The 71,925-nt window shown below is 44.9% G+C and overlaps 1 protein-coding gene and 1 long non-coding RNA gene across 4 annotated transcripts; one reads left to right on the forward strand and one right to left on the reverse strand.

Moving 5' to 3' along the window:
• Positions 1–7,088: 7,088 nt before the first annotated feature.
• On the forward strand, positions 7,089–42,548 carry LOC138850393 (uncharacterized). Its single transcript, XR_011390108.1, has 3 exons — positions 7,089–7,335; positions 40,629–40,897; positions 41,419–42,548. It is a non-coding gene; the product is annotated as an uncharacterized LOC138850393 (long non-coding RNA).
• On the reverse strand, positions 16,568–21,845 carry CD1D (CD1d molecule). 3 transcript variants are annotated; one of them, XM_051856053.3, is made up of 7 exons: positions 21,348–21,845; positions 20,370–20,817; positions 19,420–19,686; positions 18,852–19,130; positions 17,728–18,006; positions 16,860–16,956; positions 16,568–16,758 (listed from the first exon to the last, which is right to left on the reverse strand). In XM_051856053.3, exons 2-7 carry the CDS (start codon positions 20,428–20,430, stop codon positions 16,737–16,739), a joined length of 1,005 nt encoding a protein of 334 aa, XP_051712013.1. In that variant the 5' UTR covers positions 20,431–20,817; positions 21,348–21,845; the 3' UTR covers positions 16,568–16,736.
• Positions 42,549–71,925: the final 29,377 nt, after the last annotated feature.

Genomic DNA, 71,925 nt, shown 5'->3' on the forward strand with positions numbered 1-71,925 from the left:
CCTACTTTGGGTTTGGTTTGCTGTTGTTTTTCTTGGTCCATGAGATGGATTTTAGAGATATTTATTTGGCTGGTGCTGTGGCTCAATAGGCTAAACATCCGCCTGCAGCACCGGCACATCGGGTTCTAGTCCCAGTTGGGGCGCCAGATTCTGTCCCGGTTGCCCCTCTTCCAGGCCAGCTCTCTGCTGTGGCCTGGGAGTGCAGTGGAGGATGGCCCAAGTGCTTGGGCCCTGCACCTGCATGGGAGACCAGGAGAAGCACCCAGCTCCTAGCTTCGGATCAGCGCGGTGCGCTGGCTGCAGCGCACCAGCCACAGCAGCCATTGAGGGGTGAACCAATGGCAAAGGAAAACCTTTCTCTCTCTCTTTCTCTCTCTCACTGTACACTCTGCCTGTCAAAAAAAAAGATATTTATTTATTTATTTGACAGGTAGAGTTACAGACAGTGAGAGAGACAGGCAGAGAGAAAGGTCTTCCTTCCATTGGTTCACTCCCCAAATGGCTGCCACAGCTGGCACTGCACTGATCCAAAGCCAGAAGCCAGGCACTTCCTCCTGGTCTCCCATGCAGGTGCAGGGGCCCAAGCACTTGGGCCATCTTCCACTGCTATCCCAGGCCACAGCAGAGAGCTGGACTGGAAGAGGAGAAACTGGGACTAGAACCAGCACACATATGGGATGCTGGCGCCGCAGGCAGAGGATTAACCCAGTGAGCCATGGTGCTGGCCCCGAGGTGCATTTTAAGTCATTTATTTGGTGCCTTTCCAATTTTTTGATATAGGCACTAACTGCTATAAACTTCTCTCTTAACACTGCTTTGACTGAATCTCATAAGATTTGATATTTTGTGTCATCATCTTCTTTCATGTCTAAGAATTTTTTTTGCTTCTCTTTTGTTTTCTTCTATTACCCACTGTTCATTCAGCCAAATGTTTTTCAGTTTCCATGTATTTGCGTATTTTCTAGAATTTCTTAATTTGTTAATTTCCAGCTTCATTACATTGTGGTCAGAAAAAATACATAGTATGATTTTGATTTTTTTTTAATTTACTGAGACTTGCATTATAGTCTAGCATTTGGTCTATCCTAGAGGAAGTTCTATGCACTGATGAAAACAATGTGCATTCTGCAGCTGTGGGAAAAAATGTTCTGTAGAGATCAGTTTGGTCCATTTGGTCCATAGTGTAGATTAGCTCTGTTGTTTCTTTGTTGATTTTTTTTTTGTCTAATTAATCTCTTCATTGATGAAAGTGGGCGTCCAAGTCCCCCATTATTATCGTATTGGAGTGTATGTCTCAAGATGATGTAGATAAGGAGGTAATAATTTTTTACTCCAGGTTCTTGTCATGCACAAAGAAAAATATTCCAAGGGCTGACACAAATAAGGTGCACAAAGTGATCAAACTTATTTAAAAGGTGAGAAAATGAACACATACATATATACATGACCATGGGTTGTACCACACAGAGAACTACCCGTGAGTGGGCAGCAGGCCAGAAGATTTGCCAAAAAGGAGAAAGGTGGAGGAGAAGAGAGAGAACATCTAGCACCTCTCCAGCCATGGTCTTTCACAGAAGAGAGCAAGAGAGAGAATGCTGGCCTCCTTTACAAGGTCCTAGCAGTGCCTCTCCAGGCTTCTGGCAACCTGGAACTTATATGGCACCTCCACAAAGTTTCACAGGGATCCCAATTTTCAAATTTTCATGGTGTTCCTCCTTAGGTCCTGGATGAAGCAGATGCATCTCAGGAAAGGAGGCATTTTAATTGACAAGTAGAAGGATAGAATTACATGAGGGCATGTGACTTCCAGCTCAGCAATCATAAACTAACTTTGCCTATTTATTTCATCAAAGGTAGACAAGCGTACTGATGCAAGCATACTGATTATGTAGTTCTCACTATTCAGGTTCCTTGACTCATGTGCACACAGATTGAGAAACACAAAGGAAGGGTAAACAGAGGAAGACAAAGTTTACTGAAATAAGCTGAGGGAAAGCTTCCAGGAAATCAGCCAGGAGGGGCTTCTTAAGCAGATAAAATCCTTTGAAAGGAAGTGAGCTGGAGGTTTTATACTCTTGGCAAAGTACGTACCATGCCCTTTAAGAAAAGTTACCCAGGGTTCATATCCCATATTTTTGTTGGTTTTATCATCCTGCTGTCTTGCCTTCTTATCTCCCATTTCTTCCATTTGCTCTGTCTCCATGCTCAGGTGTTCTTATCTATGGTGTCCTAATTTATGATCCAGGGCCAGTTTCCCTCTATCTTGTTATTTACGGGTCTGGGTTTTCATACTTTATCATGTTACTTTTCAATTCTTTTGCTTTGTCTTTAAAAGACCTGTGTCTCTAGACATAAGCATTTTTGTCCCTGGCTAGTTATCCCCACCTCAAAATTAAAATTAACCATTCCCTGTTTCTATCAATACTAAGAATAAAACAAGTCTCAATGATTTCAAAAGAATAAGATCAGTTTTCTGACCATAAGGGAAATAAATTCAAAATCAATAACAAGGGGTAGGTATTGTGGTATGGCATAGTATGTTAAGTCGCTGCCACCTATGTGGCAGACCAGATGGAGTTTCTGGCTCCTGGCTTCTACCTGGTCCAGTCCTGGCTGTTGTAGGCTAAACTAGTGCATGAGTAAACTATACATGTATTACCGGAGAAATTTCAGGGTTCTTGTCTTCATGCAAGAAAGAATTCAGGCGTGAGACAGAGAGTAGTGGGAGGTAAAATAGCAAGGTTTATTAGGGAAGGGACATCGGTAAGGATGGATGGGGAGAGACTGGGGGGGGGGTGGAGGTTACATGGTTGAGTGGAGAGATTACACCTGGGCAGACCAGGCGGGCAGCTCAGCAGAGAGGCAGAGGGCTGAGTGCTCAGTCCGGTTGAGGCCCAACCAGGGGTTTTTAAGGAGATGGGTCTTTGTCTTCACACATCTCCTCCTGAAACAAAGGATTTTATGGCTGTAAATACTAAGAAGCTCCTATCTGAGTTTTTTCTTGAAGGTATCAGACAGGAGGAAGCCTAGCTGGTGCCATCCTGGGTTCAGAGGAAGGGTGAGCAGGACCCCCTAGAGAATGGGGATCCAGAGCAGGGTGTTTGAAATGCAGATACTGGGCTGCATCTGGGAGACTGTGGAAGATTTGTCAGGCAGAAGGGGCAGAGATCTCCACCTGGCAGGTTATCAGGTAGAAGGGGGCAGGGCAGGTTGCGAACACTGGGCTGCCCCTGCAGCATTATCAGGATAACTTTGAGATATAGATGCATATGCTGGACGTAGTCCGGAGGCCTTTGTCACACACACACATAAGCTCATACCTAACTTCCTGCCTAACATTCCCCCCTCAAGAGGTATACCCAAAATTCTTCTTTGGGATTATGGATGGAGTTCCATTTTCTGTAACTTCTTTGAAGTTGGCAAGTGGGCGTCGAGGGGGATTTGGGTATTTCCTCTTGCTATCTGTCTTATGGTGTGTGACAATGGCCTTGGAAAGACTGTGCTGCTCAGTCCAGAGGGCTGCCCAGGTCATCCAGTGGAATGGGCTGGAAGCCTTGTCTGACGACCATTTGGAGTTCGACAGCTTTTAGTGTGTTAGAGACAAAACGAACAAGGGCATTAAAAACACACGGTCCAAAGAGAAGCAGCAAGATTACAGAAGTTATTGGGCCAAGGAGAGGAAATAGCCAAGATTTCCATGACCAGATGTTAGGCCAGAAATCCCAGCCCTGCTTGGCCTGTTCCTGGAGGTGCTTGGCTTTGTCCAGGAAAGTACGAATTTGGGTTTGTACCTGTCCATTCTGATTGACCCAGAGACAACATTCTTCCTGGAACATGGCACAGATACCTCTCGGAGCAGCAGTTAGCATGTCCAATATTTTTTCTTTCATAACCTTTTGTGACTTCCACACACCCTCTTCAACTTACTTGAAACATTCCATCATTTCCATTCCAGTCTAGAGTAAACTAGCCATCAGGATTCTTACAAACCATGTCCTTTCCTTATTAGAAAAACTCTTTCCTTCTAACCTTCATTACAAAGAACATTCTTTCCTTCTAAACCTTTCTTACGAAGCACACATTTCTATACTTGTGATGTTTTCCATAGAACCTGGTTGGCTCTTTCTATCTTACCGGAAGACTGAGGTCTCCATGCAGAGTGAAGGTGCCTTACAAATCCCTTGTGTGATCTAGAGCTCTGGTTAAGGCAATCAGTATGCTAACTGAGCAAAAGTTCCTGGGGGCAGAGCACACTTCAATAACATGCCATGCCGGAACTGTTGCATACCCTGAGAAGCAGGTCCCGTCTACAAAGCTGCTTCATCTGCGTTAGTCAGGGGGCTGTCTTTGAGGTCCCTCTGCTGGCATAGATCAAGTCTATAGTTTCAGTACAGGAGTGGAGGGGACCACTTTCCCCTGGAACTGGCATTAAAGTAGCCAGGTTTAGAGTAGAGCAATGTGTTATTTTTACCTGAGGGGTTTTCTAGAAGGAGAACCTGAAACATTAGTATCCTACTATCTGTGAGCCAGTGAGAACCCTTTTGCTCTAATAGAGAATTTATTTGATGTGAGGTATAAAGGGTGATATTTTGCCCCACTGTAATTTTAGATACCTCCTCTGTCAGCAAGGCAGCTGCTGCTATCATCCTTAGGCAGTGAGGCCATCCTTGTGCAACCATGTCTAAGGTTTTAGAAAACTAGCCCACAGGTTACTTAACAGGTCCCAGATCCTGAGTTGACACTCCCAAGGTGACTCCTTGCCTCCCAGTGAAGTACAGCTGGGAGGGTCTCCCTGGGTTTGGCAGTCCTAGCACAGGGGCTTTAGTCATAGCATCCTTTAGCTGAGCAAAGGCTGTGGTTTGCTCGTTCCCCCAAAGGAGGGGGCTCTGCTTTGGCTGCCTGTCGAGAGCCTGGTTTAGGAACTGTGCTGTTTCCTGTATCTAGGAACCTGATAGAGAAAACTGGGACTGCCTGAAGTTTGCAGAAGTAGGAATTTGCCGAATGGCCCATATCCTCTCTGGGGCAGGTTTTCTCTCCCCAGGGGTGAGGATAAGGGTTAAATAATTAACACTCTAATGGACTAGTAATACTCTGTTTTCCTCTGGATACCTAGTAGCTAGTTTTGCTAGGAAGTTAAGCCAATGTACAAGACTAGAGTCTCAGGCTGGGAAAATAGACAGACTAACAAATTATTTACATTTAACCATCTACATTATGGACTATTGTGCACCCCCCTCAAGAGATAGGCCCTTTAAGTCCTCAGTGAGGACCTGTCCAAATAGGTACAGGACTATCTGAGCTAGCTGTTATTGAAAGCCCTGTTTTTAGGAACTGGCAGGGAGGGCTTTCTAAGCTTAATGCTATTGGATAAACTTTTAAGGCCTGGCTGGGTATTTGAGGCCCAGACCTATCCATGGGGTGCTGTAAGAGAATTGCAAGAGATGCAAATCTCCTTTAAGGGAGGCACCCTGTTGACTTGCATTACATGGCTGGACTAGGAGGAGAGCTGAACAGGAGGCTGATAGAAATAGGCAACTTGCATTTCACTGACCCTAGGCCATCCCCTCAATAACTGTGGCTGGAGCTGGAAGCTGGGCAGAGCCAAAGGCTTTTTAGTTAGGGGCCACAGGGTCTGTGGTTCGAACCAGGAGTCCTTCAACACCCAGGGAAGTTCCGTGTCCAGTGGCCGTGCTCTTGGCAGAGCTGACGGGAGGCATTTGCTGTCCTGACAGCTGCTTGCCCAGTGCCCTGGCTCCTTATATCAGCAACAGGTGCCGTTTGGGGTACATTGGCCTTGCTGGGTCTCCTTGACGGCAGATCACCGTGTAAATAAAGCAGCCATTGATTGACCTGCTGCCTATCCTCTGCTGCTTGCTTGCTCCTTGTTCTCCTGGTCTCTAATAAAGTAGACCAAGAAGGCAGCCTCTATGATGTCAGTCAAGGGGGTGCTCAACCCATCACTGATTTTTGGAGATCTTTTTAATATCAGGGTAAGCTAGAAAAACTATGGTCATGGACAAATTCTGACACTTAGTATTTTCCTGCGAGTTAAGACCGTGCCCATACAGAGAACTATGACCTTTTAGGTAAGATCAACTGTGGTGACCTGCTTGCATACTTTGAGGTCATCAGTACAACTTCCTATCTATCCCTCAATTTTGTTTATTTATTTATTTGAGAGGCAAAGAGACAAGCACAGAGCAAGCTCCCAAATTCCTGCAAGAGTCAGGCTGGGCAGAGTCAGAGCCATGCAGATCTCCAACATGGGCACCAAGAACCCTATCCCTGGAGCCAGCATCGTTGCTTCCTGCATTAGCAGGAACTGGAGTCAGGAGGTGGAGCTGGAAAATGAACCCAGGTGCTCTGATGTGACACAGGTGTTTTCATTACTCAGTTAATCAGCTGCTCCCAGTGCATACTATAAAACAATTTATGAGTCAAAAAGCTTCATATGCATTCCAACTTATAAATTGCACTCCTAGATGTTTACTTAATATAAATAAAAAAAGACTTTTGTAAATGATTTTAGCAGCCTTGTTCCTGACAACTTAAGAGCACACACACCAAATTTCATGAATAGGTTAATTGATAAACTGCAGTATGTCCGTATGAGCACATGTTACACAAAATGAAAAGGAATGAACTACTGATAGATGCAAAATGGTAAGTACCAAAAACACTGAGCATTTTCTTGTATATAAGTTATAACTCAATTAAGTTTATTTTATTCAAAAAAATTGTTGAGCAACATTGATAAGATTTTGTAAAGGGGTACTCAAGAACTGAAAAAAAAAAAGCACAATTCTATTTAGATGAAATTCTTAACTTGCTGAAACAGAAAGAGAAAATAGATCGGTGGTTGCCAAAGGCAGTGTTGAGAACGTTGCTTAACTGCTATGAGGAACAGTTATTAATTCGGTTTACCTTGGGTATTGGAAAGGCAAACACTGGAACAGTCTTCCAGAGAGAAAGGTTATTGCAAGATGGACAAGTAAGGATCCAGGAGCAATGCTGAAATCTGACTCTCCAAACAGCTGTGCAAGAGATATTTATTACTAAGGGAGTGAAGGGCAGGGATTAGGTATGGGAGTTGATTGGTCAGCTAAAGAAAGGGAGTTCTTGAGCTCCCTGTACAGGCACAAGTCAGCTATGTGACTTTCCATACATGAAAGGTTCAAAAAATGGTGGTCTTGGTATGGTCAGTGGGTAGGAATTTTGACTCAAAATATCATAAATTCACCTACCAAGCAAGTACATGTGCCATTGGCCATCTGGTGGCCCTGACAGATTTCAGCCAGCTTAAAGAATTTCAACAGTTTCTTGCTATTCTGCAAGGTAAGCTCAAAAAATTTCCATTAATTCCTCATTTCTTATTCTTGTAGGGTACTATTTCAGAATTTAAGGGAATTGAACAGTTTATATGTCTTTTGGGAAAATGAGAAGATAGATAAATGGGTGTATATATATATATTATATGTATACATATATATTAGTTAATAGTCACTGAACTATATACTTAAACTAGGAACTTGTTCTCATATGTAACTTATTCCTCAGTTAAAATTTTTTTTAAAAAATTACTGACTAACACTGGTAAGACTTTATGATTGGGTCCTCAAGAAAGACATACATTAGTTATTTTTTTAAAAGGTTTATTTATTTATTTGAAAGTCAGAGTTACACAGAGAGAGGAGAGATAGAAAAAGAGAGGTCTTTCATCTAATGATTCACCCCCCTATTGGCCACAATGGCTGGAGCTGCGCTGATCTGAAGCCAGGAGCCAGGAGTTTCTTCTAGGTCTCCCACACAGGCGCAAGGTGCACAAGGACTTGGGCCATCTACTACTGCTTTCCAAGGCCATATCAGAGAGCTGGATGGGAAGTGGAGCAGCCAGGACTAGAACCGGCGCTCATATGGGATGCCAGCACTTCAGGCTAGGGCGTTAACCTGCTGTGCCACAGCACCAGCCCCCATACGTTAGTTCTTAATGGGTCACAGTTTTCATGGTAGGAGGGGCAATGAAACAATGTTTTAAAAGGATAAGATGTTGGTTTCTCTCTGTCTCTCTCTCTCTCTCACTGCCCACTCTGCCTGTAAAAATAAATAAATAAATAAATAAAAAATAAATAAATAAATAAAAAGGATAAAATGTTGGCATTCAAGGAGGTATAGGGGCAACAGGGAGTCCTCTATTTAAGCTCTCAATGTTTGATATTTAAATGTATGAAGCAAACTGAATAACAGGAAAAAAATGCACATCTTTGCATGCATATTTATGTATAGGAATCTCACAAAATAAAAGAATCAAAGGGTCAGACCAGCTGCAGAAGGAAATAGGGGCTTGGTGCATTCACATGGAAATGGCCACAAGGCTGTGGGACAGTGTGGGAAGGAAATGCATGGTAAAAAACACAGCTGTCTTATTATGCAGGTAACATCTCTCAGACAGCAGCCCTCAGACAAACAGGTCATAGACTGTGCCAGTCTCTCTGGGCTGAAGTGTGGACCTTTGGTTTCTTTTCTGTGATACAGGTCCATCTCCTCCAGCTGACGAGAAGTCTGGAGAAGCAATTCATGACAACTGAATTTGTTCTGGAGGAGCTAGTCTTTCAGAAGATAAGGGAACTCTCAAATCCCTTTAATTTAAAGTAATCAGCCTACCAATGTGCCATATTTTGGGGTATCATTATCTGAGCCCCAAACAGCAGTAAACAGGAAAAAGTAGAACATCACTGAAAAAGGAAATACATACAGGTTGTCACTGAAGCAAGGGGATTGCAAATGCCCACCAAAGGATTCTGGGCTTTAAAAGGTGGCAGTGGGGAACTCAGGAAGATTTGTACAAGAAGATGTCAAATATATTTAGGCAGATTAGTCCAGCAATGCTGTGTAGAGTGGAGTGGAGAAGGAAAAGGCTCCTGCGGAGTCTAAGGGAGAGGTAGAACACAGTAAGAACAGTTAGTTTCAGGGAACAGTTAGTTCAGGTGCAGAAACAAAGTGACAGGAGAGGGTGTGGGAGAGGTTTTCCAATGAAGCAAAAAGCAAAATTGTATCTTAAGAAGGAAGCAGCCCCCAGCAAAAGTTTTTGTTTTCCTTAAACTTCATGGACTCCCTGTGAACCACAGAAGTCAGAAGGTTAAGGACACTATGGATGGTAAAGCAAAGGGCCTGGGTCTGAGACTATGTCAGGAAGGCACAGATGGGAGGCCCAAGCCTAACAGAGTTAGACGCCTCTCCTGAAGGTGCAGGGCAGTGGAAAATCACCCTCTGAATCAGGAAGAAGCAAAGGTGCAGGAGCTTTTATTAGATAATCCTGATTTTCCCCAGACAGGGTTTTCTGCAGGGTGAGAAGCAGGAGGACACAAACATATAAGAAGTCGCCCAGGATCAGTAACAGCAGTAAAATCAGTAACAGAAGAATTAGGCCAGCTTTCCCAAACATGGCGGAATAGCAACAGGGCTGTCTGCTCCAGGCTAGGCAAAATTAGTAGGAAAAAAGTGGGGGAAAATACACTGTCAAGCAAAGGTTTCTGGGAAAACCACAGTGGGAGGTCTGGCGAAAGCAGTAGAATCAGCCTGGACCTGTGTGAAAGGCGCAGTCACACAGCAATGAGAGCGGACACAACAAAGGACCCAGCAGCCTGGATTCAGAGAAAGCCCCTACTCTGGCGAGCAAGGTGAGGTCAGACTGCACGGGCCCATGCCACTGTGGATACATCTGGAAGGAGAGCCTAGGGGACTGCGCTGCCTTTGAATCAGCCGAGAACCTTCAAGGAAGCGGGGGGGAAAAGTGGCACATATCTCTCTCCACATCTCCCCCCTCCACATCAGTGCCCTGAGGCCAGCTGCGGGAAGGCTGGTGCCATTTTGGACAAAAGCAGGTAGCAGCTGCTCCAGCTCTTGTGTGGGAACCCTGCAACTAGCAGGGAGAGTCTCCATCCTATCAACAGGTGCAACCATAGCAGCTCAGGTGCAATTGGCCGGGACTGTCTCCACCTTGTCACCAGGGCAACAACAGCGACTCCACTGCGCCCACACAGCAGCGAGTTGGGTGGGGGAGCCATCCTGATGGAAGAGAAGTGCTGCCTGTGGGAACTCTTGTGTATACCCAGCACAGCTGTGAAGAGAGTGGGGCTATGGCCGGCAGATATTGTGCACGTAGGTGATCCAGAGACTTAGCCAGAGGGAAAAATCTGTGTTCCCCACTGACGTTGAGTCTGTCTGGGAGGATTGGGCTCAATCCGCCTGAGTGGATCACACATAGGCAGCAGCTCTGGGAACCTTCCATCTCTCTGTGTACAGAACAGACTAGCAGGGAGGATTGGATCCTGTTGCACTCCCTGAATATGAGAGCCTTGGGTGCTGAGACCGTGAAAACACTGTGACTGTGTGAGAGGGTGCAGGGTGTAGCTGGGTCTCTGGGCAATCACTGGGTGCAGCTCTATACCCACTGTGCCCCTTGGTTGCCTGAGGCAGCTCATTGCAGTGGGAACCCTGCTCACAGTGAGCAGATATTTGTGCAGTTCATATAGCGGCACAGAGGAGTGTTGAACACACTGGGAGCTAACACTCAGGCACTGTTCTGCTTACAGAAGAGGAGGTAAAGGCATGATCACACCAACAGAGGTGGCTATTCTCCCCAATTCTGCAAACAAGAGATCTACCATGTCCAATTTGGGTGTTACCCTGGATATTGCTCCACTCTAGAGCACTGACCAGAGTTCCCTGGCCACATGCAGCACACACATCTTGATATTCACTGAAAGTGCAGACACTCCATTAAGCTACAGAAGCATACCTCAAAGCTAAAAACCATTAGAGGAAAAACAACAACAACATCAATTAACTCCACAAATACCTAAAAATAAAGGGAGAAATTCAAGCAACAAGAATAAGTAAGGAGAGATTCCAAGATGCAGCTTAGGTAGAGATGTGATGCATTAGACTAGGGATAAACAGTGAAAGAAATGGGTGTACGAAGTGTACTCTCAGGGGAACTCTGGAGAGAAAACCACACTGGAAATCCCACAAGAGGAGGAGGAACCCTGTGGACTTCTGTGGAAGATGTGGATGCACAGCACAGACGCGGGCACAACAAACAACTACAGTGGCCGAGAGCCGCAGCAGGTGGCAGCCTGGAGAGGGAGGTGAGATCTGACTCCAGCAACCCATGGTGATATAACCAGAGGGAGAGCATGGTGTGAGTCTGGACTGGAGCCCTGGGGGTTAGCAACTGCTAGCGATTGCCGATGGACCCAGTGGAAGTAGAAGGGGCAAGTATGTCTTGTCCCACAATTTCACCACAACAGCATTCACTGCCTGGCTGAGAAATGGCAGGTGCCATTTAGGTCCAGGCAGCAGCTGCACAAGCCTTTGTGTGCATGCACAGCAACTGTCTGAGACAGGAAGCCACCTTCGCAGCAGTACTGGAGGCAGTAGCCAAGCAACATTCGGCCAGAGGCTCTTGTGTACCTGTGTGATCCAGTGATTCTAGCGGAGGGAACAATCTGCAGTCCCCACTGACTTTAAGCCTAGCTGGGAGGTAGCTGGGCAATCACATAGGACAGTGAGGTGTCCTCCGCCTTCCAGGATCAAGACATTCAGGCAGAGCTATCTTGAAAACATCTGTCTCTTGGTTGACTGGGCAGCCTGGCAGGACAAACAGAAACCTCTGCACGCAGCGACTGTGGGAGCTGTGTGTGCTGAGATCCTGGGAACTCAGCGGTTACATGAGAAGGTGCAGGGAGTAGCTGGGTCTCAGGGCAATCACCGGGAGTGGCTCCACATGGTCACTGTGCTCACAGTGGGGACTGCACAGATCATTTGTGCAGTTCATATGGTGGCACGGCGGGGTGGGGGGGGGGGCTAACACCTGGCATTGCAATCTATCACGCCCAACTTGAGTGCTACCTTGGATACTTGCCCCAGTTGGAGCACTGACCAGAGGTCCTTGACCACACTCACCACACTCCTCTTGATATTCGCTGAAACTGCAGACATCCCGCTAAGCCAAAGAGGCATAGCTGAAAGACAAAAGCTGTCAGAGGAAAAAAAAAACAAAACTCAACCCCAAAAATGCCTAAAAACAAACACAGAAATTCAAGAAACAAGGACATGGCAGACATAATGACCCCCACACACACCAAAAGGGACACAACAACATTTCAATATTAGAATGTGAAGATGAAGAGATTGAGGAAATGCCAGAAACAATTCAAAAAATTAATCACAGGGCTACTCAAAGCAATCAGAAACAAATCCAAGAACTAAAGAAAACCAGACATGCTATGAATGAAAATCTTTCCAACAAAATTCATATTGTAAAGCAAAATCAAAATGAAATATTAAAAATGAGAACTTCTTTTGATCAAGGATCTAAAACTAATTCCTTGAGCAAGGACAGTCTATTCAATAAATGGTGCTGGGAAAATTGGATTTCCACGTGCAGAAGCATGAAGCAAGACCCCTACCTTACACCTTACACAAAAATCCACTCAACATGGATTAAAGACCTAAATCTACGACCTGACACCATCAAGTTACTAGAGAACATTGGAGAAACCCTTCAAGATATTGGCACAGGCAAAGAGTTTCTGGAAAAGACCCGGGAGGCACAGGCAGTCAAAGCCAAAATCAACTATTGGGATTGCATCAAATTGAGAAGTTTCTGTACTGCAAAAGAAACAGTCAGGAGAGTGAAGAGACAACCGTCAGAATGGGAAAAAATATTTGCAAACTATGCAACAGATAAAGGGTTAATAACCAGAATCTACAAAGAGATCAAGAAACTCCACAAAAACAAAACCAACAACCCAATTAAGAGATGGGCCAAGGACCTCAATAGACATTTTTCAAAAGAGGAAATCCAAATGGCCAACAGGCACATGAAAAAATGTTCAAGGTCATTAGCAATCAGAGAAATGCAAATCAAAACCACAATGAGGTTCCACCTCACCCCGGTTAGAATGGCTCACATTCAGAAATCTACCAACAACAGATGCTGGCGAGGATGTGGGGAAAAAGGGACACTAACCCACTGTTGGTGGGAATGCAAACTGGTGAAGCCACTATGGAAATCAGTCTGGAGATTCCTCAGAAACCTGAAGATAACCCTACCGTTCGACCCAGCCATCCCACTCCTTGGAATTTACCCAAAGGAATTTAAATTGGCAAACAAAAAAGCAGTCTGCAGCCTAATGTTTATTGCAGCACAATTCACAATAGCTAAGACCTGGAACCAACCTAAATGCCCATCAACGGTAGACTGGATAAAGAAATTATGGGATATGTACTCTTTAGAATACTATACTGCAGTAAGAAACAACGAAATCCAGTCATTTGCAACAAAATGGAGGAATCTGGAACACATCATGCTGAGTGAAATAAGCCAGTCCCAAAGGGACAAATACCATATGTTCTCCCTGATCGGTGACAACTGACTGAACACCAAAATGGAAACTTGTTGAAGAGAAAGGGACACTATGGGAAACGGTGACTTGATCAGCATTGCCCTGACTGTTAATGAACAACTTAATACATTATCCCTCTTAGTAGTTTTTTTGTCTGTTCTACTTAATATGACTGATTCAATTCTGTAATTAATACACAGTTATTCTTAAGTGTTGAAATTTAACTGAAATGTGATCCCTGTTAAACATAAGAGTAGGAATAAGAGAGGGAAGAGATATATAATTTGGGACATGCTCAAGCTGACTTGCCCCAAATGGTAGAGTTAGAAACATACCAGGGGACTCCAATTTAATCCCATCAAGGTGGCATGTACCAATGCCATCTCACTAGTCCAAGTGATCAATTTCAGTTCGCAATTGATCATAATGAAAGGACTAAGAGTCAAAGGGAGCACATAAGCAAGTCTAGTACCTGCTAACACTAACCGATAGAATAAATAAAGGGGAGAGTGATCCAACATGGGAAGTGAGATACTCAGCAGACTCATAGAATGGCAGATGCCCTAAATAGCACTCTGGCCTCAGAATCAGCCCTAAAGGCATTCAGATCTGGCTGAAAAGCCCATGAGAGTATTTCAGGCATGGAAAGCCAAGACACTCTGGCAAAAGATCTCTGTGAGTGAGATCTCAGTGGAAAGAACAGGTCTTCAAAGAAGGAGGTACCTTTCTCTGAAGGGAGGAGAGAACCTCCACTTTGACTATGACCTTGTCTAAACAAGATAAGAGTCGGAGAACTCAAGGGGCTTCCATAGCCTTGGAAACTCATGACTGGAGCATAGGGAGATTACTGATGCCATAGACAGGAGTGTCAATTGGTAAAGTCAACAACAGGAGTCACTGTGCACTTACTCCTCATGTAGGATCTCTGTCCTTAATGTGCTGTGCATTGAGATTTAATGCTATAATGAGTACTCAAATAATATATTTCACTTTGTGTTTCTATGGGGGTGCAAACTGTTGAAATCTTTACTTAATGCATACTAAACTGATCCTCTGTAAAAAAAAAAAAAAAAAAAAAAGAAACTATCAACTCCCAACTTGACTCTCACTGGGATTAAACATGACAATAGGTCTGATCTGATTTCATCATCATTAAAAAAAATCATCTATTATTTTTCACTTTATGTTTCTGTGTGGGAGCAAACTGTTGAAATCCTTACTTAATGTATACTAAGCTGATCTTCTGTATATTAAGATAATCGAAAATGAATCTTGATGTGAATGGAAGGGGAGAGGGAGTGGGAAAGGGGAGGGTTGTGGGTGGGACGGTATGGGGGGGAAGCCATAGTAATCCATTGTTTGTACTTTGGAAACGTATATTCATTAAATAAAAGTTAAAAAAATAAATAAATAAATAAAATAAAAAAAAAAAGAAATATTAAAAATGAAGAATTTTGAGCTGGCACTGTAGCATAGCTGGTAAAGCCACTACCTGCCATCCCAGCATCCCATATAGGCGCCAGTTCAAATCTCGGCTGCTCCATTTCTGATCCAGCTCTCTACTATGGCCTGGGAAAGAAGTACAAGATGGCCCAAGTCCTTGGGCCCCTGAACCTGTTCGGGAGACCTGGAAGAAGCTCCAGGCTCCTGTGGCTTCAGATCGGCACAGCTCTGATGTTGTGGTCATCCGGGGAGTGAGCCAGCAGATGGAAGACCTCTCCCTCTCTCTCTCTCTCTCTCTTTCTCTTTCCCTCTGCCTCTCTGTAACTCTGTCTTTCAAATAAATAAATAAATTTTTTTTTAAAAAGAATTGAATACATCAAATAAAAAAAAATGTGGTGGAAAGCCTGAAAAGCAGTCTTGGTGGGGCAGAAGAAAGAATATCAAAACTAGAAGACAAATCTTTAGAAATTTTTCTATAAGACCAAAAAAAGAAAAAAAGAAGAAGAAAATAGAAAACTTAAAAACAGTGTTGTAGGTATATGGCACACTATCAAGCAACCCAACACATGGTACGTAGGAGTTCCTGAATGTATAGAGAAGAGAGAGTAGACTAGAAGACCTATTTAGTGAAATAATTATAGAAAGCTTTCCTAATTTGGAGAAAGGGACATCCAAGTACAGGAAGCACATAGAACTCCTAACAGACATGACCAGAAAAGATCCTCACCATATTGCAGTCAAACTTTCCATAGTATAGCATAAAGAAAAGATTCTAAAATGTGCATGAGAAAAATGCTGGATTAGTTTCAGAGGATCTTCGATTAGACTCACAGCTTACTTCTCATCAGAAACCCTACGGGCTAGAAGGGAATGGCGAGATACAGTCCTAATCTTGATAGGATAAAACTGTCAACCCAGAATACTGTATCCTGTAAAACTTTCATTTATGAGTGAAGGTGAAATAAAGATCTTGTATGGCTGGCGCCGCGGCTCACTAGGCTAATCCTCCACCTTGCGGCGCCGGCACACCGGGTTCTAGTCCCGGTCGGGGCGCCAGATTCTGTCCCGGTTGCCCCTCTTCCAGGCCAGCTCTCTGCTGTGGCCAGGGAGTGCAGTGGAGGATGGCCCAAGTGCTTGGGCCCTGCACCCCATGGGAGACCAGGAGAAGCACCTGGCTCCTGCCTTCGGATCAGCACAGTGTGTTGGCTGCAGCGCGCCAGCCGCGGTGGCCATTGGAGGGTGAACCAACGGCAAAAGGAAGACCTTTCTCTCTGTCTCTCTCTCTCACTGTCCACTCTGCCTGTCAAAAAAAAAAAAAAAAAAGATCCTGCATAAGAAATAGAAATTGAAAGAATTTGTCACCACTCATCCAGCCTTACAAAAGATGTTTAAAGATATGCTACACACAGAAACAAGAAAGATGGTCATTATTATGCAAGATTGTGAAGGCAGAAAATCCCCCAGTAAAAGTATAGTGCCATTCCCTTGAAGTCAATATTTTAAAATCAGGGATGTTCCCAGAAATTGTAGGTTACAGCCAAGGCAGGGACCAACTCTACCATTGAAAACAAGTGGCTTCAGCTACACCCTTTGGATAGGACATGTGCTTTCCAGTCCACAGCAGATGCCCATAAATAAGGACCCCACACACACACTGATACCGTAGTCCTTATGTGCTTTCCCGGGTAGACTCTTGTTTTTACAGAAGCAACTTGTAGTATTAATGAAAATTTATTTTTCGGTAAATATTAGGAGGATGCTGCAAGAGCTGCCTGTGATTGCTCTCTGCTTCTTTGAGGTACTTCTCTTTTCACCCTCAACTGCTGAGCCAACTAGCACTGTAGTGCTGGGAACTTGAGGTCGTGAGTTCCAGAGATGCAGCTGTCACAAGATGCCTTGGTAGGAGCTGTGAGGGAACAGAGGAGAGGGGCCGTTAAAGAAAAGGGGAGCAAAGAAAGAAGGGGACAGAGGCCCAGGGAGAGAGGAGATTGGAAAAGGGAGACTTACCAGCGCCTCCTAAACCAGAAGATTAAGCCTGCACCGAGCCCCAGTAAGGCCAGGACCACCAGCACCACGATCAAGTACACAGAGGTGTGGCTCCCAGCTGCATTAGAGAAACAAGAGATGTCTCTGTGCACAAGACCCCTCACTGTATCAAGACCCCTGCTCTGAGCACCTTGCAGGGGAGTAGGTGCCTCCCATTTCCTCCGTTGGAAGCTCCTACTTCTATGCCTCATGTGTCTAGATCCCCCCACCCAGCTTTTCTCAGGGCCTGGGAACCCCTAACTCAGTTCCCTTCAGCACACGATGGCGTGGGCCTAGAAGGGAAGAGCAGCAGCTCTGCAGGTGGGCCAACCTGAGTCTAAGCCCAAATTCTTTCACTTTCTTAGTGACTCCAGGCAGGTGCCCATCTTAGCCTGAATTTCTTCCTTTATAAAAAAAGGATGCGCCTTGTTCAAAGGACAGTGGTGATTAGAGGGAATGCCGCGTGCAGGGTGGTCAGCCTACGACTTGGAAGTGCTCAGGAAGCCACAGCTCTCTGTTTACCAACCTTTCTGAAGTCCCTGGTCCCCTCTCAGCTGGGAAATGAATCTTCTTGGGATTCTTTACTTGCCACCTAACTTTTGGATCTCTGAAATTTTGGATGTGTTTCCTCGTGAATATAGTGCACCTGATCTCCATCCTTTCTTTTAAGTCTCTATCTCTTTCCCGTATCTGGAATCCTCTCCTCCTTGCCCATCCCGGCCTGGCCCAGAGTCTCCTTCCTGAAACTCTTCTATCCTGGGTGTGTCAAGCCCATCCCTTCCCCAGTGCCCCCTCTATGCAGGAGGACCACCTCCTCCCATTTCCAGCCTGGACCCCAGTTCTTTCTCACCCCAGTAGAGGACGATGTCCTGGCCTCCTAGACTGCTGTGCTTCACCCGACAGGACAGGCCAGCCGCATCCCCAGCTGCCACGTCCAGGGTAACTCGGAGATACCACGTCCCATCGGCATTGGGCAGGAAGTCACCTTGTCGAGTGTGTGGCTGCTTCTGGTCTCCCCGCATCCACATCACCTGGACAGGCTTTGGGTAGAAGCCAGAGACACGGCACACTAGCAGCAGACGGCCAGGTCCAGGGCTGGGGCCGCTGGACAGCCAGGCCTCGGGCTTCACTGTATCCAGTAAGAGAACGGGGGAGGGGACCATGAGGATTATTCTGCATTTGAGGCTCTTCCCGCCTCAAGGTCCACTTTCAGAGACAAAGCCTCTCGTGCCTCCAGCCCCTTTGAGTCCCTTTCTCCAGGACAGCCTTCCCCCGATTCTCATTCCCCTGCCCTGACCCAGGTGTCCTGGAAACAAGCCCTCCTCTGTACAAGTGTTGCTTTGTTCATCTGTCTTCTCCCCCTCCAGCAGGGATCCTGTCTGCCAGCCCCCATTCTGACCCTCAGTGTTTACTCAGTGCAATTCATGTCCCCCATGAGGTATTCCATTACTGTCTGTGGGACGAATAAACACCCTCATGCTTTTTTTTTTCTTTTTTTTTCTTTTTTTTTTCTTTTTTTTTTTTTGACAGGCAGAGAGGACAGTGAGAGAGAGAGAGAGACAGAGAGAAAGGTCTTCCTTTACCGTTTGTTCACCCTCCAATGGCCGCTGCGGCCAGCGCACTGCGTTGATCCAAAGCCAGGAGCTAGGTGCTTCTCCTGGTCTCCCATGTGGGTGCAGGGCCCAAGCACTTGAGCCATCCTCCACTGCACTCCCGGGCCACAGCAGAGAGCTGGCCTGGAAGAGGGGCAACCAGGACAGAATCCGGCACCCCAACCAGGACTAGAACCCGGAGTGCCAGCGCTACAGGCAGAGGATTAGCCTAGCGAGCTGCAGCGTCGGCCCACCCTCATGCTTTATGAATGCCCTCCTGGGTCCTTCTCTTCCTCGGATGCTCAAACGGAAGGGACGCTTGGAATGGAAAAACCCAGATGAAGCCCCCTACTGGATGTGGGGCTAAGGAAGGCAGGCTGACCTTGCTTCTCCAGTTCTGATCTCCCAGCCTCAATGAGACCACTGACAAATTGGGGACAGGTGTTATTCAGGAGCTCCTGTATCATTTCTCTTGTCCCATGGTCCAGGTTGAGCTCTTTGACAACAAGCTTTACAAACGGCGGAGTCCCTGGAGCTGCCTCCCACAAAGTTCCTCGGAAACTCAAAACGTGCATTCCTTGATAGGCCACGTGGAAGAAGCTTTCTGAGGCATTGCCAGGGTGCATCTCACAGCCAGCAAACACCTGAAGCTCAATAGGGTCTGTGGAAAGGATTAGAGAAGAGTTCAAAAGACTGGAAGTAGGGAAGCAGAAGAAATTGGTGTGGATGTTATAATGGGGACTTGGAGTTTAGAGAAATTAGTGTGGGTGGCTTGCAGCAGGCATGTCAAAGGGATATTTTGAGGAGTCAGAGACTAGGACATCACCAGGCAGAAGCAGCAACAGAAGAGGTGGGGAGATGCTCATCAGGTGAGGCCACAGTCTCCCCGCTGGGCTTCTGCATCCACCCTTTCCCTTGATGGCTGCCCAGGATCCTCTCCCTCTACTCACAGGTTAGCTTCAGCAGTTTGACAAAATCTTGAATGTCCCTGGTGAAACTGAGTCGATAAACCCAAAGCTCATTCTGCACCTGCTCCCACTGCTGGAGGTTGAATGTGCCCTGGGACCAGGGCTTCAGGAAGCGGATGGAGTCTGAGTCATTGCTCCAACTGTGGGTCTGCAGCTCCCCCAGCCACGCCAAGCAGTCTGTGCGTGCCTGGCTGCTGCTGACAAAGGAGGAGATCTGCAGTCCATGAAACGGGAAACTTCTTTGCAAGACTGGAGGGAAAAAGAAGAAGATTGGATGGCATTCTGGCAAGGGGTAGCTGCAACCTGACACTCCAGTATCTGCTATGAGCGCCAGTGCAGTTCAGGATGCTCTGCTTCTCATGCAGCTCCCTGTTAATGTGTCTGGGAAAGGAACTAGATGATGGTCCAAATACTTGGGCTTCTGTTCCCCAACAGACAGACACGGATAGAGTTCCTGGCTCCTGACTTGGGCTTGGCCTAGCCATAGCCTTTGTAGACATTTAGGAAGTGAATCAGGGGGTGGAAGATCTCTCTCTCTCTCTCTCTCTCTCTCTCTCTCTCTCTCTCTCTCTCCCCCCTCACCCCCACTCCCAACCCCCTGTGTCTGTAACTACTTTTCAAATACATAAGTGTGGAAGAGGAAGGAGAAAAGGAGGAATGAAGAGGAAAAGGAGAAAGAGGAGACTGGAGAGGCATGGCAAATGGTCGGGAGCGCCAAGAGTGCAAGGAGACAAAACATCAGCTATGGGCCGGGCTCCCTCTCCTGGAGGGCGCAGCTGCTTTCTGGCGGGGCTAAGCAGTGCGCTCCGCGCTCCCGGGATGAGTCCAATCTCCCTTGGGGCTCCATCTAGCCTCCCCTGTCGCGCCCGCTCTCCTCCAACCAACTTTCTCCGGACTCCCTGCGCATACCCGCGCGCCCTTGTTCTACTTACGCTCAGAACTTCCTGAAACCTTGTGGAGCCCCAAAAGCAGCAGGAACAGCAGGGGGCCCATGTTGCTGGGCGTGGGCTCGCGGAGCGAGCTCCCCGCTCCTGGAGCGGGAACCCCCAACCTCCTCGCTGCGTTCCCTCCGCCTCCAAGTCCCGAATGTCCCCGCCTGGCCCGCTGGCTCCAGTTCTTGAGCTCAAACTAGCGCTGCACTCCCGCTGCAGCTTCCCGGGAACTTGTTTCTCCTGTCAGGTGCCGGTAGCGGTAGCGCTGAGCAGTGGCTCGGGTCCAGGGAGTCCTGACGCAGCTGCTTCCTGCAGTAAAGTTCATACCCCGCTTGTCTCCACCTCCTGTTTCCGGGTAGAGGCTGGGAGCGAGTATGGGAAGTTTCCCAACTGTGGTTTCACTTTAAAAATAGGCACGGAGTTGTGTCCTTTGTCCAATTTCGAGCTGCTAAAAAATCAAAAGAAAGTAGAAAGAAAGTCCTTGGTTCACCGTGGCTGCCTGCAGGCGGAAAGCCTGGTGATTTCAACTTGCTTTCCACCTTTCTGTCTTTCCAATGTATTTTTTAGTTACCTGAAAATAGGTCTTCCAATATTTCTACAAGTGCGAGTATCACATTGATAGTACACCAAAAACTTTAAAATTCATTTTTCTCGGTCGTATATTAAGATGATTAGACCAAGTTGGCCAAGATTCTTTACAACTTTCCGTTGAGGGACCCCCCCTTCACCTCCCTTTCCACCTGTCAGGGTCCCTTCTCTTCCCTCCTCCTCCTTGTCTTCCCTGACCCCTCTGCCTCCTCTCACACCTGCTGTTCACTCATTCACCCTCCAAACATGAGCCTCCATTATAAAAGGTGTACCTGGACAGCCAGCTCTGCAGTTCCCATGCTAAAAATGAGTGACAGAAATGGAAAGGGGGGGGGGGTTGCAGTTGAGACAGTGCAGAACCTTCGACCTCAGAAAGCCACCCCCACACACCTGTGGTCAGAGCCTTGAAAACACTCTGTTACCTCTCCACTTCTTTGATTTGGTCTGTTGCCGGCTTGCCTCTAGTTTACTTCTTTTTAATTTTCTCTCAGGTGGGCTCCCTTTACATTTCCAGCTTCATCGCCCAACCTTGTGCCTGATCTCCTGAAACAGCTTTCTTCCAGAACAAAGTGGTTGGCATGACCTACAAGATCATGCCTGGCCCAGCTTTGGTCCACGGTTGAAGGTCATCTTGCACCCCAGTCTCACTTCTTCTGCACCTTAGCCTCACTGACACGCTTTCATTTCCTCTAAAATGCAAACCTTCTTCCTGTCCACGATCTCTGCACAAACACTTCCCTCAGTTCAGAAAGTTCCTGACCCTTTCCTGCCATTGCCTCCCCTCCTGCCTATGCCTAGTTATTTCCCGCTCAGATTCAGGCCCAAAGGCCACGTTCTCGGATCTCCAGACTGGACAGGACAATCTGTGAGTTCCAACTTCCACTCTTTGTACACTAACTCACTTTGTGAACTTCTCCTCCCGGCACATGTAGAGCTCATCGTTACAGAAATGTTCACAGCTTGTCTCCTTCTGTGGCCTCTCCTCAGTCGGCTGGAGAGATGCCATAGTGCAAGGGTCATGCTGCTTACTCGGATTCCCTTGTCTGCCAACACTAACATGCTCCCGTCCACTGCAAACACCGTGGTAGCTAGAGCCCTGCAGAAGAGGGCTCTGCCCTCATGCTAGGCCGGGATCCTGGGAACAGCCCAATCTAGCCAACTTATTATTAATGTCTCCCCAAACAGTATGATGTGCCATGGAAAATTTGTTTGGTTGCAAATAAGAGGTTAAACGATTAAATTAAGATAGAAATTGTCCAGATAGTGGATAGGAGGGAAGCCATAAGGATAGAAATGAAAGGGAAAATGATTATATGAATAATTGTACAATATCTAAGTTTCATTCTTCAAATTTTCAAGCTCCCCTTAAGAACTTGAACAGTTCTGTTTAGGTACGTGTATCAAAATTTTCAAGTGCTAACATTCTTGCAGACTTAAAGACATTAAGCTGCCACATGAGACAGCCTCATTCCATAGCAGTATGCATGGGTTTGAGCCCCACTCTGCTTCTGATCCAGCTTCTTGCATCCACATGGGAGACCTGAATAGAGGTCTTGGCTCCTAGTTTTGGCCTGGCATTACACCAGCTCTTGTGGGCATTTGGGAAGTGAACCAGTGGGTGGAAATATTCATATTCATTCTCTCTTTTTCTCTCTCTTTCAAATGAATAAACATAAATAAAAGGACAAGAAGCTGTTTCTTGCCTGTTTTTTTTTTTTTAATGAAAAAAAGCCAGACAGTATAACCTTCAGTTGTTTATCTGTAGCTATGCATTTTTTTGCTATTACAACTTCAACTGCTTTCTTCTAAGAAGAGAGCCTCTGAATCCTGGATGTGTTGCAATGTATTATCTAGAAAGAACCTTTCCAAGAAAGACAAATGCAGAAGACCAGTACACAGGAAGTTGGTCATTTACCCAAAGTCTCCAATTAGGCCACAATAGATACTGATTGATCTCATTTAAATGTAGAATCTAAAATAGTCAAATTCATGGAAGCAGAGGATAAGATAGGAGTTGTCAGGTGCTAGGGGGAGGAGAAGTAGGGTAATGATAGTCAAAGAGGGCAAAGTTTCCATTATGTAGCCCCTATGTTATGGTGATGTAATATATAGTATGATGAAGACAGTTAATATTGTATTATATGTTTGTGAGTTGCTAAACAGATAGACCTCAGATTAAACCTCACTCCTTCACACTCACAGACACACGTGCCCATACTATATAGCAACAAGTAGAAGTAATGGGCACAATAATTAGCTTGATTGTGATGATCATTACACAACATATGCATAATAAAAATATCAAGTTGTATACCTCAAATAAATTAAAATGTTATGTGACAATGATAGGCAAATAAGACTGTTTAAAAAATATGCCCAAGATTTGGGAAAAAAAAATCTCAGCCCACAGTACTTCCCACTAGCTGTGGCCCATGCCCCTAGACTAATAATTTCCTACACTTCTAGAGGATTTTTAGTTTCCAACAAGCTTTCAAATGTACCATGTGTTTAATCCCCACAGCCATTACACAAGATAGGGATTACTAACTTCATTTTGTAAATGAGGAAAACAAATGAGACAGAGCATGCCGCTCTAAGCAGCATACAACTAATGGATGACATGGGGATGCAGCTAGAATTCTGATCTTCTGACTCCTTTGCCCAGCATACCTCTTTTCTCCAAGCTCCTCCTCTTAGGAAGTGGGTAAATGGCATAGCTGTTGTGGTTTCTTTCAACGTCGGGAGCCTACTGATCATCACAGCAGAGGAAAACTTTCTGGGATGGGAGGTTTGTAGGACTAGCATGAAAGAATTACAAATGATTTGACTAAAAATAGCCAAAAATGTAATTTATCATGGAATACATAAACACAACCATCTTCAGAGCAGTGCAAGGTATTTTTTCCTCTTAGAGAGGAATAATGGGTGCACCTGCTTATCACTGCTGACAGCCATCTGGGTTCAAAGTTTCCTTTCTCTCTGAATTGTTTTCTGTTTAGTTCTGGTGGCCATATGCTGACTCATTTAGTTCTCTGTGTACTCCTGATGTAACTTTTTACAAAAGTTTAATTATTTTATTGATTTGAAAGGCAGAGAAGAGAGAGAGAGAGAAATCGATCCTCCATCTGCTGGATCACTACCCAAATGCCTACAACAGGCAATGCTGAGCCAAGAACTCCATCTGGGTCTCTCACATGGATGGCAGAGACTCGAATACTTGAGCCATCACCTGTTGCCTCCTAGGTTACATGGTAGTAGGAAGCTGAAGCATCCCAAGTGGAGGTAGAACCCAATCCTAGGCACTCTGATATGGGATGCGGGTGCCCCACGTGTGGCTTAACCCACTATTCCACAACTGCCTTCTGGCATTACCTTTTTATTCTCTTTACTACTACTTTTATTGTTTACTGCTACTTTTATTGTTCAATTGGCTGGCTTGGTTTAAGCTTCCGAAGAAAACTTTCCCATTGGTCTCCAAAGTACTTTGATTTGCTCTCACTGATTTATGTAAATCATACAGCATCTCACTATCTGAAATTAACTGGCTAAATTTGTTTTGCTTGCTAATTTTCTGATTGACTGTCTCTTATCTTAATAACGTAACCCCAGTGCTTAAAACACTGACTAGAATTTTGAAATCAATAAAAACTTGTTAAATACCCTCCCAAGCCCATTTCTTATTTCTACAACTCTTCTAATATAAACAGTTCATATTTAATCCTAGTAAACATCCTACAATTTCCTTCCTGGTTTATTCACTGCTGCATCCAGTACAAAGACTAGCCCCTGGGACAATTTAGGCACTCAGATGTGTTTCAAAGGACTGAAAGTAGATAGTATTAATTGATGAGGCCAAGGCAACTTCAGCTGGCTGACAAGGTCACAGCAGAAGGTCTGTCTCAGCAAGGCATAAGAAGGACAGCTGCGGTCCTCTTGGTGGTTTTAGGTTTGGTGGGAACTACAAGCTGGAGCTTCCTGGTGGTCCTGCTAATGATTGCTGTATTCCGAATTTTATGGAAGAGCACTTAGTCTCATAACCTCCAAAATGTCCATTGCCTTGTAGAACTTTAATCAAGCAGAATGTTAGTGTAGAAGAAAGGGTTAATGCCTTATGCAAGGTTGAGCTGTTTGTAGAAAAGAATTAAAAGGCAACAGGCTCTCTGGTATATACTTCTCACTGGAATAAAGATAGATGTTAATAAAGCTTTAATTCACTATATGCTACAAATACTACAATGGTTAGGATGTCAAAACTGTAGAATAGATCTAAGTAAACCTTTAAATAAGTACAATAAAGAAATTAAAGAATTACAGAAATAATTGCAAAGAGGGGATACATTTTAAAAAGGGTCTGCTTTGAACTTGGGGCTTCTAGTAAAGATTAGATTAGGAAGGTACTATTCTAGCCTATGTAGCCAATTTCTGCATAGTTCAGCAGCACTCGAGGCCTTGGCTTGTGTGGGCTGCCTGTTGTCTCGCACCTGTCTGTGATTGTAACCCATGCTCTGAGTATGCCCTTGAAAATAAAAAAAAAGTAATTAGAAAAAATGGACAACAGGCTTTTCATTGTAAGAAGAAAAAATCATTATGTGGCTTATAATATAAAAATAAAGTCTGGTGCTAAAAAGCCAGAGCCATGCCATCAGCCTTGCTGTGAGTGTCTCTCATCTCTTCGAGCACTGACACCTCTCACACCTTGGGGCCCCTGGACTGGCTGGAGCTGGTCTCTGGCAATTAATACTCATTTTACTGCTGAAAAAAATAGTGTAGAAATTTTTAATAGCTTCCCACCAACCAGTATATATTGACTCTACAATTATAACTCCAATCCTCTCAAATTTCATGTTTTTTTGCATTGTACTGTGGGTCTTCCCTCATATTGTCCCCAGGGAATACCTGAATACACTGCTGGGGTGGGGGGCTCTAAAATGGAGAAAGGATAAAGTGAAAGAAAGCCAGGGACTTTGACCCTAGAGACACCTGGGACTCCTCCTCCTCTGGGAGTCAAACCTAATGCATATAATGAGTGTGGCTGTTAAGAGGTGATAGAAAATGTTGTAAGGGAGAATGAGAGGGTAAGTGAAAATAAAATTGTATAATTTGGGTAATAAGGCAACATCAGAAGTACAACAAGCATTGATGGGGAAAACAGAAGGCTAGGGAGCCATGAACACTGATGGATACACCCTTTACACAAATGTCCTGCAGTTAAACACATTATGCGAAGGACCTACAGCAGAATCAGAGAATCTAAAGCTTGGATCCAAAGATCCCCACATCGCTTCTGTAGCTCTACAGTGGACAGATACCTATTACACACAGTATATTGAAATAGGTGCTGTGTATACCAAACAGCAATCCAGTTTAGATCCTGGCCTAACAATTGAACTCCTGACCACATGTGTAAGTGCATGTATAACCATATTCATAATTGCATTATGTGTAATGACCCTAAACTAAAGCATTTATCCACTCAAGAGCAGTTTTCCTTCTCTAAGTGGAACCCTGTGTTTTTCCTAGTTTGGGGATGTTCTTTTGTGTTATCTTCTTGATGGCTGCTTTTCCACATGCTGTCCTCTACATCTTTTTAGTTTGATTTTATACTTTCCTTGTTTTTATCTCTCAATGCATTTTGAGGTAATTTCTTCAGAGCTCTCTACTACTTCACCAATTTTATCTTCACTGTCTCTATTGTGCTATTTAAATTGTCCGTTTTTAATAGTAGTGACAATTTCTCATTTCTTGAAGATTTGATTCTGTTTTAAAATACTCGTGTATTTCATCACACCACCCTATTTTTCACTCCTTATTTCCCTTCCTTTAGTTTGCTAAACACTTGAACAGTTTAAACATACTTATTAGCTCTTTCACATTGTTTCATTACCTCCCACACTTGGGATGTGAATTTTCTAGAGTCTGATGACTCTTTTCACAATGTAACTCATTGTCCTTTCTATCATGTCTTCATCTTCATAGGTTTTCTTAATGTTTTGTGTTTTCCTCCCATGGGAGTCCTATCTTCCCTAGTTTGTGGGAAAAATCCATATAAAAATATTATGCCTTTGTTTCTGCCAAGGTCATACAAATGTCAATGACCCTAACAGCTTGTGGTTCACATTCTTTGTAGACAACAAAACATGGAGAACCTAAACCAGTGAATATTACAGTCCTGGAGCTTTAATTCCTCAGGGGTCTTATCTATCCATCTCTCTCTCTCTCCCATTTTACCCAAGGTCTCAGCACATTTTCTTATTATTTCCCAGGGCCAATGGACAAAAGTTTCCTTATCCCTTTGTTATTATACCTGTTAGATGACCCAGCTTTATGGGGGAAGGAGGTCCTCTTTTACAATCATTTCTTCTGTTCTAAAAAAATCTCCTGTCCCTTCAAGAGCATTATAAAAGCAGTCCCCAGAATCTAGGCAAAACTAAAAGCAAAACATCCATGAGCTTCCAATCATCAGCTCACTTATACAGCTGTTTATCATGCCTCTGAATACACATCTGTTCCTTTGAGCTTCATTAGCTGTGTTGCTTAAAATTTTTAGGTTACTTTCTCTGAAGGGAGGAGAGAACTTCCACTTTGATTATGGTCTTGTCTAAATAAGATCAGAGTTGGCGAATTCAAGAGGCATCCATAGCCTTGACAGCTCATGACAAGAGCCTCAGGTGATTACTGACATCATAAATAAGAGTGTCAATTGTTAAATCAACAACAGGAGTCACTGTGCACCTGCTCCCCATGGACCTCTGCCCTTAATGTGGTGTACTATGAGAATTAACGCTAAAACTACTACTCAAACAGTACTCTATACTTTGTGTGTCTGTGTGAGTGCAGTCTGTTGAAATCTCTACTTAGCATATACTAAGCTGATCTTCTGTATATAAAGATAATTGAAACTGAATCATGATGAAGAATGGGATGGGAGAGGGAGTGGGAAATGGGATGGTTGCAGGTGGGAGGGAGGTTATGGAGGAAAAGCTGCTATAATTCAAAAGTTGTGGCCGGCGCCGTGGCTCACTAGGCTAATCCTCCGCCTAGCGGCGCCAGCACACCGGGTTCTAGTCCCGGTCAGGGCGCCGGATTCTGTCCCGGTTGCCCCTCTTCCAGGCCAGCCCTCTGCTGTGGCCAGGGAGTGCAGTGGAGGATGGCCCAGGTGCTTGGGCCCTGCACCCCATGGGGAGACCAGGAAAAGCACCTGGCTCCTGGCTCCTGCCATCGGATCAGCGCAGTGCGCCGGCCGCAGCGCGCCGGCCGCGGCGGCCATTGGAGGGTGAACCAACGGCAAAAGGAAGACCTTTCTCTCTGTCTCTCTCTCTCTCTCACTATCCACTCTGCCTGTCAAAAAAAAAAAAAAAAAAAAAAAAAAGTTGTACTTTGCAAATTTATATTTATTAAATAAAACTTGAAAAAAAAAAGAAAATCACTGCCAAAAAATTTTTAAAAAATTTTTAGATTACATTGCACTCAGTTTTTCAAGCCTTTGAAGTATGTATTGGGATGTTTGGGATCTCTATTTTCTTACCCTGGCTCATTGTCAGAAATTGTTCACTATTCACTTTACAATGACATCTTATCCAGAAGAGGCCATTCAGAACGGGGAAAGGTCTTAAATCATGCAAGTAGGAAACAACTTAAGGGACTGTGGATTTCCAGCCAGTATGTGAACTTCTGTCACAAAGAAACGGGAAGTCATTTGCTTCATAACTGCTTCATTTAGTGGCATCAGGTCCCATGTGTGAAATTTACCAGAAGACAAATTTTAGGTCAACACAAGAGTGAGAAAATTGTTAGAGGTATCCAGCAAAGGATGGTCTGAATCCTTGTGAACTCTGCTAATACAGATGTCCAGCTCAATTTAGATTATTATCTGCCAAGTGTGTGATTGAAAAGATTACCGTGTGGAATTGTATCTCCAGCAGTTCTAAGGACTTTAATTTTGTGACAAAATTCTAATCTTATGAGCTCACATTTCATGGTCTGTGGTTCAAGTGGCCTGCAAATCTGCACTTTTACCAGAGGGACATCAATCTCCAATGAAATGCGCCCAAATCCATAGAATAGCCAAAGACATGGGGAAATGCACCTTTCAAATAGAGACAGGGTGCACCTACCATTTTATAATCTTCCCCATTTTTCTCCATGACTCACAATTTACAAAGCAAATGCTTTTGAAGAATAAATACCATGCCACCAAAACCTGGCTACATCTTCCAGGTTTTTTTAAACTATATGTTGCCTGTTCTATTCTCAGTGTTAGACAAAGAGAGAAAGAGAGAAAGAGAGAGAGAGAGAGAAAGAGAGAGAGAGAGAGGAAGGAAGGAAGGAAGGGAGGGAGGGAGGGAGGGAAAGAAAGAAACTCTATAAAAGGGCTGGAGCTGTGGTGTAGTGGGTAAAGCCTCCGCCTGTGGTGCCAGCTTTCCGTATGGGCACTGGTTCAAGTCCCAGCTGCTCTACTTCCAATCCAGCTCCCTGCTATGGCCTGAGAAAGCAGTAGAAGATGGCCCAGTTCCTTGGGCTCCTACACTCATGTGGGAGACCTGGAAGAACTCCTGGCTCCTGGCTTCAGATGGGCTCAGTTCCAGCTGTTGCAGCCATTTGGGGAGTGAACCAGAGGATGGAAGACTTTCTCTGACTGCCTCTGCCTGTCTGTAATTATGCCTTTCAGATAAATTAATAAATCTTTTAAAAATAATAAATAAAATAAAACTCCATGCAGTAGCATGGAAATTGAGTTCCTACCATGATTTCTCTGAGAGACCATGGCTGTGACCTCCTCAGTCAGTTCCAGTTTCACCCACAGTCCACAACCACAGTGTAGGTTCCAGAGAAGATGAAATGTCAAGCAAGGTTCAAATCAGTGAGAGAAATTGAGTATGGGGAAGTGAACTTGACTCTTAGAGTAGTGTTTTAATTGCTAATGTTTGGTGAGCAGTTTCTACATGCCAACACTCACCAAGTACTTTACATGCTCTTTTCCCTTTTGATGCTCACAACAGCTCGATATGTTAGATACCATTTTCTTTCTTTTTTTTTTTATTTGACAGATAGAATTAGACAGTGAGGGAGAGAGAAAGAGAGAAAGGTCTAGAAAGGTCTTCCTTCCGTTGGTTCATCCCCCAAATGGCCGCTATGGCTAGCACTGCGCTGATCTGAAGCCAGGAGCCAGGTACTTCTTCCTGGTCTCCCACACGGGTGCAGGGTCCCAAGCACCTGGGCCATCCTCCACTGATTTCTGGGCCACAGCAGAGAGCTGAACTGGAAGAGGAGCAACCAGGACTAGAACCCAGCGCCCATATGGGATGCCGATGCAGCAGGCAGAGGATTAACCAAGTGAGCCATGGCACCGGCCCCATACCATTTTCAATCACAGTTTACAGATGAGGAAACCAAGTCTTGGAAATGCAAAGTTGTTAATTTAACAATTGATGTCAATGATCACCTGAGGCTCTAGACATGAGCTGCCAAAGCTATGGGAGCCTTTTGAGTCCACAAACTCCATCAGTATTTAGACAGGGCCATAAGCAAAGTGGAAGTCCTCTCCTCCCTTCATAGAAAAATACATCCTTCTTTGATGGCCCCTTCTTTCCACTGGGGTCTCACAGAGATCCTTCATGTAGAACATTATTTGCCACAATGTCTTGGCTTTCCATGCCAGAAATGCTCTCATGGGCTTTTCAGCCAGATCCAAATGCTTTAAGGGCTGATTCTGAGGTCAGAGTGCTGGTTAGGGAGTTCATCATTCTATGAGCCTACTGTGTGGACTGCTTCCCATGTTGGAACATTCTCTCCTTTTTAATTCTATCTATTATTACCAGACACTTGATCTTATTTATGTGATCCCTTTGACACTTAACCCTACCTATATGATCAATTCCACACTTAATATGATCACTTTAGACACATAAGATGGCATTAGTACCACCCAATTGAATGGGATGTTGAGTCCCATGGCAAGTTTTTAGCTTTACCCTAGAGGTAAGCCCACGCTGACATCACTTTTTAAAAATGAAGATACTGTGGACTGGAAGAGCCTAAAAAGAGGAATTGTTAAAAAGCTTTCCCATTTTATGGGTGAGATATTTAATCTCTCTGAGTCTTGCTTCTTGTTTATGAAATGAGAATCTTGTATATGTAATATGTATAAATCACCTGCACAAAGCAGATACTTGTTATGCCTGAGTCACAATCCAATTTTTCTTAGTAACACAAATCCAGCTTCTCCAACCTACCAATTCTATCTCCAGGCTAATTCCAAGTCATCCATTACTACTTCTGCCATTCATCCAGGAAGATGCTGCACACCTTATTAAGGAGTTGTGAGTCCATTGCTACTATGGGCTGGAGATCTCTCTCATGGTTCTCACCCAGCCTGGAAGTCCTCAAGATGCAAGTTTTTGTTTGATCTGCCTCTAAAACTGTGTGTTTCAAGCTATATTGGAAGACCAATTAGAAAACCATGAAATAGGGGCAAGTATCGTGGCACAGCAGGTTAAGCCACCATGTAGGACACTGACATCCCATATCAAAGCACTTGGATGAGTCACTGCTGCTCCACTTCCAATATAGCTCCCTGCTAAGGTTCCTGGAAAGCATCAGATGATGACCCACATACTCTGGCTCCTAGCGCCTATGTAGGAGACCAGGATGGAGTTGCAGGCTCCCAGCTTCAGTCTGGCCCAGACCTAGCCATCTCAGACATATGGGGAGTGAACCAACAGATGGAAGATATCTCTATCTCTCCCTCTCTCTCTGTAACTCCATCTTTCAAATAAATAAAATAATTTTTTTAAAAAAATCTGCAAAGTCAATCTGCAGACAGCAATTTTACCCTGTCTTCACCTCTTTGTTCTATTCAAGCCCAGAACCAATTTGGTGATACCCACTCACGTTGGAGAGATCTTTTTTACTCAGTCTGAAGATTCAATGCCAATCTCTCAAAAACACTTTTGCAGACATATCCATCAGTAGAGTTTAACCAGCTATTGAGGCATTTTAGGCATTTTAGGTCAATCACCACTGACCATGATTAGTTGTTGTAATTTTTGGGGCAGTATACACGCCAGCACTCCGTTAAGTTTCTTACATACTTTAAATTAGATACTGACCCTATATTCATATCCAGCTTGCCCCATATCCACACTTTCCTGCAAGGAAATAAAATATCAAAGCATTAAGGCCATGACTGTGAGATCCCTGTAATATTCTGTATTCTTTGTAACTTTTCCACGTACTTTTGTAGTGAACAGAAATAAATTCATGAGGGCTCAGTGTGGTATAGCAGGTTAAGCCATCACTTGGGAAGCCCACATCCTATATCAGAGTGCCTGGTTTGCATCCCGGCTGCTCTATACTTCCAAACCAGGTTCCAGCTCGTGCAAGTGGGAAGGCAGCAGAAGATGGCCCAAATACCTGGGTTCCTGCTATCCATATGGAAGACCTGGATAAAGTTTCTGGCTGCTGGCTTTGGCCTGGCCTAATGCTGGCTGTTGTGGGCATTTGTGGAATGAATCAGCAGATGAAAGATATCTCTATCTTTCCCTCTCTGTGTGTCACTCTGCCTTTAATCTAAGTAAATCTTTTTAAAAATGCAAGGGGGAGGGTGGGCATTATGACCCAGTGGGTTAAGCCTCCATTTAGAACACCTGCCTCCCATAACAGAGTCCCTGGTTCAAGTCCTGGCTACTTTGGCTTCCTGCTAATGTGCCAGGGAGGCAGCAGATGATGGCCCAAGTTTTGGGTCCATTTCACCTACATGAGGCATCTGGGTGGTGTTCCTGGCTTCTGGCTTCAACAGGCATTTAGGGAATAAACCTGTAAATGGAAGATAACTCTCTCTCTCTCTCTCTCTCTCTCTCTCTCTCCCCCTCTGTTAGTCTGCCTTTCAAATAAATAAAGCTTTTAAAAAGAAAAAGAAAAATTCATGGGAATAAGCAAACAGAGGGTTCATTGTACTTGTTTGCAGGAGTATAGGGAAGGGGAGAATTGGTATCAACCATAACCGTTTGTGTAGTCAGGCTTTTGAGGGGAAAAGTTCAAGGGATAGAGCAATTAGTGACAACCTCCTAGGCAAACAAAATAGGCTGAGTGGCTGCAACTTGGCACTGTTAAGGAAAGGGGCGTGGGAGCAGGCATTTAGCCTAATGGTTAGGATGCTTATATCCTAAACTGGAGTATCTGGGTTCCATACCTGGCTCCAGCCACTGACTTTGCCTCTCAAATAACTATTTAACTATATATATATATATATATATATATATATATATATATTATATATATATTATGATATAAATGTATGTATATATATTATATATATATATATATGCCAGGACCTCCCATCCTTAGGGAAAAAACATGGGGGACCCTAGAAAGTCTCTTATGGCTATCAGATTATGACTCTCCTCTATTTAAAGTAGCAATGGAGTCTGGGGCTGTGGCACAGCAAGTTAAAGCCCCAGCCTGCAGTGCCGGCATCCCGTATGGGCACTGGTTCAAGTCCCAGCTGCTCCACTTCCCATCCAGCTCTCTTCTGTGGCCTGGGAAAGCAGTAGAGGACAGACAAAATCCTTCGGCCCCTGCACTTGCATGGGAGACCCTGAGAAGATTCCTGGCTCCTGGCTTCAGATCAGCTCAACTCTGGCCGCTGTGGTCACTTGGGAAGTGAACCAGCAGATGGAAGTCCTCTCTCTCTGGCTCTACTTCTCTCTGTAACTCTGTCTTTCAAATAAATAAAATAAATCTTTTTTAAAAAACTTTGATTTTTAAAAATAAAATAAAGTAGTATTGCCTGATTTTGCTTCAATTGTCTTTTTCAATATCCCTTAAAAATATTCCAGGCATGGCCACATTTCTTTTGGTTTTATACTCTAAACCCTTATATACCAATTTTTCTTACTGTTTGTCTTTCAAGACTGAAAATTCATCATCTTTTTAGCCTAAGCTCATAAGATCAATTCTCTTTACCAGATCCCCCAAATGAATATCTTTAAATTCCCTCCCATTCTTGCAGGGCTACTCAATCCTCTGCCCAGATCCACCTCCTTCTCTCCCTGACTCTGCCTTTCCCAGCTCTGTGTCAGCACAGATTTGTCCAAGACAAGGAACTCCTAATTGTGCTTGGCACTCTTTCGGTTGCAGCAGCACAAATGTCTTCAGAAAATCAGTGTAGTGAATCCAAAATCCATTCATTTCCTGGTGTGGGGCTGGAAATTCGAAGAGGGTGACCAAGAGACTTCTGAGTTCCTCCCAACTTAAAATTTAATTATTTTATAGCTGTGCTCTTGTCTATGCATAATTAAATTTAGAAGATTTTTATATGTAGTATTTTCCATTTTATATGTACTATTTGCTGTTCTCCAAATATCATTGTTAGTATATCAAATGTAATTTTTAGGATATCAAATATTAATAATAGCTTACACTAATTGTTGTAATACACAATTGTTATAATACAATAATTAATAATAGCTTACACTAATTGCCTTATTACAAGTATTTGCTTACAGGACTACTTTTAACTTTGCAACCTACAAATGTCTATGAGAAATTCCTTCTATCTGAAACCCCCTCATTTTGCCAATTGGATACTAAGAGAGTTTAGTGTAATCTATGAATTTGGGGCACCTGACAAGGCTATTGATGAAGCACCAGCACATCACCAGTCCCTCTGTGTCCTGGTTTTCCCAATATGTTTTATCTACCTTTTTCAGAAGAGGTGATAGATGATAGAACTACTTGGTATTGAAAATCATATTTTTCCTCTGACTACCTGGAACGTCTGAAATCATTTCTCTTCCATTAAAATAGGCATTCACTGGTGCCAGCATTGTGGTATAGTGGGTAAAGCAGTTGCCTGCAATGCCAGCTTCTCATATGGGCACAAGTTCCTATCCTGGCTGCTACACTTCTGATTCAGCTCCCTGCTAATGGCATAGGAAAAGCAGAAGATGCCCCACGTGTTTGGGCCCCAGCCACCCACATGGGAGACCCAGATTGAAGCTCCTGCCTTTGCAGCCATTTGAGGAGTGAACCAGCAGATAGAAGATTCTCTCTCTCTCTCTCTCTCTCTCTCTTCTCTGCCTCCCTCTGTAGCTCTAACTTTCAAGATAAACAAATATTTAAAAATAAGTATGCATTTTTTACAACCTATATTTGGTGTCTCTAAACAGTTCCCTCGCTGTAATACAACTACCCTCCAATATTTCTGTGATTCAAACTTTCAGCAGACTTTAATAGAAAAATCTGTTTATATGCTTATAAAACAAATATCCGTATAAAATAAGTTCCCTGGTCATGCAGGAAGAGAGGGAGGGAGGAAGGAATGAGAGAGAGAGAAACAGAGAGAGAGAGAGAGAGAGAGAGAGAGAGAGAATGAGAATATGAGAGCACACTGGAGTAGACTTGACCTGAAGTTCTACTTCCCCCTAAACAATATTCTCAGGCTAACCACTTTCTCTCCCCACCCCTAGCAGTGAGCTCTCCTCCATATCAACATTATGTCTCATGCACAGAAATTCATTTTATCTCCTTCCTTGTCTCTCACCATGTCTTTAAATGATCTACCACAGAATCCCAAATATAGTCTTTTAGCCTGGACTTACCTATTCCTGGCATTAAACTTTTCCACTGGATACACCTCTCCTCATTAGAGACTTCTACTAGTTGTCCTCACTGCTATCTCTCCCAGCACTCAGAACACTGTCCAGCATTACTGAATGAAGGTTGAATAAAACTACTGCTTGGTGTTTAAGGACAAGTGTACCTCATTAACCAAAAAAGTATATTTAGTGAAACTGGCCTAATGACTATCAAAGGCTAGCTTCACACTGATTGACAATGCTATTCTAGGATGTTCTGGCTAAACATATTCTAGGATATTTAGACTAAACTTGAATTGGGAAGTTCCATTTTCTCTTTAGGTTAAGTTGCTTAATAAAGTGCACAGATGCTAATGATCTGGTATCAAACATTCATATGTAAAGAAAAAATGTCATATAAAAGAACTTCGTGATTCACCTTTTCCTACAGTCAATAATTATCACCTAGTATAATTGTTGATTGCCTGGTTTTTTTTTTAAGCTTTATAATATAAGGTTAAACTCATGAGAAGTTAAAACAATCTTCATGATACCAATCTGATACCAATACCTCCCATCTGAAGCACAGACCCACCAAAATGGTTGTATGGATAAAAATGTGCATGCAAATTAACCTTATTTTTCCTTTTCCCGAGCCTGTATATGAATATAAAATTCCAAATTTGTATTACACATGCAAATTATAAAAGTGGAAACATATGTTTCATATTAAGCCTATAATTTAAAATTTCCAGTTGCCAGTTAAGAAACTGTGGTAGATTCAAAATAAGTACAGGAAGCAGGTTTTTAGGCTAGAGTTAAGATCCTACATCCCATATCAGAATACTTGGGTTCAATTTCAAACGCTATCTTCTTGCCTATGCAAACCCTAGGAGGTAGCAATGACAGTCCAAGTAATAGGGTTCCTGCACCCATGTGGGACTCCTGGATTAAATTCCTGACTCCTGGCTCTGGTCTGGCCCAACCCCAGCTGTTATGGGCTTTTGGGGAGTGAATCAGCAGATAGAAACGCTCTCTTGCGTGTGCTCTCTCTCTCTCTTTCTCTTTCTCTCTCTCTCTCTTTCTCTCTCTTTCTCTCTTTCTCTCTTTCTCTCTTTCTCTTTCTCTCTCTCTGGAATCCTGAGCAATAAGTGGTCCACAAAGAGGGAGGAAGCAGCCAGTAGGACTAAGTGCACATACCTATGCTTGGTCTTCCCACCAGGAACTAAGTACTAAGAGCATACTCCAAGAGGTAGGAACAAGACTAGGCACCTGCACCTTAACTGTGTTGCCACCCCTGATTAAAGTGAGTGAAAACAGTTGCTCTGCAGCCCCTAGCTTTGAACCATGTCTTCTATGCCTGAAGTTGGAAGTGAGCTTTTACAAAGAATGTCCACTAACACTCTCAAGGCCAAAGTTTGAAGAGAGGGCATTGGTCCTTGTCACCAAGACTGCTGAGTAAGCATAAGAGGAGGTAAAATATCATGGTAGGAGGAAAGAAATTTTCCCTACTACAGCCATGCTAATTGCTTTTAACTAATTTCAACTAATTAGCCATGCTAATTGCTTTTTACTGACTGACAGGCACCCTGTGTTTTTAAAGAAAAACGACTATGAAGGAGAGTAAGGTTTCCCAAAAAGCAGAGGCAGACGCAGTCCGCTTACTCACCCTTCTGATGATGATCTGAGTCACTGGGTCTGAGCCACTCGACCTGATTCATGGAACCAACAATGTGAGGGGAGTTCAGAGTAGTTCTTTGCCACTCAGTGACAAAGAATTAAAATGCCAGCAATAAAGGGGCATGAGCAAAGCAAGTGAAAGTAGATTTTATAGAGAAAGAGATTCCTGCTCGCCAAGAGGGGTTCCCAAGGGAGGGGTCCATCAAGGTCTAGATATTGGAGCTTAAATAGGAAGTGCATATCAATTGATTGATTCTTCTATATTGTTTCAATGCGACAGGGGTCTGCTTTGTTTTTCCTTGTCTCTTTGTGTAGTGGTCATGTTTCCTGACCACTTAACAAACACTACCACATCAACCACATGGGAGATGTGACAGGTGGGAAATATTATTGACCTGACCAGTTAAGGCAGGGCATGCCTACCTGAGCAGCTGCTAAGCATTGAGACATGTGCTTTGAGATGTGTTTTTGTATGATTCCAGACCCTAGTTTCTTATATGGTTACCTATGGGTATGGGACCCATTGTGTTCCCTATCAATCTTCTCATTTTCTTAGGGCAATGTCTTTTGTCTCATCAGAGGGATAGCAGGTTTCATACAAACACCTGGTTCCTTATTCCCACAGGGGCCTTTCTCAACTGCCTAATAACCCTTCTAACTCCTCACATTTGTAGCATGTCTTTAAATATAACATATCTTTAAATTCCATTTGCATTCAAACTTTTGGAAGTCCCCTCATATTCGATATATGAACATGTGCTGAACAAAAGTACCCAGTATGTGCATGATTAAGCTCCTGGTTCCTCTCCAGCCTCAGATCTATCTTATACCAGTTTTCTCATCTTAGTCACTGGTATTTCCATTCTTATAGTTGTTCAGGTACAAACTTTGGAACCATTCATTACTCCTTTCTTTCCTCTAGCCCACAGTCCAACCCATCAGAAAACCCATCAATTCCACCCTAAAAATACAGCCAACATCTTACTGCTGTTCACCATCTCCACTATAACTACATACAAAATGCCAAGTTGGACTCTGCAAGCACTCAGTTTGATGACTTCCGTGTAAGCCCTCAATGGAGTAAATGTTGAAAATTTGGATGTATATAAATATGTCAACTTCCTCTTAATTGGTCATTGGCTTTTTTTGGCTTTTGACAAAAGCATACAGTACTAATTCTGTAACTGAGAACACTTAATTTTATTGGTCTCAATTTCCCCCACTTGTAAAGTAGAAGTATTAATATCTATTTCATAGAGTTTTATAAATAATTTGAAAGTTGATTGACAGCCTCAACAAGTTTATGAAAGACAATATGCATTATCTTTCAATTTCACTTTTCCATGAGCTTTCTGAAACCTCCTCATGTGTGAAGAGTTTAACTTGATGTCTAATACAAACAAATCCCCAACGTAACTGTTTTATCATATGCAAGGGCATAGTAAGAAAGACGTTTAGCCTTTGTTCTCAGTTCCTAGCAGAGTTCCTAAAACCCTTGGAACTTTCAGAATGACAATGATGATAAAGAGAATCTTTTGTTCTAATAAGGTAACTCTGGTTACCTTATTAACCCTTAATAACCTTAAAATAGGTTATCTGGGCCCCTTAATAACCTTGAAACAGAGGAGGTAGCCACCAGCTTTGATCAGAAGCTTGAAATTTTTAGCCCAAGCCCATCCCCAATCTCTGCGGAGGAGTGACTACTTTGAAGATTGACTCAATCATCAATGCCCAATGACCTAATCAGATCTACATAATGAAACCTCCTTAAAAACCCTTATATGACAAAGTGTGGGGAGCTTCTAGGTTGGCAAATACACCCACAGGAGGGTAGCACACCCAGCTCCAAGATAGAGGTTCCTGTGCTAGAACCTTGCCCCAAGTGCCTCCTCACTTCTTTATTTGTATGCTTAATAATGACCTGAAACAGCATTTCCTGGATTGTTCTAGAAAATTATCAAACACACAAAGAGGGCAAGAGAATTATTGACTATGTAGCAAGTCAGACAGGGATGTCGATAACCTGGGAATCCAATACTTGTAACTGGCGTCTGAAAGGGAGGCAGTCTGGTGGGATTAAGCCACCAGAGCTGTCAGAGGGTTGGAGAAGTAGTGCGCTCTGGAAAGACCCCATGTATTTGGTCAGTGTGAGAAAAAAAAAAAAAACATATCCATTTAATTATAATACATTATTGTATGCATGAATATAATCATGAGGTAAGTGCTTACAGGAATTGGGGAAACTTAGTTTTAGCTTCCAGACCCAGCCAAAGCCCTTCAAAACATAACAACAACCTAATCTGTAGAATTAAGGAGTTAATACATACAGGGAGTTAAAGCTATAAGTCAGCTGACCTTAAAAATCAAATAAATGTCCTGAATTATTCAAGTGACCTCAGTGTAATCTCAAGGGTGGTTAAAAGGTTAAAAGTACAAAGGTTAAAGATGGCAGCACCAGGATTTAGCCCAACGTTCCTGGTTTTAAAAATGGAAGGAGAGTCATGGGCCAAGAAATGCAAACAGCTTCCTTTAAAAAAATTAATTTATTTGAAGGCTGGCGCCACAGCTCACTAGGCTAATCCTCCGCATTGCGGCGCCGGCACACCGGGTTCTAGTCCCAGTCAGGGCACCGGATTCTGTCCCGGTTGCCCCCCTTCCAGGCCAGCTCTCTGCTGTGGCCAGGGAGTGCAGTGGAGGATGGCCCAAGTGCTTGGGCCCTGCACCCCATGGGAGACCAGGATAAGTACCTGGCTCCTGCCTTCAGATCAGCATGGTGCACCGGCCACGGCAGACATTGGAGGGTGAACCAATGGCAAAGGAAGACCTTTCTCTCTGTCTCTCTCTCTCTCACTGTCCACTCTGCCTGTCAAAAAAAAAATAATTTATTTGAAAGTCAGAGTTACAGAGAGAGAGAGAAATCTCCCATTTGCTAGTTTACTCTCCAAATGGCCACAACAGCCAGGGCTGGGCCAAGCTGAAACCAGAAGCCAGGATCTTCATCCAGCTCTCTCACGTGGGTGGTAAGAGCTATCTTCTGCTACTTTTCCCAGGCCATTAGCAGGGAGCTGGGTCAGAACATGGGCCGCTGGGACACAAACTGACACCCATTTAGCATGCAGTCATCACAGGCCGCATCTTTACCTGCTATGCCACAACACCAGCCCTGCAAACAGTTTCTAAAAGCTAGGAAAAAAACAATTATTCCCTGGTGCTGTTAGAGGGAACACAAACTGCCGGCACCTTGATTTCAGTGCAATGAGACTCATTCCAAGCCTCTAACCTCCTAAACTCAAAAGCGGATAACTTGATTGTTTCAAGTCATTCAGTGCGTGCCTGCCTCCAGTACAGCTGCAGACTATCTCTCCCTACACTTTACAGCCCTTTTTAAGTCATGAACCCAAATCATGTTTCCTAGGTCAGCATCACATTAAAACACATCAACATATGGGAATATAAACTGGTGCAGCCACTGTAGAAGACAGTATGGAGTTATCTCAGAAATCTGAATATAGACCTACCATATGACCCAGCCATTCCACTACTGGGAATCTACCAAACCCAAAGGAAACCAGCATATGAAAGAGTGATCTATACCTCCATGTTCATTGCAGCTCAATTCACAATAACTAAGATATGGACTCAAACCAGATGTCAATCAACTGTTGACTGGATAAAGAAATTATGGTATGTATACACTATGGAATACTACTCAGCTGTTAAAAAATGAAATCTTGTCTTTTACAACAAAAAGAATCCAACTTGAAACCATTATACTTAGTGAAATAAGTCAGTTTCAAATAAACAGATACCATATATTTTCCCTGATCCAAGATAACTTATAGAGTACCTAAAATGCAATGTATTGGAGTGAAATAGACATTTTGCGATTTGATGATTTTTTTACAGCCCTTGTGTCTTCTGTTGAGGAACATACTATTTGTTGAACTCTTTTACTTAGTATAGGGTTAACCTTACACTCATTAAGTAAACTAAAAGTAGATCTTTGTAGAAATTAACAGTGGGAGAAGGAGGAGAAAGAAGTGTTGGAGCGTGGACAGGAGGGAGTGTAGAGGGGGAAGTATCACTATGTTCCTAAATATGCATATATGAAATACATGAAATGTATAACTTAAGTAAAAATTTTTTAAAAATCAGCACCTTCACATTATTCACAACCTTTCACCCTCTTTTCCCACTTTCTCTAGATGTGCACAATCAGTAATGGCAGGGTAAAGTTAAATCCTGCAGAGATCTATATCAGCCAGGATGCTGTCCTCACCGTGAAGAAGCCCAGTAGCTGGTTCCCAGGCAACATAATCTTTCAACCACCTCAACTGTGGACAACAAGGCTGCTTCCATCTCAACTACAAGCAATTATCCTTCATTTACTCGAACCCTACTGCTTTATCAACAGTATAGATTCGGTTTTGGCAACTGTACCTCAAGGAGTGAGCTTTAGGTCTTAGGCCATTGTGTGCCTCTCCCTGCAATTTTGATGACATCCCACGTGGGAATGAGAGTTGGAATGTAAGCACCTCCTTAAGCAATTTTCAAGTCTGTTAGCTGTTACCAGATGTTCTGCATTTTCGATGAGGTATTGATTTGCAATGTGATTGATGATCACACATAAATCTGCATTGTTGGAGTCAGGGCATTGTGGTGCAGTGGGTTAAGCAAGCCACCACCTGTGAGGCTGGCATCCCATGGGAGTTTCAGTTTGGGTCCAGTCTGTTCCACTTCTAGTCCAGCTCCCTGCTAATGCACCTGGTAAAGCAACAGAGGAGTACTTGAGTGCTTGGCCCCCTGCCACCCACATGGGAGACCCAGATGGAGTTCCAGGCTCCTAGTATCAGCTGTAGCTTGTGGCCATTTGGGGAGTGCACCAGCAGATGGAAGATTCTCTCTCTCTCTGTCTCTCCATCTCTGTCTCTCCCTTCTTTTCTGAAACTCTGTCATTCAAATAAAATTTTAAAATCTTTATTTTTAAAAAGTCTGCATTGTTTTAAACCTGACTCAACACATGTACTACCTCTATAAGAAAAGTATAAAGCTTGCAAACAAGCTCAGTCTTGCAGAATGGCCAGCTCAAGCAACTGACTATTTGTTTCTTGGTTTAAATCCTCAGTTTGACTAGCTAAATAAATGTTACTGTTAACTTTTCAACCAGACTGCACATGAACTATCGCTAGCCCAAACTGAGATGTGTTCTAAGTGTAGTATATTTGATTTTTAAAAATTAAAACATGTAAAATGTCTCATTAATATTTTTAAAATATTGATTGCAAAAAAAGATCATGTCTGAGATATGTGACATTAAATATATTTTTAAAAGTAATTGTTCCTGATCCTTTGCACTTTATAACACTATTGAGAAAATTTCAGATGTATACATGATGCATGCATTATATTTCTACTTGATAAAGCTATTCTAGACCCATTCTAACTTTTTAAAAGATTTATTTATAAAAAAACTCCCAAAGTGGCAGAGGGGTTGACGGGAGGCACACAGTGAGCGCCGCTCCCCATGCTCGTTCCCAGATCGACACTAACTCCGGCACCACGTTGGCATACCACAAAAGCTGCAATCTGTTTGATGATGATGTCAACGCGGAAGACAGGGGTGCCCGGCTGGCCCCACGGAGGGATGGCCATGGCCTCTCCGACCAGCCCAAGGTACCTATGGATTGGCAGCAATACCTAAAGTAGGAGGTGCCACGCAGGGCCAAGGCCACAGCTGCCAGCACCACTAGGTCCCTGTCCCTCGGGTACAAATCCGAAAAAGTCGGGGTCGCCTCCTCGGAGGAACTCATCTACCAGTGAGGAGTCTTAGAAGGCACAGAGAAGATGGCGGACAAGATGGATCAAGATTTGAAGACCAACCAGAAGCACATCAACTGCATTAAGAGCCTGTTAGGGAGCCTCTTCGGTTACTTCAAATCCAAACCAGCAGACACCCCCTGGACAGAATGGCACCGTCACCACCTCCCAGCCCAACAGCAGATTGAAAGAAGCCATAACACTAGGCTGTCGGAAGGACACACTGAGGAGCAAGATGACATTGTTGACTGGCTGACAACCAAAGTGGACAAATTAGACATCAACATAAAAAACACTGGAAAAAAAAAAAAAAGTTCGACATCTCAAAAGACAAAACAATTTCCACTCCATGCTCCATAGCACAGACTTGTGGGAATTAGTCATGATACTTCAGGCCCAAACTTCTCTGTCCATTGCCCATTGTATCTAACAGCCACTACCAATCAGTTCTCATCAACCAACTGCCTTCCATCCACAAATGGGATTAGTGAGTCCATGGACTTGAAGCCAAGTGAAGTATTTTATGTAACTTGCCTGTCTTTTGTTGGATTGATGAAGCCAATCACCACCTGCACACACACACGCTACACTGTTTTTTATTTTTTATCCTAAGTACACACAAAGAGAATGGCCTCACTTTTCTAGAAGTATATCCCTGAGGCCTATTTTAGAGGGCCTCCAGTGTCTCATCTTTTTGTTCAGACCCTCTGGTTCAAAGGCCTGGGCCGTGGGACTGTTGCTAAGCTGCACAGGGACCAGCTGCTGCCTCTTGCTGGGTCTCCCCCGGTCCACACGCCCACAAACTGGTCGCTGATGCCACTTTATAAAGCAAAGCTGCTTGCACTTCCACCGAGAGAGAAGGAAGACCGGATGACTATCATGAGAGAAAAGACACCCTGCCCTCGAGACGAGACACAGCTCGTGGGCACATGCAGAGGTGCCAGGCTCGGGCGCCACGGACCTTGATACCACAGCTGAGACACTGAACTCCTCATTCTTGCCCCATGGGCTCTGTGAGACAGATTTCGCTTTCCACAGTTGCGCTGGAAACAAACTGTGCCTTTCACGAACAACAAAAAGAAGAAAAAGGCTTCTTTAAAAAAAAAAAAAGACTTATTTGTTTATTTGCAAGTTAGAGTTACACAGAGAGAGGAGAGGCAGACAGAGAGGAGAGAGAGAGAGAGTGAGAGAGGGAGAGGGAAAGGGAGAGGGAGAGAGAGAGAGAGAGGTCTTCCATCCAATGGTTCACTCCCCAATCCGCCACAATGGCCGGAGCTGCGCCAATCTGAAGCCAGGAGCCAGGAGTTTCTTCCGGGTCTCTCACGTGGGTGCAGGGGCCCAAGGACTTGGGCCATCTTCTACTGTTTTCCCAGGCCATAGCAGAGAGCTAGATCGGAAGTGGAGCAGCCAGGACTGGAACTGGCACCCATATGGGATGCTGGAACTACAGGTGGCGGCTTTACCAGTTATGCCACAGCACCGGCCCTGAAAATGGCTTTTCTAACATTAGGTTGGAATATGTTAAAATATGCTAGAAACTTTAAAAACAACTGCATTCTCCTTGGAAGGAAATTTTCTAACATGAATTTGTGACCTAACGGCAGTGGAGTTGCTTTGTGAATGTTTTTTCATTCTGTAGGCATTCTGAATTTAACTTAGGTTGCAAGGAGGAAAAAAAATCAGTGCATTTTAATCTCTCTAATTGCCTCTTATGAACATGTAGTTTTTAAGAGTACACTACACCAATTGACTTAAAATCGTCACACTTTGCCCATATAGGCCTTTTCTGCAGAATGATGTGAAGCATCCTCACCTTGATGAATAACATGTCTTGTGTATGCAGTGATGAGCCAGTCATTAAAACCACTTGTGATGTGGAGGTAGGAGTGGGGTGTAGGGGAGCTCTTGCTCAGAATCTGGATCAGAACAGCTTGTATCCACCATGCTTTCATCCAACAATGACCACAATTCATACAATAAAATGTGAAGTTGTTTTTTAATCAGGAAAAAAAGATTTATTTATTTATTTTGAAAGTCAGAGATACAGAGAGAGGGAGAGAGAGAGAATCTTCCATCCTCCGGTTCACTTCCTAGATGGCCACAATAGCCAGCACTGGGCCAGGCCAAAGCCAGGAGCAAGGAGCAAGGAGCCAGGAGCTTCTTCTAGGTCTTCCATATGGGGGTGGCAGGACCCCCAAACACTTGAGCGATCTTCCACTGCTTTTTGCAGGCTAATAGCAGGGTGCTGGATCAGAAGTAGAGCAACCAGGACACAAACCAGTGCCCATATGGGATGCTGGCATTGCAAACATCCTCTTTACCTGCTACACTACAACACTGGCACCCTTCTAACTTCTAAACTTAGAATTAATCATATGGAGCTAAGCCTCATCAAACTCTCACCTGATGCACTAACGCCTTGCTTCACTTCCTGGTAGCTATTGTCCACCCAGTGCCTGAGATTTAAACACTGCCAACCCTTCAATAAACTCTGCAGTGACAAGAACAGGAAATCTAATTGTGGACAGCAATGCTGCTTCCAGGAAATTATACTTGACTTACTCAAACCCTACTGCTCTATCAATAGTGTAGCCTTACAATTTTAGCAACTTTGTTCTGTTTTATCAGTCCCACTTGACTTTCACTAAGTGTTTTCAGGAGGGAAAAAAAGCAAGCAATGTGATTTGCTCATTTACTATTACACTGTGGTCCTCCCCCACAGCCTTGTTTAAAGCTTTTAAGTTTATAATTTAAAAATTTTTTTTTTGTTTTTTTTTTTTATCTTTTATTTAATGAATATAAATTTCCAAAGTACGACTCATGGGTTACAATGGCTTTCCCCCCCATACCGTCCCTCCCACCCACAACCCTCCCCTTTCCCACTCCCTCTCCCCTTCCATTCACATCAAGATTCATTTTCGATTATCTTAATATACAGAAGATCAGTTTAGCATACATTAAGTAAAGATTTCAACAGTTTGTTCCCACACAGAAACATAAAGTGAAAAATAATAGATGATTTTTTTTAAATCATGATGAAATCAGATCAGACCTATTGTCATGTTTAATCCCAGTGAGAGTCAAGTTGGGAATTGATAATTTCTTTTTTTTTTTTTTTTTAACAGAAGATCAGTTTAGTGTACATTAAGTAAAGATTTCAATCGTTTGCACCCCCATAGAAACACAAAGTGAAATATACTGTTTGAGTACTCGTTATAGCATTAAAAAATATTTTATCAGGACAGGCCTTCAGCCACCATTAAGATGCCACTTGGTTGCCCACAAACCTATCTAGAGTGTCTGGTTGAAGTCCCAGCTCCATTACTGACCCAGCTTCCTGGCAACATGACCAGGATAGTAGTGGTTTAAGTTTGAGTCCCTGTCACTTACGTGGAGTTCCAGACTCCTATCTTAAAGCTGACCCAGCCGCAGCCATTGTAAGCATTTGGAGGGTTAACCAGTGTGTGGAAGATCTCTCTGTATCTCTCTCTCTCTCTCTCTCTCTCATTCTCTCTGTCTGCCTTTCAAATAAAAGTGAAAAAATTAAAGTTTTTTAAAGATTTATTCTAGGTTTTTCTTTTGACAGGCAGAGTTAGACAGTGAGAGAGAGAAACAGAGACAAAGGTCTTCCTTACATTGGTTGGCCGCCACCAAATGGCCGCCACGGCCGGCACGCTGCACCACTCTGAAGCCAGGAGCCAGGTGCTTCCTCCTGGTGTCCCATGCAGGTGCAGGGCCCAAGCACTTGGGTCATCCTCCACTGTCTTCTCTGGGCCATGGCAGAGAGCTGGACTGGAAGAGGAGCAACTAGGACAGAATTTGGCGCCTCAACCGGGACTAGAACCCAGGGTGCCAGCACCGCAGAGGATTAACCTACTGAGCCACAGCACCAGCAATTTATTCTAGTTTTATTTGAAAGGCAGAATGACAGAGAAAGAGGGACAAAAAGAAAGAGATCTGTCCATTTGTCCACTCCCATTTGTTCACAGCCAGGGCTAGGCCAGGCCAAATCCAGGAGCCAGGAACTGCACCCTGGTCTCGCATATGGGTTAGCAGGGTCCAAAGTACTTCAACCATCATCTGCTCCTTTCCCAGGAGCACTGACAAGGAACTGGATTGTAAGTGAAGCTGCCAGAACTCAAACTAACACTACAATACAGAATGCCAGTGTTGTAAGTAGTGGGTTAACCAGCTGCACCACAACACTGGCCCTATTAATATATTTTTTTAAAAAAAGCAACAGGCAGGGCCAGCAATGTGGCACAGCAGGCCTCCAATGCCAGCATTCCATATAGGCGCTGATTGAAGTCCTGACTGCTCCATTTCCAATCCAGCTCCCTAGCTCCCTGCTAATGTTCCTGGGAAAGCAATGGAAGATGGCCCAAACACTGGGGTCCCTGTCACCTAGGTGGGAGACTTGGAAGAAGCTCCTGGCTTTTGGCTTGGACCTGGACCAACCCTGGCCATTGTGGCCATTTAGGGAGTGAACCAGCAGATGGAAGATCTCTCTCTCTCTCTCTCTCTCTGTCTCTCTCTGTCTCTCCCTCTCTGTAACTCTGCCTTTCAAATAAATAATTTCTTTTTCAAAAAAGGCATCCTAGACATTTTTGAGAAAAAACATTTTATCAAACATAGCTGCATATGTTATCTTTTAAATGTTTAATATGTGCAGATCAAAGTATTGAAAGAGAAGCCTCCAAAATGTTAACAGTGTTTTCTGTTGGTAAAAATATAAACAGGAGATTTTTGTTGTTTCATCATTTCATGTTTTCCACAATGTCTGCAATTTACATATACTGCTTTTATAATCAAAGGGAGGAAAAGAAGCTTCCATCTATCACCAGTCAAGCCTGATAATGTACAGCAAGTAAAATCTGTTTCCCATAGCCATGAGAGGAGAAAGAATGAGTTTCCTGTAGGTTTTTACTTTCCTAATCCAACCACCAAATGGAACAAGTCAAACTGCTTGCTGAGGGGTAGACGTTCAGCACAGTTGTTAAGATACTGCTTGAGATGCCCATATCCGTGTCAAAGTGCCTGGGTTTGAATCACAGCCCCACTTCTAATCTAGCTTCCTGCTAACATGCACCCTGGGAAGCAGAAGGTAATGGCTCAAGTACTTGGGTCTCTACCTCCCCCGTGGGAGACCTAGGAATGGCACTGTGGCACAGCAATTAAGCAATTGCCTGTGACACAGGCATTCCATATAAGTGCTACTTTCAAGTCCCAGATGCTCCACTTCCAATTCAGCTCCCTGCTAATGCACCAGGGACGGCAGATGATGGCCCAAGAACTTGGGCCCCTAACACTCACACGGGACACTGGGGTGCAATTCTAGGCTCCTGGTTTCAGTCTGGTCTGGGCTTGGCCATTGCAGTCATTTCAAGAGTGACCCAGTAGATAGAAGATCTCTTCCCCTTCCCCCTCCCCCCGCCACCTTATTTCTCCCTCTCTGTAAACTCTGCCTTGCAAATAACATGCATCTCTAAAAAAGAAGAAAACTAACCCAGAAAATTCCATCTTGGGTAGCACTGTTCTCTTTCTTGCTTCTCCTTCCACTATACAGTCAGCCTCCTTTTCTAACAACTCCTTTCTGCGATGATGCTGTTATATGACTCACTGGGGATGAATCAGAGGAAGATATGGAGTGGAACCCTCAGGGAATTCCCAATACGAAGGTCAAACAAGAGTTAACTGCAGTTACGAAAAAAGCTGGGGGTGACCTCAACTGTCAGCTAGTCCAGTCCTTTCATTTCACAAGTGAAAATGAAATACATAGAGGGAAACTGTTTAGTGATTATCTGAATTCCATCCCTGAATCTCAGAGAAATTTTTCTGACATGAGTGACAAAAGGGAAAAGAAATACCAGTAAAAATTGAAGCCACAGTAGAGAAGGTGGTGTTGCAAAGAATTAGGCAGGTGGATGAGGAGTGTGTGCCTTGCTCCAGGCACCTGCATCTATCAGAGAAGACAAGTCAGAATCAAAAGCTGGAAAGATGGAAGAAATTGAGCACAAAGTGCCACCTAAATTGGGACTTCACACCGTAGTGTCATGATATGCTGGGTTACTGTATGGCTTCCCAAGATGAAATACAATCAAATGAAACAGGGCCCCCAAACTAAAGACACGAGAGCCTCTTCTTAAGCTTCTTCATCTTCTCTTAAGAGTTGATCTCTTTCCAAAAGTTGCTTGTATTTTAATACCAGAAGCAAGCAAGAAACTATTCCAACAGAGAAATTCTATCCATTAATACTAACTCAATACCTAAAGAATTTATATATTTAATTTCATAAAATAAACTCAAGGCTCAAAGAAAAATGTACGGGTATCTCTGGCAGATTTTGGCATAAAAGCAAACATCTATATCTAATACTTTTCCATGTCGTCAGTGACAAGATGGCTAGGTTTAACTCAGTGACGTGTAGACAATTAATGTGTAACTGTGGGAGGGGGGAAGTCAGAGCTATGGAAAAATGATGGGGAAAAGGAGAGCAAGAAGGCCCAAAGAATTAAGGAAGACAGAAGCTTCACATTAACTCACCACTCCATAGAACAAGTATTTCTTGGGGCTGGCACTGTGGCACAGCAGGTTAACATCCTGGCCTGAAGTGCCGGCATCCTGTATGGGTGCCAGTTTTAGTCTTGGCTGCTCCTCTTCCAATCCAGCTCTCTGCTATGGCCTGGGAAAGCAGTAGAAGATGGCCCAAGTCCTTGGGTCCCTGCACCCACGTGGGAGACCCAGAAGAAGCTCCTGGCTCCTGGCTTCAGATCAGTGCAGCTCCAGCCATTGCGGACCTCTCTCTCTTGCTCTCGCCCTCTCTGTAACTCTGACTTGCAAATAAATAAATAAGCCTAAAAAAACCAAGTATCTCTTGAGCATTGATTATATGTTAGGTACTGTGAACACAGTGGTGCTTAGGACATCATTTATGCAAACAAGGCGCTTGCTAGTGAGGTAGATATACAATCTAAACCTGAAGATATAATACAGCATAACTAACTACTAAATTAGGGGCAAACAAGACTGAGGAAAGCTCCCTAACAGAGCCTGGAGTGTGAGAGGTCAGGAGAGGCTTCCCAGCGTGAAGGTGACCAGAAGACAAGGCAAATGCCACAGCAGGAAGGCACTGTGAACCAACACCTTCTCACTCTTGGCTAATGTCTTTTCCACTTTCAAAAGAGGAGGATAAAAGAAACTCAGGTTGAGACAGACTGGGGCCAGGACTATAATCACAAACCTAAGTACATGCAACTATGAGAACACAGGAGAAAGAACTTAACTCAGAAAGTGGCAGAGGTATGTTTAGGCCAAGTAATGGAGGTTGAGAAAAAATAGTGGCCATGAGTGAGCCTTTGGCATAGTGGTCAAGACACTGGTTTTGATGCCTGTATTCCATATCAGAATGCCTGGGTTCGAGTTACAGCTCCCTCCCAATTCCAGCTCCCTTCTGATGCACACTCTGGTAGGAAGCAAGTGATGGCCCAAGTACTTTATTCCCTGCAACCCTTGTGGGAGACCTGCACTGTGTTCCCCACTACCACCTTTGGCCTCTCTCTGCCTTTCATATGAATATATATATATATATATTTTAAATAACTAATAACCCATCTTCAAAAAATTCTTTATAACAAAATTGGTCAGAGGGCTGGAGGAGGACACATTGACGGTATAGTCACAGCTGACGAGTTACTTCAGCTGAGACAGAACCCACACCTGGAGTCCATGGCCCAACTCCTCCCCTGCCATAAACTAGTCGGTATCTACAGAGTCAACTGTCATTCTAGGAGGCCCAAGAATTTCCTCCCCAATAATTTCTTTGATGTTTCCATCTGGTTTCCTTCTCCCTGAAACATGGCAGAAAAACACGTGTTCTCTTTTTTTCAGTCACAACTTTGATAATCCTTTATTCATAAAGAAAAAACACACACACAAAAATTTAAATGCATAAAGGTGAAAACAGACAAAATTAATTTTAAAAGCATGGTTATAAAACATAACACTACCAAAGGAAAAACAGCATTCATAATTTGAAAACAGGGGCCGGCGCCGCGGCTCACTAGGCTAATCCTCCGCCTTGCGGCGCCAGCACACCGGGTTCTAGTCCCAGTCGGGGCGCCGGATTCTGTCCCAGTTGCCCCTCTTCCAGGCCAGCTCTCTGCTGTGGCCCGGGAGGGCAGTGGAGGATGGCCCAAGTGCTTGAGCCCTGCACCTGCATGGGAGACCAGGAGAAGCACCTGGCTCCTGCCATCAGATCAGTGTGGTGCGCCGGCCGCAGCGCGCCAGCCGCAGCGCGCTGGCCGCGGCGGCCATTGGAGGGTGAACCAACGGCAAAGGAAGACCTTTCTCTCTGTCCTTCTCTCTCACTGTCCACTCTGCCTGCCAAAAAAAAAAAAAAATTGAAAACAACAAAGTTTTATTTATAAGTATATATAGAGAAAACAATTAGAATAAAATATCAACATTTCTTTGTCTTCATAGGAAAAGTATTTTTATCAGTATAAACTTAAAACAATTTATTCTAATTGACCTAGTCAGGCAACTTTTCCAAAAATACTTGTTGCATGAAGTCAACTCTGAGTGAAATGAAAATTATTCCTGTCATTACCTACAGTAGTTTCTCCAATGCTGCATAAAGGTAGAGCTGTGCCAAACTTTTCTCAAACTTGGTAAATTCACAGACTTTTCACCAGCAACAGTACTGGTGCTATTGAAGTGAAAAGTGCATTTATCATTTTGACATACATATGGGATTTCTCTTTCAAGTGGATTCTCTTGAGACCAAGAAAGAGGACAGCATGCCAGCTGAAGATTTGCCCACACTCACTGCATCTCCCCTAGGGACAATGATTCCTAGGGACAGTCATGCCTTAGGGGAAGTCTCTGACACACTCTTCTTGGTGAGGTGATGTCTTTATCTTTCATTGCCTTCCTGTTGCTGAACTTTTTCTGGCTTGGAGGCTGTACTGTATCTACTATAACATTTCATACCCTAGAAATTTTCTGCCAGCCAAACCTGAGTTTGAAAAAAAAAATCCCTAAAATACACATTATTACTATAAGAATCCAACATTTTTCACCTAAGAATTCAAACAAAGAAAACCAAAATGAGGAATGGCCAGTCATCACTACACATTTTCGACGGTAGCTTTCACCTATTGTGTCACTAACTACAATTTTCTTCTTTTTCCAGAGAGAAAGAAAAGCGTATTTTTTTGCTTTAAAGGACATAATCAGATTCTGAAAGTCTTTGAAAATACAACCAAGGCTATTGATTTCTAAAATCAGACAGATGTAAGATTTGAACATGAGATACTATTAACCTCTTCTATATCCACTTCAACTGGTGCTTCTTTTTAAGGTTGATTATTTATTTTTATTTGAAAAGCATGGTTGCAGAGAGAAAGGAAAAGCCACAGAGAGAGCAATCTTCTACCCATTGGTTCATTACCCAAATGGCCACAACAGCCAGAGATGGACCAGGCTGAAGCCAGGAGCCAGAACTCCATCTCAGTTTCTTACAGGGGTGTCAGAGGCCCAATCACTTGGGCCACCTTCCATTGCTTTCCCAGGCACATTGGCAGGGAGCTGGATCAGAAATGGAGCAGCCAAGAACCAAAGCAACACTCACAGGGGATACCAAAGTTGTAGCTGGCAGGTTAACTTGCTGTGCCACAGTGCCTGCCCACGATTTGTAGTTTTTTAAGACTTCTGATGTCTCTTATTCTGTTTTGTTCCAAGCAAAGTTAAATGACTCAGTTAAAGTTTCCATAGTATGATTCAAACTAAAAATCTCCTTATATTTAGGATGTCAATTTAATAAGCCACAATCATATTTGGTTGTTTATCTGGACTTTAAGATGGAAGTGTTTAAAACCAAGTAAAAGAAGCTTAAATAGTTCTTTTAGGATTTATTTACTTGAAAGAGTTGGGGGGGGGTGAGGGGGAGAGGTCTTCCATCCGATGGTCCACTCCCAGTTGGCAGCAACGGCCAGAGCTGTGCCCATCCGAAGCCAGGAGCAAGGAGGTACTTCCGGGTCTCCCATGCGGGTGGGATGCAGTGTCCCAAGAGACATCTTCACCTCTAGGACAAACACCTGCCCCTGCCGTGTGTTTAGACAGGGTTTTGAAGATGCACCCCTGGGAATTCCACTCCTCCCAGTCTCTCTCACACCCTTTAAAACCCAATGAGCAGAAAAAGGCTTACAAAGGGGCATTTCAGATGGAAGGAACAGAATGGGCCAAGTCGCAGAAATGGGGAAGCAGCAGGAATGTTGGGACTTTTGTGAGTAAACAGCATTCAGCTGGGCTTCCTGACCCAGTCTCTCCCTGCTCCTAATTCATCAGCTCCACGGACTTTCCAAAGACCTTCCTGGCTTCCTCTTGGTTGAAAATCATTGCCCACCCTGCTCTGCCATTCCAGGCCCTCTGCCCCTGGCTCATCTTTCTCTGAACCCGGTTTCCCATTGTTCCCTGCCCTGGCCTCACTGGTGGTGTGACTGGCTCACTGCTCTGTCATGAGCCCCCTCCACTCTTAGGTCCAGGCTGTTTCTCTAACATTGCACCTGCTTCAGGAAGCCCTGCTTGACTGTTCCAGCCTGTGTGGCCTCCTGGATTCACAATGGCTGGAGCATCCCATCAGAACCTCCTCCTGGGCTCTTCCAGAACACCCTGGTGATACTGTTGGCCCAAGGGAAGCTCCAGGCCCCACCTGCACAGGGTGCTCCCTGAAGGAGGCAGCATTTCACTCCTTTTCCCTGCCGTCTCCCTCTGCTCTCTGTCGCCCACCGATGCCTTGTGAAATTGGTCCTTGATGGCTTGGGAGCAGCAGACCCCTGTGAAGGTGCCAGGGAGCAGTCCTAGGAGACAAGAGAGGCAGACACAGGACTCACCCAGCAGGGAAGTCACTGCTCTCCACCCCCAACTCCAACAAGAGAACACCACAAATGCATGCTAGTGGCATATTAGGGGAAAAAGATTTCTGATAAAGAAGAGCTTCCAGGGCCTGGTGCTGTGGGTAGCAGGTAAAGCTGCTGTCTGCAGTGCCAGCATCCCCTATGAGTGTTGTCCCGGCTGCTACACTTCTGATCTAGCTCTCTGCTATGGCCTAGCAAAGCGTGAAAGATGGCCCAAGTCCTTGGGCCCCCGTACCTGCTTGGGAGACCCAGAAGCAGCCCCAGGGTCCTGGCTTCAGATCAGCACAGCTTCAGCCATTACAGCCATTTGGGGAGTGAACCAGTGGATAGAAGACCTCTCTCTCTCTCTCTCTCTCTCTGTCTGTCTTTCTGTAATTCTGCCACCCATGTAGGAGATCTGGATGAAGTTCCTGGCTTGTAGTTTCAGCCTGGCCCAGCCCCAGCTGTTGTAGGTTATTTGGGGAATGAACCAGAAGGTGACATAGTGGGCAAAGCCACCACCTTATTCTGGCACCCATTTGGGCGCGTTTGGGTCCCAGCTGCTCTCTACTTCCAACTCAGCTTCCTGCTAACGGCCTGGGAAAAGCAGCATAAGATGGCCTGCGTACTTGGGTCCCTGTCACACACATGGGAGACCCAGACGAAGTTCCTGGCTCCTTGCCTCCACTTAGCTCAGCCCTGGCTATTGCGACCATCTGGTGAATGAACCAATGGATGGAAGCGCTCTCTCACACTCACTCTCACTCTGTGTGTCTCCTTCTCTCTAACTTTAACTATCAAATTAATAAATCTATTTTAAAAAGAAAAATAACATAATAATGTATTCAGGAATTGCAAACTTTGTATTTCCAAATCTAGTGAGTAAGGATGTTATGGAATATGAGAATGTTGAGGCAAACAGAAGTGTGATGGGGTGGGGAGAGATGTTTGGAATTCTAAGATAAGGAATTCTCAACTGAAGGGTTTTAAGAAAGAGACATGGTACAGCAGGTGGAGCCGCTGCCTGCGGTGCCAGCATCCCAGTTGGGCACCAGTTTGGGTCCCAGCTGCTCCATTTCTGGTTCAGGTCCTGCCTGAATCTGGGAGGTGCACCTGGGAGGGCGGTGGAGGATGGCCCAGGCCCTTGGGCCCTATGCCCATATGGCAGATAGGGCAGTTGGGGGAGCTCCTGGTTCCTGGCTCCTTGCTCCTGGCTTTGGATCAGCCTGGCTCCAGCCATTGCAGCATTTGGGGAATAGGCTAGCAGATAAAGGATCTCTCTCTATGTATATGTCTCTCTCTTCCTGTAACAAGCAAGAGAGTCTTGGTTATATGTGTGATTAGTGACAATCCCTCAGGCAGCAGTGAACTGGCTGCCTTAGAAGAGAGATGAAAGCAAGATCAGATAGGAACCCAAGCAATAATTTAGAAGAGATATGTAAAAGTCAGGATTAAGGAGGCATCTTAGAATGATTCATTTTGCTATGAATCAACAGGAGCCACAGTAAAGATGAAAGTAGATTTGGGAGTCAGATGAGGAAAGACACACAAAAACAGTAGGACACAATTTGACCAATTGGCTGATAATATATAAAGTGGTCCAAGAGGAAATTGTAAAAAGGGAAGAATCAGGCCAGCACCGTGGCATAGTGGGCTAAGCCTCCACCTGCAGTACCAGCACCCCACATGCCCCCAGTTCTTGTCCGGTTGCTCCTCTTCCAATCCAGCTCTCTGCTATGGCCTGGGAAAGCAGTGGAAGATGACCTAAGTGCTTAGGCCCCTGCACCTGCATGCAGACGCAGAAGCAGCTCCTGACTCCTGGCTTAACATCGACCCAGCTCCAGTTGTTGCAGCCATTTAGGGATTGAACCAGCGAATGGAAGACGTTTCTCTGTCTCTCCCTTTCTCTGTCTGTACTTCTACCTCTCAAATAAACAAAATATTAAAAAAAAAAAAAGAAGAGGGCCAGCGCCGTGGCTCATTAGGCTAATCCTCCGCCTTGCGGCACCAGCACACCGGGTTCTAGTCCCGGTCGGGGCGCCGGATTCTGTCCCTGTTGCTCCTCTTCCAATCCAGCTCTCTGCTGTAGCCTGGGAGTGCAGTGGAGGATGGCCCAAGTGCTTGGGCCCTGCACCTGCATGGGAGACCAGGAGAAGCACCTGGCTCCTGGCTACGAATCAGCGCAGTGTGCCGGCCGCAGCACGCCGGCCGCAGCGGCCACTGGGGGGTGAACCAATGGCAAAGGAAGACCTTTCTCTCTGTCTCTCTCTCTCTCTCACTGTCCACTCTGCCTGTCAAAAAAAAAAAAAAAAAAGGAGGAGGACCAAAAACTAATGAAGGAAAATCTCATGAAGAACACAGTGAATATTGTCAAATCCTAGAAGAGTTCTAAGACAGGACTGAGGAGTACACTGAACTTGACGACTAAATTCAATCAGACCTAAAATTTACCAGGTTACACATGAAGCCATGAACCTGATTACACTGGGTAGACAACAGAAAGGAAAGCAACTCAAGAATTTTGCTTGAGGCAGGCATTGTGGCACAGTGAGTTAAGCTGCTGCTTGGGACATCCACGTCCCATGCTGGAGCATGGGTTCAATTCCCAGCTCCTCTCCTTTCAATCAGCTCCCTGATACCGTGCCTAGGAAGCAGCGGATGATGGCCCAGTGCTCGATCTCCTGTCACCCACATGGGAAGCAGGGATGCAGCTCCTGGCTCCTGGCTTTAGCCTGGCCCAGCCCTGGCTGTTGTGGCCACTTGGGGAGTGAACCAGCAGATGGAAGATCTCTGTTACTAGCTGTCATTCTGCCTTTCAAATAAATGGATAAATCTTCAAACAAATAACAGTTTAGAAAAAAAAAGAATTTTGACTTTAAGGAGTATGGCTGCAAAAAGGCAGGAAAATGCCTGGGTGGTGGGTAATTAGCTCGGGTCCTGCTACCTATAAACACCTGCAAAGCACCATGGGAAGAGCTTTTGTCTTGGCTGACACCTGAGCCTGTTGCGCTGCCTCTGAAAGCCTGGTGCGGAGCCACTCCTCTTCCCAGGTGTGCCTGCCACGACGGTTCTGGCCCAGTTCTGGAGTCACACTGCAGCGCACTCAGACTCTGCCTCCTGGCAGACAGCTGGGCCTCTGGGCAGTAAGTAGGGGGTCACAGCTACCTGGGGCCTCGAAATCAGCTACCTCCAGTTATCAGGACAAGTACGATTCCGGCAGAGGCCATTAGGACTGAGATGCCTGCCGCAGGAAGGGTTCCAAGCCTCAGGTAAGAATGACCTCCCCACCTAAGAACAAGGAACTCCCACTGAGGACTGGAGGACTGGCTTTAACTCCTCAACTGGCTCATTTCCTGTATGACCTGAACCAGTTTTCTGGTTGAGCCCAGGGAAGGCACTTTTGTCAGGTTCAAAGAAGAAAGAATGAACCAAATCAATAGGAAAACACTAGCACATATGTGAGTACATGAATCAATGAGTGAGTGAATTCTATTCACCCTTCGCAGTCTACAAAACAGACAACAAGCACGTTTCCTAATCGGTCTCACCAAAGTTTCGTGCCAGCATCCGTGCTCCCTGCAGGGATGCCGGATGGATAATAACTGTGATTTGGTTACTCCTTGACAACTGTTCTGGTCATCTTCCACATGAGATCCTCATAAAAGGTAATGTTTATGCCACGTATTTTCCTCAAAGTGTGACTTGTTCCAGTCAAATGACCAGGGTTTCCTCAGATCAACAAGGAGTAGATACAAAAATACTTCTTGACCAGCATGCAACAAGCAGTGAACACGGGTGTGGGTGTGGAAAGCTCTCAAAAGGAACTTAGCATGAAGGACGCCATCTATGCTGTTGCCAACAACTGGCACACAGTGACTGAAGACACAGCCGTGCACAACCTCTGGCCTGTGAGTGCATTCAGTGACGATGATGAACAAGTTGGTGATTCTGGCAGATTCCATACATAAAGTGGAAAAAAAATGCTTGACCTCCCCACTACATAGGTCCATCAGTAAACTAGAAGTGGAGAATTCCACAGTTTTTAACACCAGAAACGAGGCTCCAGTTGTTTGTTCACTGACTAATGGTGAAAAGCTGAACCAGTTCTGAATCAAGGCGATCTTGGCAATAGTGACAGTGAAGACCATGTTGCCAACACTGCAGAAGCAGGTTCCTGTAGATGACATGACAACGCTTGTGATGGGGCTTACTCAAAGACTAAAACAGCATGCATTCCTACCAGAGCAAGACATCATGCTAGTTTATAAGATCAAATATTGAGTTATAAGATAAACACCATTATTCATTCATAAGGCAGACGACCCTGAAGGAAACATTTTTTCCTTTTTTTTTTTAAAGATTTATTTATTTATTTCAGAGTCAGAGTTACACAGAGAGAGGAGAGGCAGAGAGAGAGAGAAAGAGGTCTTCCAACCGATGGTTCACTCCCAATTGGCCACAACAGCCAGAGCTGCACCGATCTGAAGCCAGGAGCCAGGAGCCTTCCCGGGGTCTCCCATGTGGGTGCAGGGGCTCAAGCACTTGGGCCATCTTCCACTGCTTTCCCAGACCACAGCAGAGAGCTGGATCGGAAGTGGAGCAGCCGGATCTCAAACCGGCGCCCATATGGGATGCCAGCACTTCAGGCCAGGGTGTTAAACCGCTGTGCCACAGTGCTGGCCCCTGGAGGAAACATTTTTAAAAAGCCATCCAGGAGCCAGCATCATGGTGTAGCAGGTTAGGGGGCTGCCTGTAGTGCTGGCACCCCATCGGGGCACTGGTTCAAGTCCTGGATACTCCACTTCTGATCCAGCTCCCTGCTAATGCACCTGGGAAAGCAGCGGAAGATGACTCAGGTGCTTGGGCCCCCACAACCCATGTGGGAGACCCAGAAGAAGATTCTGGTTCCTGGCTTCAGCTTGGCTCAGCCCCAGCCATTGTGGTTATTTGGGTTGAGAACCAACAGAGGGAAAACCTCACTCTGTCTCTCCGCCCCACCCCCAACTTTACCTTTCAAATTAGTAAAGTAAACCTAAGGGGGAAAATTTAAAAAAAAAAAAAAAAGCCATCCAGCAGATGGCCTCTTCATCCTTATAGGATCCAAGGGCCAGTCCTTCGACTGCTTCCCGTGTATTTTCTCACCGAGAATAAGAACGAGAATGAGACAGAGAAGAGGAGGAGAAATAATACAATGTACAATAAGCTTTTAATCAACACGTCACCAGGGTAGTCTGAAAGCCTGCCATCCTGCCGTTGCTGTCGCTCAGCAGCTGAGAGGGGCATGCTGGTGATGACAATGTGCTGTTGCATGGCTCTGGACACATTGTCTCACTGTGTCCATAGTACCTTATAGTTTTTACTCTTAGACGTACTTGTGTTGGTTTTTCATCACTACAACAAAATATCTGAGGCAACTAATTGTATAAAGGAAGGAGGCTATTTCAGCTCACAGTCTTGGAGGTTCAGTCTAAGACAGGGCAGGCCCCATTCCTTCAGCCTCCATGATGTCATTCTTGCTGGCAAAGTCCCAGGGTGGCACAGAGTATATTGCAAGAGATAGGGTGCATGCTTCTCCCTATGTCCCTGTATAAAGCCACCAGAATTCAAGCATGGGGGCTCCACCCTAGTGACCTAATCTAACCTATCCACCTCCCAAAGACCTCACCTCTAAACACCATAATTGGATTACTTTTTACCCTCTTAGTATCATTAATTTATGACTTTGGCATTTAAATATCTGTATGAGTTCAGAAGCCCAATCTTCAAACCACACCAGTACTTCATCGTGACTAGTGTTAAGAAAATGAGTACCCTGGGGCTGGCAATGTGGCACAGTGGGTTAACGCCCTGGCCTGCAATGCCAGCATCCCATATGGGTGCCGGTTCAAGACCCAGCTGCACTACTTCCAATCCAACTCTGAGAAAGCAGTAGAAGATGGCCCAAGTCCTTGGGCCCCTATACCAACATGGGAGACCTGGAAGAAGCTCCTGGCTCCTGGCTTCGGATCGGCGCAGCTCCAGCTGTTGTGGCCAATTGGGGAGTGAACCATCAGATAGAAGATCTCTCCCTCTCCCTCTCCCTCTCCCTCTCCCTCTCCCTCTCCCTCTCCCTCTCCCTCTCCCTCTCCCTCTCCTTTCTCTGTGTAACTCTGACTTTCAAATAAATCTTAAAAAAAAAGAAAAGAAAGAAAATGAGTACCCAAAGCTAAGTGGTGTGGCACAGTAGGTTAAGCTCTATTTGCAATGCCAGCATCCCATACTGGAGTGCTGGCTTGAGTCCCAGCTACTCTGCTTCCAATTCAGCTTTCTGCTAATGCACCATGGAAAGCAGCAGAAGATGGCCTGGGTACCTGGGTCCCTGCCACCCACATGGGAGACCCTGGAATTCTGGATTCCTGGCTCCAGCCAGGCCAATGTGGCCATTTGGGAAGTGAACCAGTGGATGAAAGATCAATGCCTTTCTCTCTCTCTCTCTCTCTCTCTCTCTCTCTCTCGGGTCTGGGTGTGTGTGTGTGTGTGTGTGTCTCTCTGTGTGTCGTTTTACTTTCAAACTAATTAATTAATTGATTTTTTAAAAAGACAGAAGGAAAAAAAAATGAGTACTCATCAGTAGCACAGAAATCCAGAGTCAGAACTGATGGAGACACCGACAACCACAAACTGTCCACACCGATGGCTAAAATAGTGACACTTTGGCTTTTTCACGATTAATGCACACAAACTTTGTTTTGTGCACAAAAATATTAAAAATATAAGATCACCTTAAGGCACTGTATATAAGGTGTATATGAAGCATAAAAATTTTATGCTTAAAAAAGATATCCCATCATGTCTATATAAATATTCCAAAATCTGAAAATCTAAAATTCAAAACTTTAGTTTCAAGCACATCAGATAGGAGATACTCAACCTGCAGTTTTAAGCAGCCAGACCATTCTATGGTTCTTCTAGACAATGGCAGTTAAGGACTACATTGTACGCGTCACTGCAGACTCCAAACTATGTATTAAATGCACAGTGCCTCACACATACTAGGTGCTCTGTAAATGCTAAGAAAAAACCCTTTCATTCTACAAATATTTAGTGAGTGCTTTCTGTAGAGCCTGCTCTAGGGGATATGGAAGCAGTTTAAGATCACATTCTGTGATTGTTTTATAGTTCTGGACACAGACATTATTGTGTCAACTTTTCATCACTACAACAAACATTATTGTCTGTGTCCAGAACTACAAAACAATCTCCACAAGAATGTAAGGAAGTAAGGAAATATGTAATATTTTCAAATTGTTATAATGCCGGGAGAAATTAAGGAAAGCACAGGAATAGAGAGATATAGCTCTGCTTTATATAAGGTAGTTGAGAAGGCCTCTCTGATAAGAACGGTAAAGACTTGAACAGTCTGCCTGGAAAAAGCAGGTCAGACAGAGGGAGAGTGCTTGGCACATTCATGGAAAAGCAATATAGGCAGTGCAGCTAAAGCAGAGCCATCACAGGAAGAGGGCAGGAGACCAGAGACGCTGCTGGGGGGTAAATCTCGTAGAGGCCTGGGGACTCATTCCGAGCATAACCTCAGATACAGTCTCACTTCTTTGTGATTTCATCTCATCCTCAAGGAGTGCAAATGAAGCAGGTATTGGTCATAAGCAATCCTAGAGATGAATCCACTGCCCACAGGTATTGCGAAGCATCCTTACATTAAGTAAGCATGGTTATTAGGGTATCCTCTGGAAGATCTATCTTCCCACTGCGTTCTCCCTAATAAGACAATTTAGAATAGATTGGGGTGGGGAGAAGTTCTGAGTTAACAGTCCAAAAATACCTTTCTAAATGCTAATACTCCTGTTCCAGACTAGTCAGTCCACTAATGTATGCTTTTTTTTTTAAGCCTTGAACTCATCTTCCCAATTCATGAAGGTTTCTATTTCTCCTTACACACTATATGGGTCCTTCCTAATGAATATCTCCACGAGATAAACTTCCCAAGCATCCGGGGAAGTAAGTGATTCTAGTACAAAACCCGTATGAATGCTAAGAGGACGCCTAACCCTGGAGTGAGAAGGTCAGCAGACATTTCTCACAAGGATGAAGGCCGGCAAGGAGCATCAAATGTTACTAAATCCCCAATGGACGTGGCTGTCATGTTTCACAGTCTCATACCAAAGCGACCAAACAAGATATAAAAGAAATGGCTTGAGTCATAAAAAGGCAAGAAGGGCACTTGAGGGTGGAAAGAGAAGTACAAACAGTAGGAGATATGCAAAGGCAAAATACTCTAGAAAGAGAGAGGGAACAGGGCCAGTGCTGTGGCACAGCGGGTTAATGCCCCGGCCTGCAGTGCCCGCATCCCACGTGAGCGCCATTTTGAGCCTCGGCTGCTCCACTTCTGATCCAGCTCTCTGCTATGTCCTGGGAAAGCAGTAGAATATGGCCCAAGTCCTTGGGCCCCTGCACCTGTGTGGGAGACCCTGAAGAAGCTCTGTCGCTCCCCGTCTTCATGGGGGAACGACACTAAGCCCTGCCTAGGCTTCATATCCGAGTCACGGCACCATTATGTCGCTCCCCCTCTTCATGGAGGAACGACACAGGACCCTGCGCTGTTCTTTCGTCTGCTCGGCCCTCCCCGGGTTTGCTGCTGGTTCTTCCCGGGTTGGCTACTGTCCCTTCCACCTCCGTGGAAGGGCGGTTCCCCCTGGCCACTTTCCCCACTTCCGCAGGGGAGCGGCACACCGCCGGCCGGCTCTCTCGGGGGCTGCACAGGTGTTCCCCTTAGATGTTCCCCTTAGATGTTCCTGGTGCATGCCGTCTCTCTCCTCCTTTATAGTCCTCTTCCACCAATCCCAACTCTGCTACCCACACGCCGAGTACGCTGCTCTCCTCCAATCAGGAGCAGGTCCCACAGTTTATTGGTTGAACTGGAGGCAGCTGTGTAGAAGCTGTTTTCTCCTCTCCCAGCACCATATTGTGGGAGAGCAGATGCATAGAATAAGTCTTAATTCCAGTAACTTAGTCTAGTCCGAGTTGCTCCCCACAAAGCTCCTGGCTCCTGGCTTTGGATCAGCTCAGCTGTGGCCATTACAATCATTTGGGGAGTGAACCAAGAGGATGGAAAACACCTCTCTGTCTCAATATCTCTCTGTCTTTCAAATAAATAAAATAAATCTTTTTAAAAGGGGGGGGGGGATGGCAAGGTGCAGAACACCCAGGAAGGTGGGAGAGACCGATGGCACCATGCACTGTGCTTACCTGTACCTTCGAGTCCGCCCCAGCTGCACACTCAGTGTCTGGGTGGACTTTGGTGAGTGCATTCCCAGCACAGAACCCACAGAGCTCTGCACACAGCCAACACCATCTAGTTTTTGAAAGCACAAGGTTTGCTTTCTTCCCCCTGTCACTGTGAATCTCCCCAACTTCAATCAAACCTGATATAGCAATTACCTCTCCTTTTCTCTCGGGTCTCTTTCATTCCCCCAATTCTTTCCTAGGAGTTAACCCAGGGTTGGGCCCTCTGAGACCAAACCAGCATGCCAAACAGTTACCATCTGTGGCCAAAGATCGCCCACCACACTGAGAAGGAGAGGCTGCACAGAAGCAGAGCCAGGAGAGAGACAAGGATCTGAAGAGAAGCAGAAAGAAAGCGTGCTGATGCAGGACCCAAGCGGACCTTCTAAAGTTCACCGCGGGAGCCCTCTCCTGCGGTCCTTTGCATGACTCCAGATCCGGGCTGAGTGTGGGACTCGGTATAGGACCAAAACCTAAACAGATGCTCACAGGCAGAGAGTACGGAGCAAGACTCCAGGGAGGAGGAGGGGGAGGCTAGCGAGAGATACCGAAGCGGGCCTTCAAAGGAGGGAAGCCGAAAGTATGGGAGGAGCTGAGCGTCCACACCCACGCAGCTTGTCCACACTCGACCCTCCTGTGCAAGCAACTTCCCAGAGCCAGATGGAGACTACCAGCCACAACGATTGTGGTTCTGTAGGCAGGACCGCGGTCCCTAGAACTACAACGCCCATCGTGGCTCCCGCGCAGGCAGGCTGGGGCCCAGCCGCTTCCGATCCCCACCAGCCAAGCGGCCTAAACCAATTCCCGCAGCCTGCATGCGCGCCAAGGCAGAGGTGGGCGCTTCTGCTGCCCTAACTCGTCCACGCAGACTCTCAGAGGACCCCAAAACCGGGACACCGTAGGCATCTGTCCTACATCTAAGGAAAGGCTCACCGAGGCTCAGTTCCACTGACGGGAGACGTAACCGACTTAGACCGGCACAGTACAGACCACCCACTCCTTTTGGGCCCTTTCCCCACCTCTCCTGGGGCCGGCCTCCAGCTAAGAGCTGGGGCACGGGACTTGGTGCACAAGCGCATTTCTCCACCTCCCCGGCCGACCAGCCCCAGTCTGTGACGCATGCGCATCTCCCAAAGCCTGCTAACCGTCCTGTCAGTCCCAGGTTGTTGCTTTGCTAGGCTGGAGACTTTGTGTTTTTGGTCTTGCATCCAATTTTTTTTTTCCCAAAGAAACTTTTTATTTAATGAATACGAATTTCATAAGTACAACTTTAGGAATATAGTTATTCTTCCCACCATACCTGCCCTCCCACTCACACTGCCACCACTCCTCTTCCTATTCCCTCTCCCCTTCCCAGTCCCATTCTCCATTAAGATTAATTTTCAGTTAACTGCGTACACAGAAGACCAATTCTGTACTAAGTAAAGATTTCAACAATTTGCACACACACACATACACACACAAAAACTGAGAAAAAGTTTACAGTAACTCTCATAATAGGACTCATTGAGGACAGAGGTCCTGCATGGGGAGCTGGTGCACAGTGACTCCTGTTGTTAATTTAACAATTAGCATTCTTATGTAAGACCTCAAAAATCACCTGGGGCTCTTGATGTGAGCTGCCTAGGCTATGGAAGCTTTTTGAATCCACAAACTCCATCAGTATTTGGACAAGGCCATAAACAAAGTGGAAGCTCTCTCCTCCCTTTAGAGAAAAGTACATCCTTCTTTGATGGCCCCTTCTTTACAATGGGGTCTCACCCACCGAGGTCCTTCATGTAGGACATTTTTTGCCACAGTGTCTTGACTTTCCATGATTTAAATGCTCTCATGGGCTTTTCAGCCAGATCAGAATGCCTAAAGGGCTGATTCTGAGGTCAGAGTGCTACTTAAATGTGCATCCATTTTTATCTTTATTTTTCCTTCTAACACACCCACTGCAGGGTCTTGGACAAGTCTCTCAAACGTCGACCTGTGCTAGTCGGCAGTGGAACCTCCTCACTCTGCTGGCAGCACTGTGTGGAATCTGCACTGGTGGTGCCCACAGCATGGTGAACCCCTGTGGAATGGCAGTCTCCAGGTCAAGCTGCCTTCTCAAGAGCAATACCCCAGAAAACCAAAAGGGGAAGCTGAGTGTTGGTCCAGCATTGAATGAAGTGAAGGCAGGTACTGGAAACAGAAGAGCACTTCTAGGGTCAGCCAGAATGAGAGGCAGGAAAAAAAGCTTTGTTGGCATTTTCCTTGGGCCTATGTCTCATTAATCAGAGATTCCTGATGATCACCCATAAATCATATCACATTTCTCCATCCCACTGCCATTTTGTAGATAACCCTCATCGCAATGACTTCACCATCTCCAGTTCCCACCCCACCTGGTGTTGGATTGTTCTGAGATGCAAATGTGGTCATTAAAATATTGCATGATGGGTGGGGCCTGCGTTGTGGCTACTCAGGCATCCCATATGGACACCAGCTTGAGTCTTGGCTACTCGACTCCCAATCCAACACCCTACAAATGGCATAGGAGAGCAGCAGCAGATGAACCAAGTGCTTGGGCCGCTGCACCAATGTGGGAGACCTGGATGAAGCTCCTGGCTCCTGGCTTCCACCTGGCCCAGCCCCAGCCACTGTGGCCACTTGAGTAGTGAACCATCAGATGGAATATTCTCTTTTTCTCTCTCTCTCTCTTTCTCTCATACACACACACACACACACACAACACACACTCTGTAATTCTAACTTAAATAAGTAAATCTTTTTTAAAAACACACACACATTGAATGACCTCCCTTGCCCCCAGAATAGGAGCGAAACACCTTGACAAGGTGGTCATCACCTTCCTTCTCTCCTGCGTTCCAGTCGTCTTCAGATACTATCAGTTCCTTCATCACACCACGCTGCCTCTTCCCTCACAGGCTTTTTGCATATAGAAACAGTTTTAATGAACCCTGAATTCTGATGAGCACAATCTGCCTTCCACAGTGCTCTCGGCTCTCCAGTTCCTGCCCTGACAATGTGGTTTTCTGCTCATTTACTTATTAGTGTATCCACTTTAAAACTTCAATCTCACATCAGGTTTTACACACTTTCTTTCCTCTCTCACCAGCCAGACTTCAGAGTGGAGCCTGGCTTGGAGACATGGTATATTCTGCCCTTTAACAGAAGTCTTCTCTTCCCTGAAATAGTTATTGTGTTTGGACCAGAGGAAGAGTTTGAAAGACGTGGGAATGAGGACAGAAAGTCCTTTTGCCTCCCTGGGCATGTAATTGCAGTCATCACTTGGTTGTCTCTGCCTCTCAGGTAAGGTCTGAATGGTCATGGATACCCTCCATTTGGAAGGTACTCCAATGCTAATTCTTATGGGCCCATGAATTTGTTTCCTGAGAACTCCTGGTATGCAAATCTCCTTTTCAGAAGTCAGGTCGAGCTCCAGTGTTTCCCGCAACCCCTCAATTTCTGCCCTGATGAGGCGTCCCAGGTTGGCCACCCGTTCTCTGGGGAGGAAAACCAGCAAGATGGCTCAAGCCCTGCTGAATTTCTGGCTGCTCATTTAATTCACAGGAAACTCACACTGGTTTCTACACTATGCATTTACCTAACCAAATGGTAAGAGTGGCAGCTCTATTCCTGTCAACATCCTCCACTGCAATGATCACAGAGATCAACAAACTCATCAGCAGATACCCAACCAGAGATGGAGACGCCTGCCTTTCCTTCTTGACAGCCATCAGTCTTGGTAAATGATTCTCTGGGAGACCCCTCACTTGGGGGAAGTGAGCATAAAAAAGACAGCCTTTGATCCCTGTCTGGGGCCCTATGACTCTGTAATGTCCTTTCTCTTTTCACCTCCAAACCATTTTCCACTTAAACCCTTGGGGAAGGGGCATGGAGTACTGGGGTACAGTTTAGGGTAGCAAACTACCCTTAAACTACTCTTAATTGTAGCTCTAGAATATCACTGGAGGATAGTTCTTCAGTTCATCTTGGACCAACACAATTCTCCCCTTTCTTGTTTGTGGTTTTCAAGAATAACTGTAGAATGTGCTGGGAATGTGTTTCTAGAGTCAGGAAGGAACTTCTCAGCATATCTCAGGCGTTGTCCCTCTTGCCCAGGAAATCAAGAAGTCCTTAAAAGCTTAGCCAAGTCATTCACATGGCTCCTGAGTAGAACCCAGGGAAGCCTGCTTTTTTATGTCCTTTAGCTGCAGTGAAAGTCAGGCCAAGACTCCGTGCACAATGAAGACTCCATCTGCCCCAGTGGTTTCCTAGAGCCTTGGCAGTCCAGCTTTCATTAGATGCTAGTCTTCTTTTGTCCTTTGCTGCCTATCTATAAATAATAAACCCATTTCATATAACTTGTTACGTGGGGGTATGCTCTGTGTCACTGGGCTCACAGAGTAGTAACACTTCAGTTCAGGATGCAGTAGGTAGAACTACTTGGTCTCCTACTCCACGTAGCTGTTACAGTAATAGTCTCTGCTATCTTTCACACAGTGGGAATCCTCCTAAAACTGGTTATTAAGGAAAGTGCTTCACAAAATTGGCACTGTGATCAGAGTCTAGTTTCACAGAACTGGGTTTCTGGTAAAGTGAGCTATATAATAACCCCAAGTGCTTAGCTCAGGGCAGAGACTTCAGTCTCTGGACATGTGGCTGGATGAGTTATAGAGAAGGAGAGAAAATAGGTGAGACATAGCTCTCCCTGCACACTTACACCAATGTGAATGAGTTGGCTGCAGGGACTGAGACAGAGAGAACAGAATGTGGAAAAAGAAAGATACACAATTTCCTATTTGTTGATACTTAACATGATGACTCACTCTGGGACCAGAGAGCTCAGGCTCCTGAGAGAGATAAGGGGAGACACATTCACAGATGGGAAGACTCACCATCTAAAGGATAGATGTGAAGGAAGGCCAGGGAAGTACCATGCAGCCCAGGTGGTGTGTTTGTTTGATAAAGGGACATCACAGACCCAAATGTTTCAGGCTGAATAGTGCAGTTGGAAATGGGCCCAACGGGGGAAAAAAATCAAAAGAAAGAAAGAGAGGAAGGGAGGGAGAAAGAAAGAAATGGACCCAACGGAATGAGCACTGTGGCACAGTGGGTTAAACTGCCATTTGAAGCAACCATATCCCATATCAGAGTGCTGGTTCAAGTCCCAGCTGTGCTGCTTCCACTCAAGCTTACTGCTAATGTTGTTCCTATGAATGCAGTGGATGCTGGCACAAATAATTAGGTTTTTGTCACCCACTTGAGAGACCTGGATGGAGTTCTTGGCCATGGGCTTCAGTCTGACCCAGCCCAGGGTGTTGTGGGCATTTGAGGAATGAACCCAGCAGATGGAAGCTATACCTCTCCCTCTCCCTCTCCCTCTCCCTCTCCCTCTCCCTCTCCCTCTCCCTCTCCCTCTCCCTCTCCATCACTTTGCCTTTCAAATAAACAAACAAATATTTTTTTTAATAAGAAAGAAATGGAGCCAAGGTCTCCAGGTTCCACCTGTCTATATTCCCTTAAAGATAAAGGAAAAAAGAAGGGAATTTGGACTTTTCTGGGGCTGTTGGAACCCCACATAGCAATATTTTAGGTCCTCTTTGGGGAAAAAGTTTAAACTTGTGATCTCTGAAGATTTGTGAACCTAATGCACATAAGCTTGTCTGCTTTGGTGTTTATCTGCCTGTGGTTAGGGCCTTGGACACTGAGGTGCTGGTAACTGTGGTTCCTAGTGCATCATACGTATTCTCATTCTGGCTGCTTACGGCAATGTTATTGCTACCTGAAAGAGAAAGCCCCCTCACATATAAGAATTCAAGCCACAGGGTTGGTGTTCAGGCACAGCAAGTTAAGCCATCACTTAGGATGCATACTTCCCATGTTGGAAGTATCTGGGACCTAGGCCAGCCTCAGCTTCCAATCCAGCTTCCTGTTTACACTTAGCAGTCAGTCAGTCATCCCAGTGGAGTTACAGGCTTCTTGCTACACCCTAGCCCAGCTCTGACATTTGAGGACATCTGGTGAATGAACCAACACACGGAAGAGCTCTATCTCTCCCTCTCTGTCACTCTGCCTTTCAAATAAATAAAGTTTTTAAAGGAAGAACTCAAGACATAATTACTACTGCCTCCCACCTAAGCTACCCAGCCCTAGGGGCATCTTGAGCAAAAGCAGTATTACAAGAGGAGAACAGGACATTAATTGGTTAATTCAAAACTTGCTGTAGATTAAAATATTATAAGCCATCCTGCCACAATGTAATGACAAGTCAAAAAAAAAAAAAAGCCTTCAAGGCATGGGGACTAACAATACACTACAGAATGCTGAATGACAAGATCACTTGGGCTGCAAGCCAAAAAAAAAAAAAAAAAAATCCTGGGTTCAGCTGAGTAAAATCACTTAACCTTTGGGTGGGAATTTGGCACAGCAGTTAAAACACTGCTTGGGACACCCACATCCCTTATGGGAGTGCCTGGATTTGAACCTTGGCTCTGCTCCCAATTCCAGATTTCTGCTAATATACAATGTAGGGAAAGCAGACGATAGTTCCAGTATTTGAGTCCCTACACCCGTGTGGGAAAACCAAATGGAATTTCAGACTCCTGACTTGGGCCTGGTCCGGGCTCAGCTGTTGCCAGAATATGGGTATTGCACCATTGGATGGAAGGCATCTCTGTCTCTCTGCCTTTCTAATAATTTTTATAATGTTAAATCCTGAAGCATTTTCTAATAAAAAGGCAACCCAACATCTGGTAGGCTTCTTTGTATATTGGAGACTGTGTGTTTCCAACCTGGATAGTCTTTTGCCATCTCCTCTGTCCAGCCAAGGTGACCAACAAAACTATCAGCTTTGAATAGGATCCTTTGCAACATCAGGTCCTGGAAGCCATTCAACAAGTGGCCTAGGCACTACTTTTGGAACTTTCAGAGTCTGCTAGCCCAGTGGAACTATTGGTGCCCACAATCCACACACCTACTGATTGGATTCTATTGCAACAGAAAACTGCTACCAGGATGCAACTGCCTCTCCGACTTGGGGCATATAAGTTTTTGCCTGAGGCAGCCATCAGATATGACTCTTTTGAGTGTCAGCTTCTTGCTTGTTTTTGGGCAATGATGGAAACTGAGCATTGGCCAGAGTACCACATGTGACACTGCAAACTGAATGGTCCATTCTCACTTGGGCACTCACAAAGTCCTCTGGTAAAATCAAACAAGCTCAACAAAGTTCAATTATCACATGGAAATGGCACATTTAAGATCAGGCTCAGCCAGGACCCCAAGAGAAAAATAGCCTCCATATATATATATATATATATACACACGGCTGGCTTATCAGAAGGGAACAAGCAACCCACAGAGGGTGTGTTAATTCTCCTTGAAGCTATGTAGGGCCCAACTCAGTGACTACAGATATGCCTACTGATGATTTAGCAGTTGTATGTGTTTGGTTTGTGTGTGTGTGTGTGTGTGCACTATCATAGAATGCCTAAATCTGCGTACTTTATAAAGAAAAGAGGCTTGAGTGGACATTTAGCCTAGTGCTCAAGAGGCCCACATACCATATTGAAGTGCCTGGATTTGATAATGTCTCTAACTTCTAACTCTAGTTTCCTATAATACAGACCCTGGGAGACAGTGATGCTGCCTCAAGTAATTGGGTTCCTTCCACACATGTGGGAGACATGGATTGAGTTCCAGGCTCCTGGCTTTAGCTTGGCCCAATCCCAGCTTTTGCAGGCATTTGGGGAGTGAACCAGCAGATAGGAATGTTTATCTATCTGTCTATCTGCCTGTCACTATCTCTCAAATAAATAAATACAAAAGAAAAGAGGTTTATTTCGTTCATAGTTCTGGTTAACTCAAGAGCATAGCATTATCGTCTGTTGGGCTATGGCGGAGGCCTCATGTCATATGGCATCACAGTGGCAGAAGCACATACAGAGATCACATGGTGGGACAGGAAGAAAGAGCTGAGACAACTTAACTTGCTTGATAGCAACTCATTCTCATGAGAACTACTTCACTCCACAAGACCAGCATTAATGCCTTCCCAGGGAAGCACCCTTATGATCTCATTTTCTTCCAACAGGCCCCACCGCCTGAGGTTACACCATCTCAACACCACCACTTTGGAGATCAAATTTTCAACACAGGAACCTTTGGGGGATACATTCAAGCCACATGCAAACCATAGCTCAGGGCCTAGTGAAAGCTCTGCAAAACAACAGCCTTCAGGGGCCACCAGGATGCGGCTGTCATCTGGCCATGATATGGCCACCTTTTTATTGAGAATAGACGTGTACATTCTTCCCAATGGGCCAATCTATGTGCAGTGATGATGGCCATCCAGGCTACTTCTACCATCTTAAGTTGCTCTTTTTTTTTTTTTTTTAATTTTTTTGACAGGCAGAGTGGATAGTGAGAGAGAGAGAGAGAGACAGAGAGAAAGGTCTTCCTTTGCCGTTAGTTCACCCTCCAATGGCCACCACACTGATCCAATGGCAGGAGCCAGGAGCCAGGTGCTTTTCCTGGTCTCCCATGGGGTGCAGGGCCCAAGCACTTGGGCCATCCTCCACTGCACTCCCTGGCCACAGCAGAGAGCTGGCCTGGAAGAGGGGCAACCGGGACAGAATCCAGCGCCCCAACCGGGACTAGAACCCTGTGTGCCGGCGCCGCTAGGCGGAGGATTAGCCTAGTGAGCCGTGGCGCCGGCCTTAAATTGCT

Source organism: Oryctolagus cuniculus, chromosome 7 (genome assembly GCF_051225735.1).
Source record: "Oryctolagus cuniculus isolate XC-2025 breed Fujian yellow rabbit chromosome 7, ASM5122573v1, whole genome shotgun sequence".
Lineage (NCBI taxonomy): Eukaryota > Metazoa > Chordata > Mammalia > Lagomorpha > Leporidae > Oryctolagus > Oryctolagus cuniculus.

Bases quoted from the DNA above. Each gene is read 5' to 3' on its own strand.
- CD1D (XM_051856053.3), bottom strand. From the start codon at position 20,430: ATGGGCCCCCTGCTGTTCCTGCTGCTTTTGGGGCTCCACAAGGTTTCA. The intron at 19,131-19,419 runs GTGAGTAGAGGG...TCCTTTCCACAG, and splicing joins CAAACTGCTGAAGCTAACCT to ACCCTATTGAGCTTCAGGTG. The intron at 16,759-16,859 runs GTAAGTCTCCCT...GTTCCCTCACAG, and splicing joins TTCTGGTTTAGGAGGCGCTG to CTCCTACCAAGGCATCTTGT.